The sequence below is a fragment of the Centroberyx affinis genome, unplaced genomic scaffold (genome assembly GCF_046629955.1).
Source record: "Centroberyx affinis isolate AG114_WGS23_722 - 3 ecotype Tasmania unplaced genomic scaffold, CSIRO-AGI_Caff_v1 ptg003971l_1, whole genome shotgun sequence".
Taxonomy (NCBI): Eukaryota; Metazoa; Chordata; class Actinopteri; order Beryciformes; family Berycidae; genus Centroberyx; species Centroberyx affinis.
In genome coordinates this window covers 75,441-142,500 of record NW_027281792.1, presented here as the reverse complement: position 1 = coordinate 142,500, position 67,060 = coordinate 75,441, and the positions used below count along the sequence as shown (strand labels likewise).

Genomic DNA, 67,060 nt, shown 5'->3' with positions numbered 1-67,060 from the left:
GCGGGTTTGGATCTGTCTCATGTCATTTGTTGCAAGATGGTAAATGCTATAAAACTAATCCTTTAAAAGAAAAAAAAAAAAAAGACAGCATGAAACCAGATAGCAGGATGGAGAGAGAAAACATACTTTCAGACGAGGCAAGGCGAGGAGGACATACTGGGGATACTGAAACTGGTGTTTGTCCACAGTGTCTCTCCTCTCTTTGTGAAACACAACACTTGAGCCTGTTCCCATTCAAGGCACTTTATATGAGCTGTGGAGCCATTCAGGCCCGGTGAAGGGCTCTCTGCATTCCTTCTCGCTAAGCTCTTGTTTTTCTGGACTCATAGAGGCATGGGCCGGAGGTGGAGGCTACTGAAGCCTAACAAGGCACTGGATCACTGAGCTAATGTAACAGGGTTCGTATGCACTCCAGGCCCTCAGCATGTGACCGCCTCCGCTTCATAGGTAAACTTAGTCATCACACCTGCAGGGTCAACAAACCACTCTCCTGTCAGTTTTGCATTTTAGGGATTCGGCTGATGATTTCCTCTAGAGCGACTTACAGTAGAATAACCTTGAATTCCTAGATGAGCAACATCACCGGCAACTAAAACTAAGGACTGCAAGGGTTAAAAATCACAGCAACCTGACAATGGATGAAACAAATATTCCTCCTCCTCTGGAATCATTGTGTATTGGTGTAGACCGATGTATCGGCTCGGTATTGGCTTTTTATTGAATATCATATATCAGCCAATCAGTGTCGACAACTGTCAATATGATGGAGGTTCCTCCTGACCACAGCTATAGAAAAACAGTCTATACAACCATTTAATTGTTCAATAATTGTAAATAATTCTTCACTTAAAAGGTCTAATGTATCTCAGAGTTTCTCTACCATTGAAGAGGTGCAGTGCAGTGGGTCACTCTGCCTTAAAGAGCTGCTGACACTATAAGAATTTCATCTGTCTATGATTCAGTGGAAAGTTTTAGTGTCACATGATGGTCTCTGAATGCTGATTCAGAGGCTGATTCAGAGGCTTTTCCACCCAAGAATAAACTTCTGGGGGGAAACATTGAACACAAAATATCAGCGATCTGCAACTTCATTCTAAAGATACTGTATCAGCCAAAAACCCAGATCAGTCAAACCTTATATACACTGTATATGATAAAGAAGTGGTAGATAAAGAAATAGAAAACAGGGAGAAAAGGAAATTAAGAGGGTTTTTTAGGTTTTTTTTTACACTTATTAAACCTGCTGCAATTGATGCACTCTTTATATTTCTGTTCTGTTCCCTTGGAGGATGGACTGACCTATGTGAATCTATGTGATTCTCTTTTATAACTTTCTGTTTATTTATTAATAGTTTATTTATTTTTTCTCTCTCTTTTTTTCCCCTTTTGTTGCTTGTGACTCTATTTATTTGCAATCTCGTCTCAACCCTTTGTCTTCCAAGAATGAAATAAAGGTTGAATGAATGAATGAATGAATGAATAAAAAAACAAGACAGGAGCATTTTAAGTGCAAGAGTCATGGAAAATGGGGGGGGAAGTGATTCAGGGTGAATGACTGGAGTTATCACTTTGAGTCACATGAGGGCTTGGCGTCTGAGCAGTGCTTCTCCTTGACCTTGTCCTTGGCTGTGTGCTTGCACTGGCCTCAGCAGCGGAAACTTATCTCCATTATTAATCAGTGCGTGTTTCACTATGTCGTCACGTGCGACTTGTTCCCTCAAGAACGCTCTGTCCCGTCTGTCTCACGCCTATCATGTGTCTCCTCGCCGCAACCCGATACGTTTCCAGTCATGTTCTCACCTACTTCCTGCCTCAAATCGTCAAATCCTGAATGGTTTGGTTGGATCCTCTGGGGCTTGGTCATCTACATTCCACCACAGAAGAAGAAGAGCGAGTACAGCAGATAACAGAACAGGGATTTGATTCCAGCTGTGGCCTAAAATGTGATACATGTGTTGCCTTGTGATACTGTAAAGTACTTTGGATAGAAGTGTTCACTAGGTGGCATATGTTATGAATTGACTAGAACACAACAGAAGACAATAGAGAATAAAACATTGTTGAGTAGATGTTGAATGCTGAAAACCTGTGTCAATAAAGCGCCATAAAGTACCTGCTCCCTGCATCGTTTTGTAAAATCGGGCCCTAATATCTTTCTCATATGAATTCAAAGCTTCCATATAAAAGTTTTAATATGAATTTTTATGGTACCGTAATTTCATATCGTGAAAATGTTGTGTTTGGAATGAGGAATGAGGTTGAACTTGACCTCCTCCTGCATGCTGCTGTTCTGGGAGAATATCTAACTGCCTGGGTCACTCTCACATGGGTGAACTTTGTACAGCTTAGTTGATTTCTTGTTGAAAGCAGATCATTGATCCTGGTCTGATGATATAATCCAAAGGCTACATTACATCTGCTGATTCATGTTTCTGCCATTGTTTGCAAAGGAAGGAGAGCTGATGTCATCAGAATTGGAATGACAACAATGTTCGATGATAACGTCCTGGGCAAGTAAAAAAAAATAAAGAAATCATTAAAGTGGATGTCACTTGCCCAAACAGACCATTTAGAAAAAATCCAACTGCATGGGTAAAAAAAAAACAAGCATGCTTATAAAACCAAAGAGATGTTTGGAGACAAACAGTGTTGTGGGACAGAGGGTGCGACAACACAGCAGGGGATCAAGAAACAATAAGCTGCTCCGATTTCCCTCAGATTGCAGACACAAAAGTGTTATAGAAAACGTGAATTACTGGTAGCTAACCAAGTAGAAATATTGGATCAAAAGGAAGGATCAAATCTGTGACCTTTCAGCTTGTGCCTAAAGGTGCTACGTGTCGCATTTTACCATAAATAAATCATTACGACCTTCATGTTGAGACAATAGCATAATTACTATAAACAAACGAGACAAACGCCAAGAAGACTGTCAGCCTCTACTCTGCATTTTACATTGTGCCACAGGATCAGGCTTCATGGAAAATCTGCTGAATTGCTTTACGGCACGATGGGAGATTGCTTTACAGCACAAAACAGTTCATAACTTTATTCCAGCTCCACTATTCTAACTGCAACTGCTTCAACTTCACATTAGCTTGCCTCGTCTGAATGCACAGTGGCTGTTATCAGCTCTTATCCTTCTGGCTCTTCAAAACAAATGCAGGGTGGGGGGAGGGGGAGGCAGGACAAGTAGCAACATTCCCTTTGTGACAGGAATTAACCGGGTCCATGGGAAATGTGGTTTCATTTTGAGACAACACAAAATGCTACACATAGCACCTTTACGAAGAAAAACACTTAGAGGAGCAATTATCTTAACGGAAGATAACCTTTGACAGATTTATCTGAGGAGTGTCCCTTCAGTCAGCAACGCCTTGGGTCAGAGGACAAATTGGATGCTAACAATGAATGCTTAAGATTAATTATAACCACGTGTAGCTCAGTAATTTAAGGTATGAAACTTGGTGAGGAGTCGGATAACCTCAGACATACCCCACAATCACACAACACATTAAATATAAAAACAAGGTCAAGCGCACTCTGAAAACCTATAATTATCATCAACAATGCCATATTTGGGGATCCAGTTGCTGAACACTTCCGGTGTTATGGTTTGAACACTTGTCTCTGCTCATAAAACGTTAAAATAGCGGAGCTGAGTGGAGGAATGACATCACTGCCTGCTGAGTAGTGGTCCTTGAACTCAGGGGGTGTGTGGCATGTGTATGTGTGTGTGTGTGTGAGAGGTGGTGGTGGTGGTGGGGGGGGGTTGTCAATGGCACTGCTATTTCCTTACTGTCCTCACGTGCAGCCATGAGGAAGAGGCTGTTGTTTATGTTTACGTCCCTGGCCGGGAAGAAGTGCACTCTGGGAAGACTCTGGGAGTATAACTGCATTAGCGGTGATGACAAAATCGACTCAATGCACAGGACAGAATGCACATGCAGCTAAATAAGTAATAAGCAATTCCTCAGGTTAGGAGATTATGAAAGACTCGTGATATGTTTCTGGAGAAGTGGAGTCTCTGTGTTCTGTCATATCGGCTGCGTGCGTGTGCCATAAACGCACCTGAGCACACTGTTTAAGACAAGCAAATACAGACATGCAAATACCAGATCCTGCACAAACACACGCAGATCAGGTGACATGGTGGACATATGAATATTTGCACATTTTATGTTCCTCCCCAGCGGACACCAGCTGGCCGTTCAGTATTTTCTGCTGGGACTTTCATTCATTATCACTGATGATGCACCAAGCAGCTCGTATTTCAATAAAATGTCAACTTGCAATGCTCGACCTCGTCACCCTGCATAGTGAGTTTCATTGAAAGAAGACTGCAGGAATAACCGCTAAGAAGCCAGAATATAATAACAAACAAGCTGCAAAGAGAGACAGGAGAGAGAGACCCAAGATCCATAAATGTACTATTGTATCTAGTATGTGAGTAATCTAATTAGCACCCATCATCATGTTTATACCTTTAGATGTGATAATCCCACCCACGCAGTCATTTCTCACGGAATTTGACCCCACAGACTGCCAGTTCATCTGGTTTACAAGCCTTGATAAGCGCTCATTTCATTTTGCAAAAGGTCCCACATCAGTTGTGAGCCAGCTGTTCCGGTCAACACCATGTTTGGTACCATACTTGGTGCAGGGTGCAACAGACATTTTACGCTAAAAGCATGAACTACATGCACCAATTTGGACTTTGGATTTCTAATTCATTCAATTCACAAAAAGGTGAATGAAAATTGAAATTAAATTTTTAGTAAACTCTCCCTTAAAGGCCATACAAGTCAGTTTGTGTTAATTCCATTCATCAATCCCATAGACAATTTGTGGTATGCATGCAAGGAAGTCAAACTGTCCTGTACTGTCGAAACCAAGCAAACAGAACATCATATCATAACATCATAACACAAAACTAATGATGTTAGTAATTAATCATTAATCATTAACAGAGCCTTAACTGATTGATTAATGAGTTAAATCTCCTAGAGTGAACCAATAAAGGCATGAACCTGTTAATATTAACATGATAACTTATTGATAGTAAGTCAAGTATTGATATCTTAGGTATTCAGACAATCAGCTGCTGTACCACCACAGAAACAGAATGGATAGAACGGTCATTCTTATTCAAATCAACGTTCCTGCATGGTCAGAGTGGCGGCCATTTTTATGTGAACCGTAGGCCTAGTTTCCGTATGAACCGACTTACGGCAAGTCGCTGAGAGGTTTCGCAGCAAGGACAAAGCAGTGGAAAACTGGCGTCTTGCGGCATTTCCATCTCCACATTTCCATTTGCTGCCAGCAGGCGGCGACTGACAGCTGAATGAAGTTCACTCATGCCTCCAGTAGGTGGCCGTCTTCTACAACTTGCTGCTGTCTAGGTCAAAAGTTTGGACATCTGCGCACAGTTAGCAGAAGTGGTTATAGTTGAGTTAATCTCAGCTTCAGCCGATGTCCATTAAATGTTTAAACTAAGTTGCCACTAAAGGTAGGCTAAGCTATGTTAGTTTATAGCATTTAAGGGGTTATATTAAATTAAAGGTACTTGTGTGGTGATGCTTACCAGCTATGTTTCCTAACATGCTAATGTTAACTAGAAGAGCTAGTGAGAGAAGCAGTCTTTGATGATGCTACGTTAGCCTTGTCGCTAACGTGAGCTTTCAGTGGAGTTTTTACAGTTAGCTAAGCATTCCTGCAGCAGACTCCTCTGCACAGTTCTCAAGCAAGTGTGACAGACTTTATGACCTTAATACCCAGACTTGTGTTGTCACCATAGCAACTAACCCCTAAAATTCCATAATCACCATTTTATGCTGTACTAGTCAAATTACCATGACAAACAGTGGAATGACCTTTCTATCCATTCTATTTCTGTGTGTACCGCACTAACCAAACACATAATTTTGGCACATTTAATTTAAATACATTTTTAGACATTTAGCTGACACAGTCAACCAGGACGACTTAAAGTAAGTGAACAGGTAGGGGTTCAGTGTTTTGCTCAGTGGCACTTCAACAGGACACAGGCTGCTGATGGACACACATTAGCTGTTACGGGTTCAATCACATGACCTTCAGGTTACAGGACTGTCTCTTTAACTGCTGGTTTTAAGGACTTTGATTGAATTCCAGTGCTGTAGGATTTAGATAGTATTTGGATACTAAATTGGATTAAGCTGTTGGCAGATAGCACCGAATATCACACATAATTCCTATAAAATCCATCTGATCGGCATTCATGGCAGAATCTGAGTGGATTAAAATTTTTTCAAAATATTTTCCACAACGTGTTGAGTAACCTTTCCTTTGTGTCTGTGATGTGATACACCCACAACACAGGGATCACTGGTTAAACAGCACTTTGCCAAATAGCTCTCTGACAATACAGAGGAGACAGGCTGGAGCTGGCAGGACCCTTTGTGTCTTGGTTATCAGCTGAGCGCTTATTTTGTCTCTGCTGTAATCCCCCCGTCATCTATGGGGGAGGATGAAAGCCCTCAGCCCTGACCCAAATTCACATATAGGCCTTGGGAGACAAAACAATAGCAAAGCTTATAGAAAAGCCCCTAATTATGTGTTTTTTTTTTATGAGTGTAGGATACTCTCTAGAGCATTCAACAGGGGAAACCACACAATGAAAACAGCAATTCCTTACGCTTAGTCAAACATTTATCAGAGCCAACGCAACACCCAACATTTCGACTCTAGGTCATTTTCACGGGTCACATGACACACCCCTGACAAAGACAAAGAGTTGGAACATTGCGTACTGTGCTGGCTCTAACAATAAGGGTGCGTTCACAAGAAGCATGTTTGGTGGAGTTTATTCAAATTCTGAAGCGTTTCCTCCTTTAGTTCGGTTTGTTTGTCCGGGTGAGAACAATGCCATTCCAACTCTGGTGGCACCAAAGAACCCAACCCGAAACCGCCTGAAAATGCGAGTCTCAGTCCTCATTCAAGAGAACTGTGGTGCGGTTCGTTAGGTGTGAAAACATAATCCGAACCAACGGCTGAAAACGACCCCAAAACACAAGGGTTTATGGGTACATGGAGACGGATGGTGACATCTGATAGCCAGCAGTTACTCATGAAATAACACTAACAAAGTGAACCCAAAGCAAGCTGCAGTCTGGACTGATGCTCATACTCAGCTATTTCTTCATGTTTTCTTAACTGGTTTGTGACACCAGAGAAGGACAAAAAGCTATGGCAAAAAGCTCAGACAATCCATCATGCTTAGATAAAGTTACAGGAACTGGAATCAGATTTGTTTTGACTCTACCTGGGTGACAGGTTACCAAAACTCTGTCCAATACGGTTACGGTTACTGTTGCTGATTTTTGCTCACATTGCTATCTAATTTTCTAAACCCAGATACTGAAGTGGTCAGGCTCACATTCTGATCTGAATTCTACGTAGTCTGGACACAATGCAGCCACAAATGTGCATACAAGCAATGTAAAGAGATGGAGAGGGAGAGCAGGAAAAAGTATCGCAGCCACAGGAGACGCATGATATCTGATCTGTAGAATCACATCTCAAAAAATCACACTGAAATCCCAGGTGTAACCATAGCCTTTTGTTTACAAGCCCTGGTTTGCTTGTAATTAGGAAGTGTGAACCTAAATGAACAAATACAAAACTGGAAGAAAGTCAGCTTTTTCACTCTGGTTCTGACCAACGAAAATCGGTAGGTGTGGTCGCACCTAGAGTTTGTAAAAGAAAGTCATTTTCCCTGTGTGCTATCCCTAGTGCATGTTCTACAGTGGGTTTAGTGGAATTATAGCACTATAAATGTCTATATTTTATATCTTTTCTGTGAGGACTGCTAGGCATCAGCAGGGCAGACTTTAGCATGGACAGACTGGTTACACAGTACGTGCTGAAAAACAGTCTAAAACGAATATGACCCTTAGAACCCTTTCAACATCAGCATGTGACTGTGATTAGGTCAGGTTAACACGATCAAGTTAAACTTTCAACATATCATGTCCTATTTAAATGCACAAGGGTGGCACAGAATGATGGAAAAGCACGTGGAGGGATATTTTAATGACATCAGAAGTCTGTGAGGACACAGGAAACGGGTGCAAGAGTTGCATAAAATAGGAATGCTGGTTTGACTCTCGACCTAGATACAGCCTAAATCATCTGTATTTGCATGTCGACCAGAAAATGATGAAGTTAATTCGTTAACTTAGGTTCGGGAGCAGGGCCACGCCTCAACCACACCTCTAATCACCTGCCTAATTCCATTAAACCTTTAAATGACATATTGTTGTGGCGTGGTCCCTGCTAGTGAAACTGCCATTGCTTGACTTTTAACCCCAATCGCTGTGGGTGACGTACTGCAAAGTCACCATTCCCAACAATTTGTTAACTTTTTCGCTCACAATGTGCTGATCCCGGCTTCAAATGATAGAGTGAGAAAGTAATTATCCTGCCGGTTATGAGGTCACATCTTCGAGCTAAAACGAGGATTGCAACACACTCAGCCATTCATCCAGGGGCCGCCATGACAAACATGTGACACAAAGAGGCATGACTCCACGTTTGCTGTAGCTAAATGTTAATCAGTCATATGAATTATGCGTCGGCCACATGCTAAGCTTCCCCAAATGACCGCATTACCGGATGACTATCAGCAGCACTGTTGTTGTTTTCCCAAACACAATGGCCCCCATTCAATCGGGTTCAATGGCTTTTGAACTGGTAAGCTACAGAGATTGTTGCGTGGAACGTTGAAGGCTGCAGACGTCAACAAGCCACCATCAGCTGCTTACAATGCTTGACAAACACTGGTTTCGAACAAAAGGTGAACGGGGGTGGGAGAGGGGGGGGGCGGTTAACTGACACTGACCATCTGACCCTCCATCCACCTGATGGCTTTTCCAGACATAACAACATCACACCTTAGTGCATTCAGGTCAAACAAGCCCGGGCCTGTTACAGTTTGACCCCGAGAAACCAAGAAGTCAATGGAAAGAGAAGCCATGTGGTCCCAAGTTACAAAACCTCTGCAAACAACAGTGCAGGGGGCAGCGCTGCATCTTCTGTCACAGTTCAAACGGGTTCAGCTCACAGACAGCCAGCAAAAAGGAAATGAGATGACCTAATTCTCAGATGCCGTGTTTGTCACCTAGTTTCATAGTTCCCTAACAACCAAGTGTGTCATGAACAAAAGGATATAATGCACAGAATGTCAAAGGTTTTCAGTTGGCTTGTGTACATTGGCTGCCTGTTCGTTTCAGAATTGATTTTAAGATTTTACTGATCAATTACAAAGGCCCGGATGAGTCTGATATCAAGTTATATTGCAGACCCTTTAACCCCATGTGAGCCAGGTCACAGCTTGGGGTCCTTGGACAGGTTGCTATTGGCTGTTCAAGGAGATGAGGAGAGGAGACGAGGAGAGGAGGAGAGGAGAGAGAAGACAAGGAGAGGAGAGGAGGTGAGGAGACAAGGAGAGGAGGGGAGAGGCTGAGAGGAGACAAGGAGAGGAGAGAGGAGAGGAGACAAGGAGAGGAGAGGAGGAGGTTATAAATTCTAGTATTATGAACAGATGAAGTGTGCACTGTTGAGTCTATGTGCAAAACAAATTCAGGGCTAAGAAAAGTCAGTTCTTTTTTAAGTACCCGATGGGTGGACTTTGCACCGCTCAGACGCTTTGACAGTTGCTTGGAAAGAGGAATAATAATAATAATGTCAACATTAAAAGGGCAAAAAAAGAGAACCGTGTCCCAAGTGTGTGTTGGTTTTGGAGTACCATGTACACATTGTTCTGGTTCTGGCCTGGTGTGTATTCTTAGAACAAATTTCCTGCTACTTCCTTCCCGTCGGTAACAAGCTGGGAATTTTTGCTGGGAACACCACGCCCCTCTCTGGCAGGATAGTTGGCCTTGTTGCTGAACTGTTCTTCCCACTGTGGAGAAATAAAAACAAGGAAAGCCAGTGACCTCATGCAGGGTCACCGTCCTGCAGCAGAGGACATTGTGTGCTGGGAAAGAGCGGACAAATGGCATGTTGTTGCCATCTCACAGCACAACCACTGTGCTGCCATAGGAGAGAATTACACAACATATTCACTCACTGAAGGGGTTAAAAACACAGCTACAGTACAACAGGGGAAAAAGTTAAAGCTGCAAAATAAAAAAACAAAAAACAAATGAACCACAACAGTGAAAGTTGTTCAGGTGAAGCGCATTAAAATTATGCAAACTATAAATTATCCAAACTAAATGAACGCAGCTTAAACACACAGACTGAACAACGTGAAGAAATTTCAGGAACCACAAACGACAGGAAGGCCTGATAGGAGGCATCATGCATTTGACAGCTGTCAACGTGGATAAGCTGTCTATAAATATTGCACTATGGTCATTAGTCTAAGAATGCAGTTTCAAAAGGCAGGATGACTGTGCTGAGGGGGACATGACACATCACCCGGTGGATTAAATGTGATCTCTGATAAGCATCCTCACACCACCTAGAGCTCAGGGTTCAGAGTTCAGGCTGAGGTGGTGATCACAGACTATTTTTAAACCCCTATTTAACAGGAATAGTTCACCCACAAATTAAAATTCTGTCATCATCTACTCACCCTCATGCCAAATGAAACACAGGTGAAATTTGTTAGTCCATATAACACACAGGGAGGCTGCCAGCACAACTTGGTAGCAGCCTTCTCCAAAACAACTGAAGTCAATGGGGACCAGTTCTTTAGAGCTCCAATACAAAAACAGCCAAACAATCACACTGAGTAGAAAGACCTATACACCATTATTTGTTGCAAATCAATCAGCAGTAGTTAAAATTTGTACTAAATTAGGTGTAAATATCGGTCTGGTAAATACTGGTCCCCACTGACTTCAACCCGCAACATTTTCATATGACCAAATGTCCCGTTTTGCTGCTCTACACAATATAAAACAATAATGATTCAACCTGTCGCTGGTACATGAAAGCTTTTTATATTTGTTGCATCGAAAGACCCGGCGTGTGGTAGCTCTTTCCAGGGAAAAAATCCTCCGCCGCACTGGAAGTGACATGTTTCCGACAGCAGCGATAGCGGTTTGTTATTTATTCCAAGAATAAATAGAAGAACTGGGTAGTTAGCATGAGCAGCGATAACCACCAAGGCTGAACAGACAAAGAAAAGAGCGACACCTACAGAAACTCAAACTTCATCAGAAGTTCCAGAAAATCCAAGGAAAAAGGATGTCACAGTAATGGCCGCATTGCTTGTGATCTCTGGGAAGTGCAGTGCAAAAACACCACAGCAAAGACCGCTTACCAGAGAAAAAAAAAAGAGGATCTATATGCTGTTTTTCCACCAGTGGCCTGTGATACACCCAAGTGCTTTGCTAACCCCACACAAACTTCCCTAGCTTGTCCTGGGATGTGAAGCAGAAACCTTCTGGGTGCTGCACCCCATCTGTGTGCATGAACAAGTATCCCCCAACAGCAGGAACGAGAGAGCCAAGACTTTAGGCTGACATCTAATGAAGCACTCTTTCTGTCTTTGAAGCTCTTTTATTGACATTGGGGTGTAAAAGCTCCAAGAAACACTACAAGCCCATGAAGTCAGTCTCCTATCCCATTCATTGTCAATGGAGCACTTCCAGAAAGCGTCTTGATGATATCAAGGATTACAGTCTTGGTTCTCTGGATTCTTTTTTTTTTCTTAACTGTTTCTAAACATAAATTCTGTTTCCGCTTTACTGCAAACTGCAATGACTTGACCTATCTGTACATCTCAGGCTATATGAATTCCAAGTATTCACAGTTTCTGATGTACAAGTCAGTAGACTAACTCTGTAGAGAAGCAGTTATGTCAAAGATAAACTTGTGCGTCAGCTGACTTCCCAGAAACTGTTGCTTTTTTTAAAACGGTGGGGGCGGGCTGTTGCTACGAGGAAGTGGAAAAGCTTCAGCCAATGCTGTGTCTGCGCAGCCAAGCCTCAAGCTCAAGTTACTCAAATGGTAAATACACTTCTGTCTGGTTTGTGCTGGAACTGGAAGCGTCTGTTAAGTAAACTGTATGGAGAAACTTTTGAGCAATCAAATATGCTGCAATGAGCTTCAACTTGTTGAGCTTGTTCTGACGTTGATCTGAAGTGTTTTGCAGTAAATAAACTACACAATTTCTAGATTGTGGAAGTGAGACACTTCCTAGTTGGAGGCTCAAATCCCACAGAAAGGCCTGCAGAGAACCAGTATGAAGCCTGCAAAACATACAACTGGCTGGCTTGTTTTCCTCACAATCCATAGGAAAGACTTTACAGTTTTTGAAACTTTAATGCACACAGTACTTAGTATTTTACAGAATGTTTTCTGCAAGGGCTACAGCATAATGCATAGAGTAGAACAGAGCAGAACTCAGCAGAACTCTTGTCAAGTCCTGAGAAATATTGGATTGCTTTGTGGTTGGGGGTTTTCTGAGATGTGAGGAGAGCTGAAACATGACAAATCAATACTCCCAACAATATCTGAATGCTAGGTATGTGTGATGAAAGCCACTCCTTTAACCAACCCATGAGAAGAATGTGCCTAACCTGTTTAAGGCATTAAGGTTACCTGCTTTAAGTGGCAATAATGATCAGCAATAGAGAAATGACACTCCATTATTATATTTGACAAGCTTCTTCAGTAACAGATGATTTTTTTAGACTTAGTGAAACAACTGCAGTTGAGGAAGAACTTTGTCAAGTAAGCAATGACGGAAGTAAGTTTTTGCATATTGAGTGCTGTATTTATTTGGAGGAAAGGGTGTTTCAGACAGTTTCCTCATCAAACTGTTATTGTGCTGTGCAGAATCCTTGGCCAACAAACTACATCAGAATTGTTTTTGTTTTTTTTCTACCAAAATGAGCAAATCCCAAGTATTAGTGTCTTAAAGAATAAGGCTGGTGCTCTTAATGCATTTCTTACCGTCACCAAATCCTATGAAAATAACTAAATAAGCAATGAATTTGTTTTGCTAACCAGTCTCGTCCATGTAGCCGGTGCCCAATAAAGCGAGACATGACTTTATTGTAGCCATAGAACTCCATTGTATTAAAAAAAAAACAATTTATAACACGTCAAAGAGCCATGCCGTTGCTCTGGGCAGCATATTTCATCATCACGATGCACCGGGCCGGACGACTTTTTCCTCAAATAACTTAATAAGCCGGCTGTAAACACTTTTTCCATCTCAGGAAAGTAGTTCCGTAGCACCGAAAATAATCCCTGTCGTAATGAAGAATTCAATCCCATTTGAATTTGATTTGGTAATAACTACAACAGCCTGACTTTTCATGGTATGCAAGGGCTACAGCATAATGCATAGAGTAGAACAGAGCAGAACTCAGCAGAACTCTTGTCAAGTCCTGAGAAATATTGGATTGCTTTGTGGTTGGGGGTTTTCTGAGATGTGATGAGAGCTGAAACATGACAAATCAATACTCCCAACAATATCTGAATGCTAGGTATGTGTGATGAAAGCCACTCCTTTAACCAACCCATGAGAAGAATGTGCCTAACCTGTTTAAGGCATTAAGGTTACCTGCTTTAAGTGGCAATAACGATCAGCAATAGAGAAATGACACTCCATTATTACATTTGACAAGCTTCTTCAGTAACAGATGATTTTTTTAGACTTAGTGAAACAACTGCAGTTGAGGAAGAACTTTGTCAAGTAAGGAATGAAGGAAGGAAGTTTTTGCATATTGAGTGCTGTATTTATTTGGAGGAAAGGGTGTTTCAGACAGTTTCCTCATCAAACTGTTATTGTGCTGTGCAGAATCCTTGGCCAACAAACTACGTCAGAATTGTTTTGGGGTTTTTTTTTTACCAAAATGACCAAATCCCAAGTATTAGTGTCTTACAGAATAAGGCTTTATTGTAGCCATAGAACTCCATTGTATTAAAAAAACAATTTATAACACGTCAAAGGGCCATGCCGTTGCTCTGGGCAGCATATTTCATCATCACGATGCACCGGGCCGGCCGACCTTTTCCACAAATAACTTAATAAAAACACTTTTTCCATCTCAGGAAAGTAGTTCTGTAGCACCGAAAATAATCCCTGTCGTAATGAAGAATTCGATCCCATTTGAATTTGATTTGGTAATAACTACAACAGCCTGACTTTTCATGGTAACAGTTAGCGATTTTTAAAATTGAAACTAAGTCTTTGTGAGTTGTATTTAAAGGTTTTTAGCTTACAATTGGAGCCGATGACTTCCGGGTTGAAGGCTAAAAAGGGAACGTGGGAAGTCGGAAAGTAACGGGACTAGAGCAAACACATTGTTGATTTTGTTATTTTCATAGGATTTGTTGACGATAAGAAATGTATTTAAAACACCAGCCGTATCCTTTAATAACCCCCTACACATACTACAATTATTTTACGATTTTTAAGTTTTATGTACATCATGGAGAAAATGTGTGCTGTGTACACATTTATGGTAATTCATATCAGAATACTTAGCATATAGCAATGATTGTTTCCAATATTGTGCAGCCCTATCATGAAGTGCTTGCTGAGAGCTTCATCAAAGCATGTGTTAATACTCCAGGTAGTAAAGAAGATTATATATGCACATAGGCTTAAATAATGTATTGCACCAGTAAGCTAGCTCCCAACATCAAGGTTGTTCAGAGAATTAGCTTGCTTTGCATATCTGCCCCAAGACACTGCAGTGCTGCCTGTTTTCTGCACCCCCCCAATCCACTTGTGGATGGTGCAAACTGCTCTATGAGATTGCCTCAGCCCCTATTCCCCATTGTGTATCAGCCTGTTCTTCACAATGAACATGTGCAGCGGTAACCAGGGTGGAGGCTAACATCATGAGCTGCGGGAGAGGACTAGGGGAGGTCTGCTGTGAGCCATCTCCATGGAGAGGCCTGCTCCATTTCCTCCTAAGACCTGATGAGTGTGTGTTTGTCCTGTAACCCGAGACAACGGGAGGATCTGAACAAACAAGGACGCTGACACACATCATCACTAAGAGCTGCACAAACACTCTGAAAAGGATTCCCCTGTTTGAGGCTCAATATGGCCCAGAGATGGACTACCTTTAATTTACAAGTCTTATCCAGAGTGACTTGCAATATGTGCAGAGCCAGCAGCACCTTAAATTCCTAGATCAATATTGGAGCTGAACAATTAATCGAAAAAAATGTAAATCGCAATATGAACTTTGACCATTTCAAAATCGCTGAGGCTGCAATTATATTTTTAAGTGAGAGAGGCGTACAAAATGTTTTAGAGCTACAGGTACTCTTTGGTCCATGAATCAAGTGCAATATTGGTGAAAACCTTCCATCAGACTCAGTAAATCCTGCACACTGACAGTCACTTGTCGTTAAGCAACTTTACAGTTATAAAAAATTTATGACAAGAACTTGTGAACCGCAATTTAAATCGCAAATGCAATATTCTGTCAACTAATTGCAGCCGATATCGATCAGCCATAATCAATATTACATGCGAGTGAGGATAATCATTCCTCACTAATTAATAGTGAGGAAGTCCAGAAACCAGGCTGTAACCCTTTCTGACTGCAGCCATATCTATCCACTTATTTGACTATCCTATAAATATGTATATATATTAAAATATGGGGTTTATGGGCCTGGATGAATTTGAAATCAAACTTCAGTCATTTCCTCTTTGAGTTCACCGTTTGCAGAACTCGAACAAAGGAACTGGGGTGTCGGGTTCACCAAAACACAAGTGTGAACTCACTCATCCCTTGAACTTGCAACAGCAAACTCTGCAACATCTTCAACTTCCACTCACCCTGGCTGGTCAATGAGGAACACAATACCTACACCCTGCATTATTTACATAGCTGAAAGCATGAATTTTTAGCTTTGCCCCCACTGACCAGGTGTGAAGTTCACCCAAATTCACACAAACAGGTCTGTGATGCAAATCAATAGAGATCAGACATTAACAGTTGTTGCTTCTTGGGTGATCGCTGCATTTTGAAATACAACTATCTCATGCTATTTTGGTACAAATGAAAAGCAACAACAAAAATTCCCACTTATTTTATATCTAAGCGATATTAGGTATCAAATACCTGAGGGAGCAGACTGAATGGGAAGTAGAAGTGAATAATTCATCGAAAAAAATCTAAATCGCAATATTAACTTATGCAATTTCCAAATCGCAGAGGCTGCAATTAATTGTTTAAGAGTTTAGTCCAAAATGGATTTCTGAACAAGGTGTTTTAGAGCTCCAGATGATAAATCAAAACCTTTCATCAGACTCAAACTCAGTAAATCCTGCACACTGACATCTACTTTTTTTTTTTTAGTTCTAAAAAAATAATGACAAGAAAAACTTGGGATGACATGAATTGCAGATTAAATTGCAAATACAATATTCTGTCAAATAATCGCAATTCGATTTTTTTGTCAACATCTCTCAGCCCTACTGGGAATGATGCTAGTGCAACTGGCTCATGCCTCTTTCCATCATCTTCTCATTAAGCTATGGGGAAACCCCTAACCTGTGGGATGACTGCAGGGTCTGACCTTTCCGTACACTATCAGTGCCAGACATGCATGCAAAGAAAGCTTTGTGGTATTTCCGCCCCGTCACCCCTGAGCCCGTCTACACCATGATCAGTGACTTAATGACCTAAGTGAGAAGGTACTGTGTTCCACTGCCTGCCAATTTTGATTTGCATACAAAAAAAAAGAGTAATGGCCAAAAGAAAAGTTATAGCCTACTTGCCTCCTGCCTGCAAAGCCCTGGCTGTCATGTCCAGATATTGCACTAACACAGCGGTTTTCAATCATGTGGCATCTAGACCCAATAGTATGCAGGTTTTCATTCCAACCAAATATGATTTCACATACTTTTCTCTCCTCTCTGCTTGAGAGGTGTGCTAATCAGTGAAACCATCTGATGTAGAGTTTGGTTGGAAAGAAAACCTGGATACTTTTGGGCCTTTTGAGTTGGCTGGTAAAAGAGCTGGTGGATGGTAAATTTCGGGGATTTTTTTGGTCACTATGATCCTGTGGACAAAAAGATGTTTTCCTGCACTAGTCGAAGGCAACTGAAAGCCTCTGAAAGAAGGAAGTAGACAATGTTATGCAACCTTTGAGGATGAACTGGTTGTCACCCCAGTTTCACAAGCCAGATAAGGCTTCGAAATATTCGCCTGTGATGCTGCTGTGCACCAGCTCTTGCAGAGATGTGAACTGTTACCAGCGCAAAGCTGCGGCTGCAGCCGAGAGCGAGCTGCAAACTGTGACGTAGTAGATAAGGCGGTGTTGCCAAACCCCCATCGAATTTCTAGGAAATAGCAGCCTCGGCTCTCTCTCTTGGGGTGTGGTGTGAATAAACATCAAGGACCTACTTACAGAACGGGTAAACTCATTTAGAGCAGGGGCGGTTCATTTTCAGCACAGTAAAATAGTGTGGTTGTAGATGCTTCTGACTTCTGCTTTGTGCACCTTTTCCCCTAACAGAAGGACAGTATCAAAAGGTCAGACGAGGTGAATAACAATGTACTGTTTAATGAAAAGGTCAAAACTTGTGAATTGTGTCATACAACAGTTTTAATTAGCTTAGAACTGGGTGTGTAATTTGCATTACTGCCTTCTTTCGATATAACTTGAATGCAGTAGTTCACTTTGAGCACCGGAGGTACTTCGTTAGGTGAGCAGTGAGAGCTTTGGTGCTGTTGTTCCGTCACACCAATCTGCAGCAGAGCCAAGGTTGTCATTCCACAAAGTACAGTCATTTCGTCCAACACCCTCTAGCCTTCCTGGTTACAGCACAGCCAGCAGTCTTGAATGTGCTCGCTCTTCTCTCCTAGTGCAGACCTGAACCTCAATATTTCCCTAACCAGGAAGTCAAGCTACTTCCATGCAAATCCACCCCCGCCTCCCCTGACATGCTTGGAGTGTCCATACAAAGGAGCAGGATCCAGGGGTTATGAATGGGCTCAATGGAAATGGGCTTCATGTCTGCATGACAGGGAAAAATGCAGCCCCTCCTCCCTGCTGTGGCCTGGGACTCAAGTCTTGAATCTAGGGTCATCTCAACTCCAGGCTGAGCATTTCAGTACAACATTCCCAAATTGCAGCAATTAAAAATAAAAGAATTGTATTATCGTATGAACAATAAAGTAAACTACAATAGAAGCCAGAATATCAAATGAACTTATGGTCCGCACCGATTTAAATTTTTATATAATCATACTGTCATTTATTAGAAAAATAAATTTTATGTAAATTAAATAAGCCCCAATAGGGCGAATAAACCGGTGGCCAAAATGCAGATAGCTGAATGTTATGTCCATCCTCCAAACCTCAGAATCAAGAGCAAAAAGAAAAAGAAGAAATCAATCGAGGTGTGATTCTGTGAACATTTATGCCCTTGTTCCGTCTCGTACAGTCCAATCTACCCTTCTTTGGAAAACCAAACTGAGCCACGGGTGTTGGAAGGGTAAATCAAAGTGGGCGGTTGTCTCCAGCATGAATGTGTCCTATCTTGCTCAGGTACAAAGAAGTAGTCTCTGTGAGTGTCCAACAAATTCACCTGATCAACAGGGCCAGCGTTGCCCCGATACCAGCAAATCCAGCAAAGGCCATGAGCGTGTTCCTCACCGTGGACTCTGGGTCGGCTACCCGAAAGAACTCAACAAACCCATCCTGAAAAAGAAAAAAGGAAAGAAAACAATGTTAGAAGAAAGCCTCAGGGTAAAGCACAATAGCAAGGACATGTTAACAGACATGTACGCTTTGTTGCACAATGGATTGGTTATGCAACAGGCACATTTTATTCCCCTACATCCTGTCATGCAATAATTAGTCATAACTTACCCAGGAGTTGTTTTTGACCAGCCAGTCCCGCTGGTCAGTCAGCAGGTATGTGGAGATCTCCCGGCCCACCAGCTCCACGCAGTGCTCCCTGCGCTTCTCCTTCAGGTACTGACACACCACCGCCCCGAAGGCCACCAGGCTGGCGATGCGGCCCCAGTTGGTGGTCCCGTCCCCGAAGAGACTCTTGGCTACCGACGTGACGACGGCCATGTCGTCCCCTCTTTCATCCAGCCCAAGTTTGTTGACCATGCCTACAACATGAACGCCTTGGGGTCAGAAACATCTCCTGTTTGTGGATTTAGCTAAAATTCCTGTCAGGCTGCCAACGTCAACTATACCCTATTTATTTTATAACTTTTATAGCTTTCAACCCACTTAGAAAAAAATCTGCAACCAAAACAGGAGTTTCAAATATGGAGTCTGTTGTTAAGACTTTACTGCAGTAAATACGCAGCATGTGGCTCATGCAGCTGAAGGCATTGCACGGCTCGGGAAGCATAAATCCACACAGACTGAAATCTACCTACCGTTGTATGCGTATCGATGTTTTTCCAGAACATCATCCACTACTCTTTTCATTGTTGATAGCGCCTTCTCTTCCATCCACCGCGGCTTAGAAAGGCCCGTAAAGTCTCTTAAGAAACTGTCAACTAGTTGCCTCGTGTCATTTTCCAAGACTTCGTCCCCTGCTGGGCAATGCGTGTCGAGTTCACTGTCCGACTGCAGCTCCGGCGTGCACGGCAAAGAGCCGCCGTTGTCGTCGTCGTTATCATCCCGAATGCCTTTAGTTGGAAACCCATTTGGTTTGTTTACTCCCAACACCTTCGGCCGCTTCGGGGTGTCGCCGGGGGACGCATTCCCGTTACGAGAGTCTATGGATGAGGCCATGGCTATCTGCGGGGAGGAATTTCCAGAGCCGTAGTGCATGGATGCCTCGACGACTCCATTTTGAGGAAGAAAAATACAACTCCCAATTGCTCCGGCTGTGATAGCTTGATTCGACCGTCTTGTAGACATAATATTCATCTTGATATTTACTTTGAACGTTAAGCTTAAACTTTAAATAAAATTTAGATCTAATTTAGGTTTCACTGCTAGCTTGTATGAAATAAAAAGCTAGCCTTCTCCCTAACGTTCACACTTCCTCCATTGCGGACTGAACTGGAACGGAAATGAAGGGGCTTACTAATCCTAACACTGAAGTGGGCGGTAACGTGCCGTCGTCGTACATACGTCACCGCGCAACGTTAACAAACTCTACTTCCTCAAACAAACCACTCCTTTTTTACTATCCCCGTTTTTAAATGAAAATAAAAAACAAAAACAAAAGGACGCGGGCTTTTTTCTCAAATGAATGGAAATGTCTTGTTGTTGTATTTTAAATCGGAGAGGGCGCCTCACTCCCGTTTACCCGGGGTATAGATCAATATGAAACTTCCTTGGTATAGATATAATCGATCTGTGGGCGCAGTTATTTTTGTATTTTTCCATTACATCAAAGATTAAAATATCCCCCCGAGGAAGCGTTCCTAGAAACATGCGAATACAAACCAGTTTCACATAACAACAACAACAACAATAATAATATATAACACATAATAATAATGAGCAGCTAAAACGACAATTATATATTTACCCATTTCTAAAATTGTCTAATCTGGTTAATCACACTTTATTCCGACCAAGTTAAAAGTTTTCCACTTTCAATTAACAGTCACGTTATAGATTTAATGAGGAAAAATGTCCGCAATTGTGTTCTTTGTAGGGCCATTGTGACATTATAAAAGCCACCGACTTTCCCCCTTTGATAAATGTCTAGACTGTAGATTAGCCAAGACCTACTCTGAGTCCTGACATCGATTCTAGACTATGCTAGAAAAGTATCGGTGACTGTAGACTATTACAACGATTCTCAACCTTTTTCATATCAAGGACCCCAAATTTAGTACACATTAGGGCTACAGACCCCCATTTGATGATATTTTGTCTCTCGAACCCAAATCTGAGAATATTTTTATTGTTAGATATGATTTTGTCCAGAATTCCATGACTATCTGTATTGTAGGTAGAGAGATAACAGAGAAACTATGATCAAAACAATCATTCTTCTACATTCTCTTAATTTCTTGCAAATGAAATAATGCTGAAGTTTAACAATTGATCAATTTGCTGGGGACCACTGGACTATTACACACATACGCAATCTATTTATTGCGGTGAATAGAAAAGGGGGGAAATATCATTGACAGGTGGGGGTAACATGGGGCAATAATATAATATCTGATTGGAATTGGAAAAATTAAAGCCAAGGGGTTTTGAATTCCTTCTTACAGCACCATTTCTGTCACTCCAATTAAGCATTTTTAATCTATAGACCTACTCCACACATGTCGGTTACAATAATTTCTCTAGTTCTTCTACACGGACAATTCAGTTAAATAGCTTCAATGTTGATTTACATATTCAAGATGAGATGAGAGATGTTTCGGCTCTGCTGCCTTCTTCAGTGGCAGTTTGACACATTTCAGTGGTGGAGAAGTTTCTGCCCTCACTTGCCAAACTTCCCTTTCAGCCTCTGAAAATAGGACTCTGCCGCCCCCTAGTGGTCAGAGGCAGGTTGTACCCCCTCACCTGCACCTCCATTATGTTTTACCCACAAGATTAGATTAGATGTAAGACACTGGGACCTTATCCTCTCACCAGGCTCCCTGTCTGAGGGGCGTCACAGGCTGCAGGAGTCCTGATCAGAGGTGGGAGTAAGTCACACATGTGCAAGTCACAAGCAAGTCTCAAGTCTTAACCTTCAAGTCTCAAGCAAGTCCCAAGTTACTGTGGTGAGAATCAAGCAAGTCAAGTCCAAGTTTCCACATTCAAATCAGTTAAAAGACAGTGAGCATGAAAAGTTGAGTTTTATTTTCAACATTAACAAAAACTGTTGCAGCCTGCTTACATCTTATAAATCTTACTGATATTTGACATTTTGTGGCAATCAATAACAAGCATCCTAAATGAACAACAATGGAGAGTGGGGCTCTGAAATTATAATACAGCCCTATAGCTCTAAAGGGCTCTAAAGTGAAAACAGAACTACGAAACAAAAGATTTACATCACAATGTTAAGCCTCCTGCCCTGGCTCCCCTTCAGCCAGGTAATAGTAACTTCTCAATATCAATATCTAGAAAAATGCAAATATTTAATAAAAAAAAAAAAAAGTCAAGTCCTTTCGAGTCATCTGTCTCAAGTCTAAGTCAAGTCTCAAGTCATGAATACCAAGTCAAAGTCGAGTCTTTTATCAATGTTAGTCAAGCAAGTCTCAAGTCCTCAAATTTGTGGCTCGAGTCAAGTCATGTGACTCGAGTCCCCCACTTCTGGTCCTGATGTAAGGAGAAGTTGCCCCTATTATACACCAATGGTACAAACAAGCAGAACAGAGGCCCGACACCAAGAGAAAAACATCAACAAGGAACTCTTATTAATGTAAAAGTTTATTTCAAATACTGACAAAAATCCTCTCACCTACTCCCACACAACTGAAACATTCCAAGTACTCCTGTACTTTCTGAAGTCTTAAAATCATTCCTGTGTTCTCCAGTCATCCTCTTTATCATGTAAACCCCTTTTTTTTTTTTTCTTGGAAGCAAGGGTGCCTCTGATATCCCTGCAGTTATTTTGGGCCAGGATGAAATATAGTAATTATGCAGTAAGAGAACACATGAATAAAGAAACATCATTTACTTGCAAAACAACAAGAGAACAGATAAGGTAAAAGCAGCACAAAGTACTTCAGAGCACACAGCCTGTCATTTCTTTATACATTCTGGCACGTGTTTATCGTAGCTGAACGAGAGACACCCTGTGACTTGGTATTTAAACATACCCTGCTATATCCTCTCATTGAACTGCTCCGTGCAAAGCCAGACATCAAGTAGCGTTCAAGAACTCCTGTCCAATGTTGTAGCCTATTCACCCATATTTTTTTTTTTAACAAGTTTACTTCTTAAAGCTCAAGATTAGGCTTTTACACACAATCAGATGCTTAACGGTCTGCCCTTATCGTTCAAAGTGACATGAAGAGTTGTGGTCAAATCATTTCAACTCTGGCTAGACCCACAGCTGGATCAAATTCAGCAGTGCAAGTTCAAAATTCAAGGGTAGAATTGCCATTTATGCCGACCAAAGTCAGAAAGTGAATTGACCTCGCCACAGGAGCTGGGACTCTGGATCAGAGATCCTCAGGGAGGAAGAGAGTCGGATTGGTAGAATCATAGAGGACAGGTGTTCTTTACAGGGCATCGTCTCTAAGATTTGTCATCGACTGAATCAGCAGCATTTACACATATATCCATATGATACAGATTCACAGAGCCTCTGCAGTACACGTAGATAGAGCAGAAGTAGTGTTTTTAACTGAGAGGAGAGAGGAACCATTGAATCAGAGAAATAGCTCAGGCCATGAAAAGAGTGAAAAGCAGGTGAGAAACAACACAAAAAAAACCTTCCCCGTTAAAGTCTATTTACAATGGCTGGAACAGAGAAAAGCAGCGCATTCATACAACACCATAACAAGCATACTTATAGGTCAATTCTCTTTCACCCACTGCAGTTTGACACATTTCAAAGTCTCAATGAGGAACATGTGAGGTTGAGAATGCGATGGTGCATGCACCCTATCATCTAGTGGCGGAGTGTGCGTTTGTGATCGTTCCCTGAAGCAGTATTACACAAGGAGGCTGATTCTCCAGTTCAGTCGGTTCAAACTGGACCGCACGCATTCAAAGTTTTGCAGATTCGTCGATCACACCTCCGACCTCTTTTTTTTCCAGAGGCTGAACCACGTCAACAGGTGGGACTCGAGCAGAGAGCACACGCTCACACTTTGCCCCCTCTCCGCCGCGTGTTATAAAATCTCTCTCCGCTCTGCCAAGTGTTGGAGTGAGCGCATCCTGCAAGCATGCAGTGTCCCACTTTAAGCCCGCGATGACGATCTTAGGAGCTGGGTTGACACCTGTGGTTATCAGGTTGCCTGCTGTTTACCCCATGACACCACTGGGATCAAAGATTAGTCTGTTTCGTGTGTCAATATGGGAGGAGGGAACTGTTCAGCAAGGCATTGTGGGGGCTCCTATCTGATGTGAAGAGTAGACACAAGTCTGGAATCCAGCTAGTGTATAAGGGACCTAACTGGCAGTCTTCTCTTTATCGAATTAGTGTTTCACAACACGAACTGCCACCGACAGGGAACCAGCTAGGCCTGATTGTGATATATATCTATATCTTGAAAGTGATATAACGGTTAACCAGGAGAAAACAGTCTCAAAAGACACAAGAAATAAACGCCCATGTTTTTTCTGAGTATTATTTACAGAAGCATACAGTCTTATGCAGGGTGTTTTAATCCCCCCTACAAATCTTTTAGGCTCATAGTAAACACACGTCTTGATGCAACTCAACAGCCACCAAACTAAGATTTAACACGGACATTGGCATGGTTCCCAGCCTTTAAAAATGATACAGGGATATATTCGGCTGGCTCTTGCCCTGGGCCGCGAACAGGAGCGTGTGTGTATGGATTGTCAGGACAGCAAGAGGGAAAGGAGGGAAGGAAGGAGGGAAGGAAGGAGGGAAGGAAGGAAGGAAGGAAGGAAGGAAGGAAGGAGGTGTGACCGTGGACATTCCTCGGCTCCCGTGTGGTTGTTCTGATACTTCCTAAATCTCTAAATCTAAGCAGATGCCCCGCTCCCTTCAAAAGACGTGTTAAGTTTGTCTGTTTTTTTTTTGTTACATGTTACAATCATGCAGCATATTTAGAGAGAGAGAGAACAGGAGCAAAGGGAGTCAAGATTTAAAGCAACGTGAGCAGAGAGAAAAATAAAAATGTGCAGTTTCAGATCCCTTTAGGCTGACGACCTCGGGATTTGTCCCACAAAAGATGACCGAAGGACGAGATAAAAGGAACCCATCCCCCCCCCCACCCCCCCATTTCCCAATATGGTTTGAGCGAATGCTTACGATAGGCAGCCGCCCCTCAGAGATTTGGTATGCAAGCAATTATTCACAAATATCTAACCACCCCCCCCCCACCCCCACCCCCCAACCAGCCACCAGCATGGATGGGGAACACAAAATGTCAAAGAACGCGGTGCGACCATGGTTCCTAACTCCCTTACACACACACACGACATTATTTTGGTGTCATTCAGGATGCAAAGAAATACATACTGTACAGAATACAAAGTGCATTAACTCACCCCCATCCAACCCCCCCCCCCCACCAGCCCGCCCGCCCGATGACACACATCTACTGTGACGCATCTTGGAACACCGAAAACCAAGACATAAGGGAGGCGGTTAGAGCAGAGTGCGCAGAGGAGGCAGAGCCGTGTGCGGTGAGAAGGCAGAGAAGGTCCTCCGTCCCTCCCACCCCACCCCACCCACATACAAGCAAATGGAGTTAAACTTATACAACTCTGCCCGATATATTAAAGCCAAGTGGTGCCTGGGGATGAAGAGGGAGGGGAGGGGGGGGGGGAGAGAAAGAGAGAGAGAGAGGGGAGGAGGAAGGCTGGAGGTGGACATTTTGGGGGAGACGGGTGAGGAGGGAGGGAGGGAGGGACGCTTGCCGGGAGCCCCAGGTTGGGGTGGGGGGGTGTGGTGGGGGTGTTTCTGGGGGTGACGGAGGCTAGCCGGCTAGCTTGCTGGTCACCAAGGAGGACTTCCTCTGCGGCAGGTCCTGCGGCGTGGGAATGTGGTCCCCGGTCACCAGGTTCTTGTCGGGCCCCGCCACGGGAAGCTGCTTGTTCTTCATCTTGGCCTTGGCCATGTTGTAGTCGCCCGAGTCAAAGTACTTTGGCTGCGTGAGAAGAGAGAAAAGAAAAAAAGAGACACTCGCTCGCTTTTAGAGGTCTGCCGTTTTTTTGGGGTTTTTTTTTGATCTCACTGGTTTTCATCAAAGACAACATTTTGGATTTGATGTGCGGACCTTCTCGCCCGAAAGATGAAACACTTCAAAGCATATTTAAACAATTTCATGGAATAATCTAGTTAATGAGGGTTTCGTAGCGCTGATTCAATCAAACACAACACCCAAAAGGAAAAACTCTGGGACACTCTTACACTGTTATACATCATTAATTTGTGATGTTCAGTGTATTCCAGGAGTTATTTTGTGATTACTTTTTTGGTGAACCCACTTTCCCTCAACCTGCCGCATCTACTTCTACTTCAGTTAGAGATTTCCTATGTTTCCCAGAATGCCTCTTGACAACCCCCAGAGAAGGGGGTTCTTTGTGCTATATATATATATGTGTCGGTGAAGAGAGAAATAGCAATAGTGATAGTGTAATACGTTTTTCCACTGAAGAAAAAGTGAGAGTGGAGAGAGACCAATGCCGTTGCCCGGGTGTTCAAATTACAAAAAAGCCATCGAAGAGGCCTTCATATTTCACATGCTACCAACGTAGCTGCATTGCATTATGGTCCACTGAGGATGCTGTCGGTGGAAAAATTGGTATCTCAGCATCTTCTACAATGGATTTCTCCCTGTGTGATTGTACAACGTCTGTGCAAAATGGTGGGTCTAAAAAGAAGCTCTTGCCACATTTTTTCTGCTATAAAACTCCATTGTAGCCACACTGGAAATATCTTACTGTGACGTCGTCTTATGTTTGCCCAGTTATCTGCAGGATAAAGAAAAGTACAAAAAACACACACCAAAAAATGGGCCAGGAAATACAAGTTACATCACCAATAGCTGTGTTTGTTTTTAACAGTGTCAAAGTGTTCTAGGGTGGATTTTTCCTTTAATTTGTACAATTTGTGTTTTCCTTGTTCAAGTTTTACTTTCAAGTGAAGCACATTGAGTTTCCCTGTGCTATATAAATACAATTTTACTTACTTAAACAAATGATGCACAGGAGCTAGATTGATCACTGTATATGTGTCAAAATTCAGCTGGACCAAAAGCTTGAATATTCTCAGTTTCATTTACATTTTACATCAAATGTGACACATAATGAATGAGCAGGTAGGAGTTAAGTGCTTCAGTTAAGTGCTGCACACTTTGACTGAAGGCTGCTGTGGGGATCAAACCTGGGACCTTCTGGTTAGAGGATGGTCTTTAACCAGGAGGCAGGTCCTTATCTCCTACCCAGTCCCGGACCAGCTGCGGTCACCTACCCCTTTCTGTAGTCTCTTCATGAGGAACTCGGAGCCTCCAGGCTTCTGGCCCAGGTTGGGGTACTTGGCCTTCAGCTTGGCCTCCTCAGCCTTCACCGGGTTAGCATTCTTCTCCTGGGAGTCCTGTGGAGACAAGAACAAATGAACAAAAAACATACAAACTCAACAGGGCCGCTTCAAATTGTCAGTCAGTAAATCTGAGAAGAAAAGATAAACTCTTCCCAGACCTTGAGAAGATTAAGCACAACCTGAACAGCTGTTTATGTGACAGGTACTCATTTACGGTCGCACTGCAATTACAAAAATGCTGCTGCTAGTACGAAAACACAAAAATTCCTGCAGTAATGTCTAATGTGGAGCGCCGGGCGATTTCCCTCTTCAAAAACACCAAAATTGCTAGTGCAAGCCCTTGAAAAGCTCTGCTGTGAAGTGGGCTTAAAACCATGGCAATGAGTTGTGGGAATTGAAGATTCTTCATGATAGTATGAGTCACAGCCTGAATGTTTTTCTACAACAGTCTCTTACCGCCCTCATGGCTGCGAGGAAACAACTCACTCAGAGGACAAAGCTTATAACTAATGGAGCGCTGGAGAGAGGCTTTACGATTTTTAGAAGCCTGTATTGATCACTAATAACCACGTCCCTCTCAGGGAAAAGTGTTTATAAGGATTTTGTGCACAAGGGCTTTCCAGGGTTTTTTGGTTCTGATGAAGTGGCACCAACCTCACATTAACATGTTAATGCTAACACTGGTCTATGGAATATGAAGCTATGACCCTCGCAATTGTATACAAGTCCTTATCAACTTATTATTAACTATTAAGTAACTATTATTATACAGTCTTATGATGTATTCCAGACCTTTAGAACTTTTAGAACATCTTGTACTTAAACGAACAGTTTGTATATGATAATGAGTGCAAATCCTGAACTAGAAATCCTGAACTAGAAATCAGTTTGATGTTAATTGCTAAATCACCACTGCTTGATGTGGTTCTCTACAGCTGATATGGACATAACAACCCTGTCTTTCTGCTTCCTATCAGTGTCATGCCATGGGTTCCATAAATCAGTGGTTCTCAATGTGGGGTCCGGGGACCACCAGGGGTCCTTGGTCCAGGGGGTCCCCAGCAAACTGATGAAGTGTTAAACTTCAGCATTATTTCATTTACAAGAAGTTAACACAGTTAGAGAATGTAGAGGAATGACTGTTCTGATCATAGTTTCTCTGTTATCTCTCTACCTACAATACAGACAGTCATGGAGTTCTGGACAAAATCATAATAAAAATATTCTCAGATTTGGGTTTGAGAGACAAAATCTCATCCAATGGGGGTCCGTGGCTCCAATGTGGACTAAATAAGGGTCCTTGATATGAAAAAGGTTGAGAATCACAGCCATAAATAGCCCATTTCCAGTAAATATAATGATCCCCTCTGTTTGTCTGTTAATATGCATACATTGGTTGCATGTGTGCTTACAAGACACTATCCACATTGTATTGCAAAGTGATACATAACTATATAGTCAATCAATATTGGGATTTAAGGTTACAGAAGCAATAATATGAATAGTATTTGAGAGTGCTTGCAGGTTCTGACCAACGCCTAGGTTAGGTTACATGAACCTGAGGTGTTGATTCATGTAAACAATGCATGCATTCATGTTGCTACAAACATTGAAGAATAACACTGCCTAGCTCTGGCCAAACTGGTCAGACACCTCTCATCTGAAACTGGGTTAGCAGGACACACCTTGTTTGTGTGCACCGTGTCAATCAAGTGTTTTCATTGCGCGTCAACGCTATCCCCAGTAAAAGTAAGGAAAAAAACAACATGCAGGAGCACAGCGGACATACTCCGAAGGCCGTTTATGCAAGCCTCTCACGTATACCTGGAGTGAGCAGCACACAGCGTAGACCTACTTCCACTATGCAGACAAGACAGGGCACTCAGAATGCAAAGCTTGCTGGGGCAGGGATAAAATGTGAGTCAGGACACAGAAGCCGATGAACAGATTCCCACAGGAGGAGGGGGGGGGACATGTGGCACCGGGTGTGCTGATTCACTTGGGCCCATGACGAGAAATTTATGAGCTGCTATATTCGGCCCCATGCAGGGAAAATGCAGAGCCCACTAGATACTTTGCGCTCCTCCTCCTCCTCCTCCAGAACAGTTTTTAACTGTTATGTTCATTAATAAGCCATGCCCTGCCCCTCATTTCACAGTAGGTTTCTGTTCTGGTCATTCAGCCTTGAAGGTGCCCACTTTGAAAGTCAAAAACAAATGCAGTGTTACTTTGTGCACTTTACACTATCCATTCCATTCAGTGCAACTTTATCTCTTATGCACAGACATCCAAGTTGATTCATATTGGCCAAAAGCTTTGTCAACAACAGCCTGAACTCCAACCTCTCAAACCACTCTGCAGCCAATCAGCACCCTCCTCGATAACTGAGCAACATTAGACAGCAGAAACAAACAGCAAGAGGTGACAGCTGACAACAGCAAAACCATAGGCTGCAAGGTCCGACCGAGATTGATCATTCAGTCTCAGTCATTAGCTTCTGAATCAGAAATTGTTAAAAGAGATAAACCACGCACATCATTGCTGTTGTTGTGGCAGTATGTGGGAATGCGGAAGCACTGCCACCACTGCAGTTGTTGTCAGAATCTCAAACCATGTGCCACGGAGGGCCGAGAGGCTGCTGCAGCTCCAACCAAAGATCACCGATCACTTCACCCCCCCTCTCGGGTTAAGGTGTCCCGATCGGAGAAATCAGCTGTTGTGGTGTTTGGTTGGAGTGAAGCCCTGCAGACCCTCGGCCCCTGCACGGCACATGGTTTGAGACCCCTGGGATAGACCAATGAGGCCCGAGCTGCTGTGGACCCGCGAGCCAATGACACAAGCCAAGCCAAGGGACACAGCGGAGTGACACAGTAGCAAGATCCACTGTGTGGCCGGAGAGCAATGACAGACGTCTCCTATGTCCCTGAACGACTTATCAATGCTCTATTTGTTTCCCACGACTCCTTCCCTGCCTCAACGCACCACCGAACATACTGCAAACACTTCACTTGTGTGCTAGCTGGTGTTAGCCACTTCTAGCTAGCATGCTCAGTGGCTAGCCAACAACATCTTGACAGACAGCAGAAACCCACCTGTTTTTCGTCCTCGTAGTCCATCTGAGTGTCTGAGTCCGGGTTTTCTGACGACATGGTGCGACTGTGCTGGACACGTAGATGTCCCGTGTGCCAGAAAACTCAGATGGATGAATACGCGAAGTACCGTTGTTGTACCTGTACTAAATCTAATCCTTTTCTGAACACGACTGCTCCTCAGCAAAAATGGCGAAACGATTTGTGACATCACCACTAGGGATTTCCTATATGTGATAGACATATACAGTAACCAATAGCAGAGTAGAAACGCTTCGTCTAGCCTGTCGATGCAGCCAATGAAATGGCATAAACTGCGCAGCCACTGTGATTGACAGTCTGTCGTCCAATGATTTTAGAGTGAGGAGAGAGAAGGGGCGATGCGGGGGCCGCACTGCATCAACACAAACCACATGAGCAACACAAAAGAAATACAGTCTGTTTAACGTGATAGTAAATAACACACATACAGTACGGCCCATTACTCTACGAGTATAACGTAACTAATTTAACGAGAGGAGCAGCATCCCTCCTGGTCACGGTTTTCTTTGCAGGGCAGTCAGGCCAAGATCTCTGCTCTTTGATTGGCTACTTGTTGGTGACTGATGTTGCTGCCTGTCAATCAAACAGTCAGCGGGAACGATTTTACTTAGCGTTAACAGCTAGCTTGTTTCCAGACTTTGTTTTAAAGGTGCTCTGTTTAACTACTTGTAATTTGTGTTACTTTAGTAAAAGACAGTTTTATTGTTGCTGTGTGAGTAAAAGATCGATGTTCACCAGCTAGGTTAATAACAATGCGAAAAGTTGACAGATTAGCTCCTGTCAGTAATAGCTAATAATAGGTTAGCTAATGTTAGCGCTAGTTTAGCCTTAGTTTAACTTTAGAAAGATTCATTTTAGGCCACTTTGGTCCTCAAACTGTTGTTCTCTGTTCATTGCAGAGTTTGAATTTGCTGTTTTTCACCGCAACCATGGCATGTGTGCAGCGTCTGAGGACTGCACAGACACAGGTAAAACACATGTAGACTAAGACATAGTGATGCTGCAAACACCATTACTGCATAAGTAAAAAAAAAAAACACGTTTTTTTTTTGTCCGTCTGGAAATTTTATACGTGTCAAGTTCAATTCCCCCCTTTCCCTAAAAAGTAAATACAGGAGTCAATTCTGACTCAAGCTTAAGGGCCGGCTCTGTCCATTGACTACCACAGTCACAGGTTGAAAGACTGCAGCTCATACATTTTATAAAGCAGATTGCTGCACCTTTCTGTTCGTAACAGCATGAGTTTACAAAGACTGAACACCTAATTGAATGAAAATATCAGTTTTCTGCTTGTTATTACCTTTCACCTGGACTTGCAGTTGTTAGTTTCTAGATTGCTAATGTTTGTGTTAACTGTGGTGAGTAAAAGCAAAACTGCAAAACAAAAACAAAGACAGCATCTGCTGGATTGCTGCCATGTTTACCTGGACCACGCATTCAACCTGTGAGTAATTTGTTTCACTCAAACAGGATACTCAGCTGTTGCCCAACACGGTTGCCACAGAGCAGCAGTCCTTGGTTGTTGTCAAGAAACTTCTGGCCATTGCAGTGTCCAGCATCACCTACCTCAGGGGCCTTTTCCCAGAGAAAGCCTATGGGAGCAAATATGTTGAAGGTACATCACATATGGAAATGTATTTGTCTCCACATCACAGCAGCTGGTACATCCCAAATTTCACCAGCCGCTTTAACTATTTTACCAGCCAACTGGATTTTTAAAACTGGATACGACCTACAAACAAAAGTCAGTTTCATGCCAGTGGCTGGTAGCCAAACTTATCAGCCACAGCCGAAGATTTACCAACATTTGGCTGGTGGCTGGTGTTAATTTCCTACCCTGAGTTTTAAGTGATACTAGTTGTCTTGATGTTTAATCTCATGCAATTTAACAATACTGCCATTGAGTTCCATTTGCCATTTCAAATATTTGCTAATGAGCGGCTTATCTTTGTTTTCCTCTCCCACAGAGCAGAAAGTGATGATTCTTAGGGAGGAGCGCAGTTGTCCTGGTGCCAATCAGATTGTTCAGTGGTAAATAACTCAAGTACAGTTTGACACTTGAAGCCCATAGCCATTGTTTAAAGTTACTGGGAAATGGCCTTTCGATGGTCTTGCTTTCTGTAATGGGATGTATCTCTAGTTGAAACAGGATGTTGGGGGACAGGCACTCAAAAGTGGGCGGGTTGGACCGGAACAAACATGGAAAGTGACTCAGAAGAACTGGATGCTAGCCTGAAATCTGGATTCTTTGAAATAGATAAATTCCAGTCACCGGAATCCAATCATTCCAATCCAACAGGATTTTGATATAAAAATACAACAAAATAAATTATTTTTGGGGTATTTTTTGTTAAAAAGGTATGCATTATGATACGGAGAACTAGCTAAAAAGGTGAAGAAGTAATTTTTCACAGTTTAATTAGTTTAGTTACCTTTTCTCCTTTTTCACGTCTTTTTTTCTTTTATGTTTTAAAGGTGAGGCTGTTTGAGTTTTATGCCTCCATCTATCACAGGCGTGCACGTGCGCGCACACAAACACACACACACACACACTCACTCAAGTGGCAGAACACTTGGCTATATCATTATGACTCAGGACTCACTCTGTGCTTGTTAAAGAATGTATGTGGGAGAACGTCAGAGAACATGTTCACTGTTAAGCAGGTGTGTTTATTTCATCCTTCCAGGATGCAGGGATGCTTTGATGCCATTCAGAGGAAATATGTAAGTCATCTCCTGCTTTTTTCCATCAGTCTGGAGATTTGTCATGTAAGCTTGGTGCATCATGATAAAGTTATAGACCACTCCTAAAAGTCAGAAATTCACAAAACCGGCAAAGCCAATCCTGATTTACAGTTTTGCTGTGTCTCATGTAACTGATATGTTCAAACTTGTTTTTCCACCAGCTGCGGACAGTCATTTTGTCTGTGAGTATCTTGTTACCTATTGACATACATTATGTTGGGTCTTCATGGTGATAGTGATACTCACATCGAGGTGAGGTGCTGGCCTAGGTATGTCACAATAGAAATACACCTTTCATTGACAGTAATTTCAAAAGATTTTTGACCTGATGGAGATCTACAATACATTGACAATCTTGATGATTACAGTTTCTGCGGCCTTTACTCTTTTCTACGAGGCCTTAAGGAAATCCAAAAATATCCAGTGTGCTGAAGTTATGTTCACTTGTCCCTTTCTAGATATACACTGATCCAGAAAACCCCCAGGTAATTTGCAAATCTAGTCCTTGCAGTTGCTGTTTAAACACCCGATCAGCTAGGCTCCATGTTGCTATCTGTTTACATGATTAGCCTCACACAGCTCTCTCTTCACCACTTTCAGAAAGTGACAGAGTTTTACCAGTTTAAGATCCAATACACAGCAAAGGGACCTCAGATGGACTTTGAGAGGTAGGATATGTTATATGCTTGGGAGTAAGGATTGGAACATGTGAAGAGAGGTATGAGGAGGATTACTCAAACATTGAATGTAAACTTCATATCAGTGGAGGAAACTTACTTTTTAGGTTCCTGAGGACAGGAGCAGCTCTATAAGAGCCGGGCTCAGTGAGTTCGTTGGTTCGTAACACTTTTTGCAATGTGCGCTGCTATGGGGAATTACGGTATGTGCTCTTTATGTGTGCCATGCAGAGCCCTAAGAACCTTGCATAAGGGAAATATAGTGTTTGCTCAGACACCAGGCAGTACGGTAGAAGTCACACAAGCATGAGCCAGCTCTGGGTTGGTGTATGGTACATTCACATACTAGGAATTAGCTCGTTGATTTATAACTGTGATTGGCTGAATCAATGCATGAATTACATATTTGTTCAGCTTAGTTCCAACAGCACTGTGCTACCACAGCACTTCAGTGGTAACAAGTGAAGTTTTTTAATTCAATATAGTTTCACCGCTCCAGTCATGCATAGGCTCCGCCCCTCCACCTGAGCAGCTAGAAAGCACTAGTGCACTTTTTAGTCAACATCCGCAGGAGCAGGTTCACCTCAGAATTCACCAACCACTGTCAACATTTTACAGCCAGCTAGATATTTACATCAAAATAATGATGGTTGGTTAGCTGCCACAGGGTCTGAAAGAGCAGGCAAATTTACCAAGATTTACCAGCTGTGGGCTGGTGGTTGGTGTTGACTTCTCATCCTGCTTCCTGTCAACCTCAGCAGCAACAACAACAAGGTGTCGACCATGACCTGCAGCAACACTAAGAAGGCCAGCATCCTGCTGGTGAGGAAGCTCTACACTCTGATGCAGAACCTGGGTCCTCTGCCAGACAATGTTTGCCTCAACATGAAGCTGTCCTACTATGACGATGGTAACAAACACACACACACACACACACACACACACCTTTAGCACAGTTATAATCTCCAGCGGTGCAGCATAAATTAATTGTTGCATAACTCAAGAGTAATCTTCTTTAATAGATAATCTATTAAGCGGACAAGCGTATAGAGATTGCTTTTATAAAACCTCTATCAGGGTGCTTGGAATCTTCTGCTACCTCTGAAATGTAGTACAGGTTTGGATTTAAGCTTATATGCATTTACATTATAGTTTAGGCATTTAGCTGATGCTTTTACACAGAGAGACTTGAGTGAGCAGGTAGAGGTTCAGTGTCTTGCTGAAGGACAGTTTGACACGACTTGTGTTGAGATCAAATGGTTTCAAAACAAGCCAAAAAAAAAGAGAGATATATGTCAGACACCACGTTTTAAAAAAAAAAACACTGCGCAAATATATAGGCAACAGAGTAATTTGCATCTGTAACCCACCATCTGAAAAAATGTAAACAGACTTATAAATATGTAACAACATTTGTGAATAAACATGTTTAAGTTTTGATTAATATATGCAGAATTCACAGAGCAATTTGTATCTAACCCACATTTCAAAAAAATGTAAACTGATTTATAAATAGGTAAAAACATTTGTGAATAAATGCTTTTCTGTTTTTGGTAATATATCATGATTTGTACATAAACACTAACAATTGTAAGTTTATATCTTCACATAAACATGTCCCTTTGCATAACTTAGTCATAATCACAGTCCTTAAACTTATTTGTGAATTGGCAAGTTCACATTTTTGGATTTGAATATATTTGTGTGGATACTTTCTTGTTGCCTGTATCACCAAGTAACGCACAATGTCTATGCTTTCGCTGGGCTGATCTCCAAGTATCTGCCTATGTTTACATTTTTTAAAATGGTAGGTTACAGATGCAAATCATTCTGCATATATAGTATTTGTGCAGTGTGTTTAAACATGTGGTGTCTGACATATATTTCTTGAGTCATGTGACATTTGTTGTTGAAACCGTTTGACCTCCATACACTTGATTGTTGATGGACACATTCGCTGCGGTGGGAAACAAACAGACTTTACAGTTAGCGGCCACACTTCTTGCTTCTTTGTTTCCCTTATAAAGGAAGCCACTTCAATGAGCAGAGTATGTATGTGTATGTATGTGTGTAGGAGTGAGGAGTATGTGTGTGTGTGTCTGTGTGTGTGTGTGTGTGTGTGTGTGGGGTTGCAGGCTTTCATCAGGCTTTAGAAGAAGATTCAGTTACACATGGTCAGACCGGCTGTCTTTTTGAGGTCGATTTGTGTCTGGCTGTCTGCCCGTTCGACAGGACTGCAACTACCGATTATTTTCATTGTTGATTAATCTATCTTTTTCTATTTTATTAATTGATTAATCGAGTAATCGTTTAGTCTATAAAATATAAAAAATAATGACAAATGCCCATCACAAGTTATCAGAACCCAAAGTGATTCTTAAAATTGCTTACTTAGTCTGAGCAGCAGCCAAAAAAAACCCCAAAGTAAATCACTGGATTTAGTTTGAATTAATTTTGTTTCCTTTAGCCCTTTTCATTACTTTTGTTATTTTAAGCATTCTCTTATCTTATCATTGATTATTTGTATTGCATTGTACCCCAGGAAGACTAGCTGTCATGAAATTGGCAGTTAATGGGATCCTAAAATAAATAAATAAATAAAAGCAAGGAAATCTTAGCATTTGTCAAGCTGTAACCAGCAAATGTTTGGTATTTTTACTTGATAAATGACAAAAACGATTAATCAATTATCCAAATTTTAATCAGTACATTTTCTGACGATCAACTAATTGATTAATGGACTAATCGTTTCAGCACTGTCTGTCCCTCTGTCTGTCCTCCAGTCACTCCTCAGGACTACCAGCCTCCGGGCTTCAAGGAGGGCGACAGTGACATCATGGAGTTTGAGAAGGAGCCGGTGAAGCTGGCCATGGGCGAGGTGGTGACACCCTTCCACACGCTGAAGGTGGACATGACCACCGAGAAAGACAGACTGGAGCAGGTGAAGGACAGGGGGAGACAGAGGGAGAGACAAAGAAAGAGAGAACAAAGAGAAAGAGAAAACAAAAGCTTGAACGTAGCTTGAAGTGAGCTGTCAGCCTTCATAAGCCCAGTGTGAGAGGGCACTAATAAATATCTTCTTCTTCCTTTTCTACTTTTCTTCCTTTTCTTCCTTTGCTGCTTCTTCTTCCTCTCCTCATTCTCATTCTTTTTCTTCTTCCTCTCCTCATTCTTCTACTTCTCATTCTTTGTCTCCTTCTCCTTCCTTTTCTTCCTTTGCTTCTTCTTCTTCTTCCTCTCCACATTCTCGTTCTTTTTCTTCTTCCTCTCCTCATTCTTCTACTTCTCATTCTTTTTCTCATTCTCCTTCCTTTTCTTCCTTTGCTTCTTCTCATTCCTCTCCTCATTCTCATTCTTTTTCTTCTTCCTCTCCTCATTCTTCTACTTCTCATTCTGTCTCCTTCCTTTTCTTCCTTTGCTTCTTTTTCTTCTTCCTCTCCTCATTCTTCTGCTTCTCATTCTTTGTCTCCTTCTCCTTCTTCCTTTTCTTCCTTTGCTTCTTCTTCCTCTCCTCATTCTCATTCTTTTTCTTCTTCCTCTCCTCATTCTTCTACTTCTCATTCTTTGTCTCATTCTCCTTCCTTTTCTTCCTTTGCTTCTTCTTCTTCTTCTTCCTCTCCTCATTCTCATTCTTTTTCTTCTTCCTCTCCTCATTCTTCTACTTCTCATTCTTTGTCTCATTCTCCTTCCTTTTCTTCCTTTGCTTCTTCTTCCTCTCCTCATTCTCATTATTTTTCTTCTTCCTCTCCTCATTCTTCTGCTTCTCATTCTTTGTCTCCTTCTCCTTCTTCATTTTCTTCCTTTGCTTCTTCTTCTTCTTCCTCTCCTCATTCTCATTCTTTTTCTTCTTCCTCTCCTCATTCTTCTACTTCTCATTCTTTGTCTCCTTCCTTTTCTTCCTTTGCTTCTTCTTCTTCCTCTCCTCATTCTCATTCTTTTTCTTCTTCCTCTCCTCATTCTTCTACTTCTCATTCTTTGTCTCCTTCCTTTTCTTCCTTTGCTTCTTCTTCTTCCTCTCCTCATTCTCATTCTTTTTCTTCTTCCTCTCCTCATTCTTCTACTTCTCAATCTTTGTCTCCTTCCCTTTCTTCCTTTGCTTCTTCTTCCTCTCATTCTCATTCTTTTTCTTCTTCCTCTCCTCATTCTTCTACTTCTCATTCTTTTTCTCATTCTCCTTCCTTTTCTTCCTTTGCTTCTTCTTCTTCCTCTCCTCATTCTCATTCTTTTTCTTCTTCCTCTCCTCATTCTTCTACTTCTCATTCTTTGTCTCTGTCTCCTTCCTTTTCTTCCTTTGCTTCTTCTTCTTCCTCTCCTCATTCTCATTCTTTTTCTTCTTCCTCTCCTCATTCTTCTACTTCTCATTCTGTCTCCTTCCTTTTCTTCCTTTGCTTCTTCTTCTTCCTCTCCTCATTCTCATTATTTTTCTTCTTCCTCTCCTCATTCTTCTACTTCTCATTCTTTGTCTCTGTCTCCTTCCTTTTCTTCCTTTGCTTCTTCTTCTTCTTCCTCTCCTCATTCTCATTCTTTTTCTTCTTCCTCTCCTCATTCTTCTGCTTCTCATTCTTTGTCTCCTTCTCCTTACTTTTTTAAGTAATCAGAGCGGCATAAACGGACCCCCAGTAAATTTCAGTCAATCCATAGAGGACCTAGAATTGAAGACGTAATGTTTCCTATCAGATGATATTCCACCAGGTTATTTCTACTTTTTGGAAATGTGTCACATCCACTTCTGTAAGATCAATGCCATATATCTACTTTTAAGTAAAGAATTGGTATTACACCCATTACTGTAAGACAGTCTTAATCTTGTCATGAAATTAATGGCACTAGTACTCACTGACAAACTTTTTTTTTTTTACTTTAGTCAATGATTCTGGACCAAGATGATAGTAGAAATAATTTTATTTCATTCTATGATTGACGAAAATACACAAAAAGCACTGCAGAGATGATTTCCATAACTATCTGTGAAAAAAAATTGTTTTGTTAAAAGAAAGCTTATGAAATATCTTACATTATCCAGTTACAGATGTGTTTACTCTTGCAGACTAGCAAATGAAGATGCATGCTTATCATTGGAGTTCATCATTATCCAAACACAGACATGCATTAACACACAGAGCATAGTACGTGTTAGTCCATCTTGACAATGTTCCCAAAAATAACGGGAATCTTGCAAATGTGTATGTGTGCATTTCCCAGATCAACACATAAATTGGAAAATGTCTACACATTGAAAATTGAATTAACACTAATGCAGTGGTGTCAGTTTCTCATTCTTTTTCTTCTTCCTCTCCTCATTCTTCTACTTCTCATTCTTTGTCTCTGTCTCCTTCCTTTTCTTCCTTTGCTTCTTCTTCTTCTTCCTCTCCTCATTCTCATTCTTTTTCTTCTTCCTCTCCTCATTCTTCTGCTTCTCATTCTTTGTCTCCTTCTCCTTACTTTTCTTCTCATTCTTCTTTTTCCTTTTTCTTCCCCTTGTTCTTCTTCTCCTTCTCTTTCTTCTCCTTCTTCTTCTACTTGTAATTACATTAGGAAATCCTGTTCATTCTAAAACATTATTAGCTTCTCAGTAACCCCAAAAATTCTTCAACCCTCTAAAGTTTTTTTTCTCCACATTCTGTCTATTATAGCATATTAAATAATGTTAAACTTGATTATATAAATATATAAATAAACTCAGAATGTGCTTATGATTAAAGTCACGCCATTCGAGACATCAGAGAGACCACTGAACTGGAAAAGTGTCTGTTGGTTCAAAAATGGCGAACTGTTTTACCTTTGGACGTTCGCTGAAGGCAGCAGCAGCGAGGCTCACTGGTTAGAGACATCAGAAGGTCTCAGGTTCGATCCCCTGTGACTTCAAGTGTGTCTGAAGTGTCCTTTAGAGAGACACTGAAGCTCCACCGGCTGCAGGGGGTGCTGCTGTGTGGCTGAGCCTGACCTCTGACCTCTCTGTGGAGGTGGGCAAGCACACTAACACACTTGTAGGTTTTTTCGGAGATGAGAAATTCATCTTCAGTTCCCCTGTCTCAGTCTGTTAAGTGTTAAACATCACCCTTGCAGCTGGTAGATTTAGCTAACTTTGAAGGTTCTGAAAAAGTATTAAAATGTCTTAAATTATAGTATCTAATATATAGCAATTAAATATAGCAGTTTAGGTCCTTGGTGCGCTGTTATATTCTGATCTTCTCAATTCTGATCTTTTCAGTTTTTTCAGATTTTTCAATTATGAAATTAGTTTTCAGTGTCATTAAAATGGTCCCTTAAAAAGTCTTACATTCAACTTGATGAAACACCCTAATAACCCAATTAAAATTCCTGAATACAGGAGCCCCAGAAAAAGATGAAGGTATCCCTCAGAGATCAATAGAAAGAAAAAAAAAGGAAAATCATTTGGTTTCATTAAAACTAGAAAGGCCAAACTGCTCTCAATTAACCGCTGTTTGAATTTTAGAACAGAAATATTTCAGCTTTCAAAATGTCCTTCCATGACTTCTCCTACATCCAGTTTCAGTACAAAGCAGTGTTGTTGGATTTTCTAAATCATACAAGATGATAGTCGTCATAATTATATTTACCCTCTTTAACTGACGGCTTGTTGGCCTTTGCTTAGAGCCCCAAAATCCACTGGCTCCCTTTCTAGAGTTAATCCTTTCACTGGTTAAAGACTCCTGACTAACAAGGTTCATGGCAGTCAAGACTTCTGGGAGCAGATTTTTTATTTTGATTGACAGCTGTGTTGCCTAATGTCTGCAGGTGGAGGAGGAGCCTGTGCATTCGAGGGACAAGTGGGCTCTGCAGATGGAGGAGGAGGCCGCTGTGTCGCAGGTCAGCACACAGCAACTTAGACATGGAGCTGGTTTACACTCAGCAGGGGAAACTAATTAAGAACCTGAGTATATTTTTTAGGTATGTGTACTTTATTTTAATATTTCCATTTCTGGGAACTTGATATTTTTCCTCCACTACAGTTCAAAGGATAATCCTAATTTTTGCTCCACAACATTCATCTCACTCATGATCAGTTTTCGTCATGTTTTTGACTTGGAGTGTGTCGTCTTTTAGAGGAAGTAATCAGAGCGGCATAAACGGACCCCCAGTAAATTTCAGTCAGTCCATAGAGGACCTAGAATTGAAGACGTAATGTTTCCTAGCTTGTTTTTAATATCTACAGTAAATAGATTTATTATCAAATGCATCAAGACTTTTACTCAGGAATATTGAATCACAGAGTCTTACTCGTACCAGAATGCTGTTATCAGATGATATTCCACCAGGTTATTTCTACTTTTTGGAAATGTGTCCTACATCCACTTCTGTAAGATCAATGCCATATATCTACTTTTAAGTAAAGAATTGGTATTACACCCATTACTGTAAGACAGTCTTAATCTTGTCATGAAATTAATGGCACTAGTACTCACTGACAAACTTTTTTTTTTTTTACTTTAGTCAATGATTCTGGACCAAGATGATAGTAGAAATAGTTTTATTTCATTCTATGATTGACGAAAATACACAAAAAGCACTGCAGAGATGATTTCCATAACTATCTGTGAAAAAAAAATTGTTTTGTTAAAAGAAAGCTTATGAAATATCTTACATTATCCAGTTACAGATGTGTTTACTCTTGCAGACTAGCAAATGAAGATGCATGCTTATCATTGGAGTTCATCATTATCCAAACACAGACATGCATTAACACACAGAGCATAGTACGTGTTAGTCCATCTTTACAATGTTCCCAAAAATAACGGGAATCTTGCAAATGTGTATGTGTGCATTTCCCAGATCAACACATAAATTGGAAAATGTCTACACATTGAAAATTGAATTAACACTAATGCAGTGGTGTCAGTTTTTCTAATCTACAGTTAAAGAGTCTGGACGTATTTCCGTTGACTATAATGTTATCATTGTTGGCTAAAATAATTTTGTTCACTACATCCATTACTACTGTATAAGCAACTTATTTCTACCGCCCAGGTCAGACATCAACAGTCTGAATGATGTTGTTGTGGTCGGTGTTGACATGGTGCTATCATGGTGTTCAGATAACATGTTTTCATCTTTAGAGTCATGTGATTGAAGACGTGGAGAAGCCTCACAATGAGAACTCATACCTGGACGACACCGGTAAATCTTCCTCTGAGTTCACTTTAACCCATAACTATGTGATTTGACTTAGGTGAGCTTTCTTACCAACTGATTACATAATAATAACTTTTTCAGGGCTGATATTGGTCCTGAATATCCTTCACAATCAAGGTTTTGAATATGGATGAATATGTTTAAACTTATAGCTAAGTATACACTAAGTATTAAGTTAAGGCGTCTGTTTTGCATGGAATGGTTGTAGGGTTTTTCTGAGATGAAATGCCTGTTAAGTGTTAAACATCACCCTTGCAGCTGGTAGATTTAGCTATCTTTGAAGGTTCTGAAAAAGTATTAAAATGTCTTAAATTATAGTATCTAAACTCAAGGCCTCACATGGTCTTGAATACTGTTAAATAGGGTTTAAGTCCTTGGTGTTATATTCTGATCTTCTCAATTCTGATCTTTTCAGTTTTTTCAGATTTTTCAATTATGAAATTAGTTTTCAGTGTCATAAAAATGGTCCCTTAAAAAGTTTTACATTTAACTTGATGAAACACCCTAATAACCCAATTAAAATTCCTGAATACAGGAGCCTCAAGTGACAGTGTAGCAAGACAAAAGAATACCTCAGGTCGTTAACAAAAACTTAACATTTGTATAAAGACATTGACAATATCAGTCATAGAAATTGTGCTGTATAAATTTTATTGAATATGCTTTGTGCTGTTTTTATTGGATGAACTCAGAGGTCCAGATGAGCTGTCGGGAGAAGATGGAGGTGTGTGAGGAAGTCACCGTAAACTCACAGGTTGGTGTGGCATTAGCAGCAACACAGAGTGAGCATGTGACATACTGGGGAAATAACTGAAAGCTGCACTAGGTAAGACGTTTATATAAAAATACACATATCAGTCTAAATCACAAAGTTGTTTTTTTTTTATTGTTGTGAGTAGAGAAGAATGTCCCACCACGCTTAATTGATGCACTGTAGATTCACCCTGTTTGCCCAAATCAATTTCAGGTGTCAGATACAGACACTGGCAGGAAATCCTATCAACGCACAGGAAGTGAGGAATCAAAACCTAAGAGCGAAATACAAAAGCGTTCCCTAAACAGCAGCCAGTAGGAACCCTGGACAGCACCGTGTCAACCTGAATATACAGGGTTCCTGCAAAGGTCTGGAAAGTATGGAAAATTAATTTGGTAATTTCCAGGTCTTGAAAAGTTTTGGAATTGGGCAAAAAGTCTGTAAAAGTTTGGAAAAAAATATTATTGTTCAGTCTCAATACAGTTGGCAGTGATATAGCGAACCCACTATTGTAAAACATAATTTTGACCACCGACTAAAATTCTCTGGGAAAAGCATGGAATTTTAAAATGGAAAATGTTTAGGAACCCTGAACACGTGTCATCATTGGTTTTAAAAATAGCAATAATACTATTGCTGTGATTATGTTACGATAACCACAGCACAGAACATCCTCATTGGGATTATGGCCTTTGTACAAACAGTAGAACAACCAGGAAAAAAACAAGGAAAATTGCGAAGTCATGTTACCACACAAGTTAACACAGCATGAGCTTACAGCTGGAATGTGGTTTTTGGGAATTATCAGCACAGTAAGAATGTGTTTTGACCAGTCAGGTTGCTTACCTGAGAATACCCCAAGTAAGAGGTAATGTAGAGTGAGTCAGTCATTGTGGCACAGTAGGCCTGGACAGGGTGATTCAGGCCCTGACGCAAAGCGCTTATTACACTGCTACACACCAAACACAATCATTTGGATTTGGATTTTAAATGGTTTTATTACAAGCTGTAGTTATTTACAAGCTTCTGCCATACTACTGCCAAAATAGTCCAGCCGGACTGTCTGCACTCACCAAGGAATCACGTCATCTTGGCACAAGGTGTCAAAATTTTATAGTTAATTTGATTAAAAAGGTCAAAACTCCAGCAACACTTGTAGTATATAGAACAACTTTATTGTTAGACCAATGTGTTTTGGCTTGTGGCCTTCATCAGGGTCATAGTTAATTTGATTAGAAACCAACAAAATTGACCAGGCTTCTTGGCACTGATATGAATGATTAGATACAGTGCTTTTTACTCAGAAAAAACAGACCTCAAAATGCCTTTATTGGACAGAATTGCGTATTGAACAAAGCTGTGTTATAAAATAAAAATAAATAACAGTGGAGATTGCTGACCAACAGCAGCCAACACAGTACTGTTCACAACAGTCAGTAAAGATCAGAGAGCCTGTCAGCGCTGTGTAAACACGAAGCGAAGGGCCACTTCAAGTGCTCTTGTGGCCGGTGGAGTTACGGCCATCTGTCCCCTCTCAGATGGACACTCTGGTGAAGAGGACCTCTGACATGGAGGTGGCCCTCAAGAGGACCAGGAGTGGAAGGGTCATCAGGTCCGCCATGGTCAGTCCGCCACCCAAACCTCAACAACCGCCAATTCTCCGCTTAAACTGTTGGTTACAGCTAGAGGGCTTGAAACCCCTTCACACTGAAAACACTGGCTATGTTTACATGCACCGGGCTATTGGCCACACTGGCTCTTAAGGTCTTATTCAGATTAATCTGTTTACATGAACCTTTCATACCCTGTGATTAATTTCCCCTGTTCCTCTTTGACTGAGCAATAGGTTACTTAGAATAGAAATAATAATAAGTACTGCTTGCTGTTTTTTTGTTGACATCAAAATGCACACATACTGTAACGCTCTGTGAGTTTGAGTTCGCGCAGACTGCAGAAACCAAAAGTGAAAGGAGTTAAATGTTTCCATGCTACAGTAACCCGTTTAATATGGGAGTAAGCCAGGCATCATAACCAGGTTTCTCATAATTAGAGTATAAGCTTACCCAGATTATTCTAAGTCAGGTATGATCTGTGCATCTGTGCATGTAAACACAGCCATTGTGGTTGAAGATAGAAAAGAAATGTGAAAAATCAGTTTAGTACAATACTTGAGCAATATATTGTCTACGTTTTGAGGACTGTGATGTTTTTTAGTAGAAAACTACCATACAATTTAGATTTTACCAGGTTTAAAAAAGAAAAAAAAATTGGAATTCAGTTATTTGATGTTAAAGAATTGTGGTGAAACCTGAAGACACTTGATGAAATGTCTTGAAGACAGTTCTTCAAATTTACAGTATGTGTTTGTGTGTTTGTGTGTGTGTGTGTGTGTGTGTGCAGGAGAAAAAATCGACCAAGATCAGCAAGAAGCCATCACCCACCCAGGACAAAACGGTGAGACACTCATCCTCATGTCATTAATGTACTCCGGCCTCCTGTCCTAATTTACTATAAATGCAGCCTGAAAATAATAAAAGGATTGATCCTCTTTCTTATTCTACATATTAAGAATTATGTGTCTCCGACCTGAAGTGAATTAACTAAATACGCAAAAATATGTACTTTCACATAAAAATCTTGTAGAGTGCAGCCTTAAGGCCTGGAAAAAGGATGAATTTTGAAATGGAAAATGCGTAGGAACCTGGCTTGTATCACAGATTAGTCAGTTTTGATCACCTCTGTGTCTCGGAGACAGACTCGGCCTGTCGGTTGCGGCATGCTGTGGTTACGTTGTGTCTGCTGTGTTTCCTCTGTTGTTTTCAGATGTCTCAGTTTGAGTTCCCCAGCAGCCAGGAGGTCCCGTCCTCCTCGGCGCCCAAGAGACGCAAATTCAGTGAACCCAAAGAACGCTACTAACCTCCAAACCCGCTGCAAACAAAGCAGCACTACTACATCAATTTACATAAATTGTTTTTTAAATTTCGTTTTCCATTACAACAAGTTGTGTTTCTGTTCTTTAAAGCAAATGTCCAGATGTGAAAATGTTTGAGGTTTATTTTGATGTTGGGAAATACTTTTGCTTGCTTAACTCTTGGTTCTTTTGTTTATTTGAATGAAATGCAGATCTAAAATGTAGTCGATTTTGCATAATTTATTGTTGTTGAATTTAATATACTGTATCTGTGAAGTTGGAAATCTGATGGAGGAATTTTCATTGAATCAAAACAGTGTTTAGGTTGCCTTTTATACCTAAAACTTGTTTTACTGTTACCATTCTCAGTTGTTTGTGTATGAACTTGAGTAAAATATTTCAGCACTTGAATTGTTTCAAATCAATGTCTCTTGTGTGTTTTCAGTGAGGTGTTTCAGTTTGTACACCACTTGGCTGTAGAGTCAAGTCAAGTCAAATTGATTTATAAAGCACTTTTAACAAAACCGGTTCGGCATGAAGTGCTCTTAGGACTCCTAAGTTAGGAGCAAGAAAGGACATAAATACAGATAAAAACAGCTCTAGGGGCTGTACAGTCAGGGCTGAGTAATGCTCAGCAGCTGCCTCCATCAGCACTAAGACGCTGTCAGACACCTGCGCTTGTCTCTCCGTTGGAAAAAGGAAACGCAGGCGTCTGCTACAGTTTAAAGATTTAACAGTTTCAGCTTCCTGCCTGTAAAAGCCTGCTGCTGCTGCTGCTGCTGCTGCCGCTCGGCCTCTAGAAAGACATTCAACCTCACCTGCTTCTCGAAAAAAAAAAAGCAAAGCCTCGCTCTTTGAAAAGACCCCAAAATGCCTTCATTTGCATGTGAGGTGCCTTAAATGAAGCTGTTAAGTGAAAGTGGATTATATCTGTACACAGTGACCTTTGGGCCCAGATAAGGGGCCATCAGCAGCCTCCCGCCCGGCAAGCTGTGTGTTTTTAATCTCCTGTTGTTTTTCCCAGAGAGAGGGACATTTGCTGATAGACTGCCTTAACCCACTGCAGATCAATACTGCAGGAAGCCTTTGTGATGCATATCCAAGCAGCCCCCCCCCCCCCCTCTCTGTGTCTGCAGCAGGCCAGAGGGGGGAGAGAGGGAGAGAGAGAGACTCCATCAAATCAGACCTCACTTCCTAACACAGGCATTGTCTTGGCGACCACATTTATTTCATTGTCTCTGTGTCTTTTTATGGGTATTTCTGATAACAGTGAAGCGTAAAGCAGAATGGACTGGGAAATCCATGGTGGACAATACCCACACACCGGTGCATTGACGGCCTTTATGAGCTGTGAAATGAATCAGGGTTTGCTAACCTCACCGCCCGACTCCGCTGGCATTTTTCAACACTTTTTATTATTTTGACGGCAGGGGGTTCTCTGGGTATTGATAAGTGATGAAATGCAATGACAGTAAAGGCGCCTTCGCAGGTCTAGTCATGTACTGTTCCCTTCTAGTTACCAATATCTCTGCCGTAGACATTATAGAAGCACTATATCACATAGTGCCATTTATGAAATGAACAGACAAATAGCACCCAAAAGGCAAAATATATCCAGTGAGACGGAAAATAAAGAATCACACTGAACAATGCAGTTATTGCAGGATTGTCTGTTACAGAGCATTCTGGCACCCAAAGCATTTTAACTATTGGAAATCAAAACACTTGAAGGCAGTAATGTGGGTGAATATGGATCATTTCCAATCACATATTTTAGTCTGAAACAAAAAAAACATGAGGAAATGTTCTAAAAGTAGAGCAGTGTTCCTGTCAAGCACATTCCAAATACCTAACATTAGAGGGGAAAAGGGAATCTAAATTGCAATTTTATTTCACCTCCACCCTCAATCCTTCACCCAGATCCTGGGACTCTACATCATTTCTGTACACACACGTCTCCCAGAAATGAATTCTGAAATTAAATTCAGGGACACACGTCCTGCGGCCAGTGTTAACAGATCAATCAGCTGGTCAAACAGCAGGCGGGGCCCACCGGACGCCTCTGCGGACCAATCAGAAGTCGGGGTTCGGCCCGTCTGAGTCAATAGCGGGTCCAGGGCCGTCTGCGTACGGTCAAGGCAAGACGCACTGACAGACTGATGGACAGACAGCCGCAGCCCATCCCAGGGCTCCATATAGATTAAAGCCAGCTTCTGTGAGCCTATAGTTGCGGTGCGGTGATTGTGCCTGCAGGGCCTATAGGCCCCAGGGGGGGTTGGGCTGTACAGCAGGAGGGGGGAGGAGCGAGGGATGGAGTGGACATCCAGCCCAGGGACCGTGACCCCTCTGACCTTGCCAGAAGGGCAGCAAATGTTTCCGAGCTGATTAGCGGCTCCCCAGCAGAGCGCCCCGCTCCGCGTTAACCCTTTGGAACCAGGTAGCGGGCAGGAGCGTAGGAGGATATCCACCAAATGTGTCATTCAAATATTTTCTCACACTTGGAAAAAAAACAATCAAAACAAGGATTAAGTAAATTCAAACACTGAACACAAAGGGGTTGAAGGTAGTGGAGAGGAATCCACTTTTTCATGTAATCACATCAAATAGCAGCACATACATGTTACCTAGAGAACTGAATGAGGATCTAGGTCTCCAATGTTTTCTTTAACTGTCATCTGTTCATGGATCCTTGAGGATGTTTTCTTGACTTAGATGTGGAGTGTACACCATTGTCTTACCTTGCATTAGTAGTATTTTGGCGTTTTACACGTAATACTTGTATGTCCTGCGATGTATTTCCTGTTCTTGTAATTATAACTCCTTATGTGGGTCAGTAGATACCAGGAAGGAAGTTCTTTCTTCTTTGTGTCACTGAGGAAGATGTGATGCACTTTATGGTCTTATGAGTGTCATGTAATAAAATCTAATATACTGTATTTTGGATACCTCAGTGAGAAGGACTTCTTTCCTCTTGTGTGTGGATTCTCTTCATGCTGGTTGAACCAACACATTCCTTGAATCTACGCGCCTACATTTGAAGAGTGTTGGACTTCTAAGTGTGCGCAACAGCCTTGTGTGCCTACCTAGAGAATAGGAACAGCCATCAGCCTTACTGTAATGGCTGTGCATGAAATTGCAAAGGGGGGGATGAAATATCCAAAAATGACCACAAGGGGGCGATACGTGGCCATGGAATGAGTTGAGAGAAACCCCACCCCCCCACCAACCCACCCTCCCTCCACACCCTCCAATAGATAACTCAGGCTGCTTTATGTCATGACGGAAAAGCATCTTCTTTTCTCTTACATACGTTAATAGGCGTGTACAGTTGGCCTACACACTGTACACAATTTAAAAAGCATGCGATCCTACTAACAGCCAACACGAGTCTATTCAGCGTGTCTTTTGAGAGACACCGCGGCCGAGTCACGGTATTGATCCGAATAAGAAATGATAAAAGGAGGGAGGCTGAGAGCAGGTGGTAGTGGGCCAGCAGATTCAGGGATTTAGTCGCTCACCGGGTATGTATGGCCAGTGCTGTTGAGCGGTGAGGGGACCAATACCTACTTGAAACAGATGCTCAAAGCAATGGGATGTGCCCCCATTGTGATCAGAGTGGACAGCTGAATTGTTTACCACCAAAGGGCCCTTTTCTTCAGCGGCAGGCCGGCTCACAATGGGGCCCCCACAGCACTGACACACTGAGGATTTCTGCAGGGGAGGGTGGGGAGGGGAGAGAGGGAGGGGGTGGTGCGTGTGCATCGAGGGACGGGGTGTGTGTGTGTGTGTGTCGGGGGGTGGAGGGGGGGGTGGTTGTAGGGGGGTTAGTAGGGTGAGCCTCTGACCGTACCCCCTTTTTTCTTTCTCTGTGCTCAGATGGACCCTCTCTGCACCCCTCCCATCTCCTCCACAAAGCCCCCCTAAAGCCACCGGAGGGCAGGGGTTTAAATGTCACGCTTGGCCATCAGAGCGCCCGGCCCCCGGCTCGTGTCTCTGGGGGGAAGCACGCCAAGAGAGAGAGAGAGAGGGAGAGAGAGAGAGGGAGAGGGAGAGGGAGAGGGAGAAAAGCCAAGGGGAGGGAGACACTTGCCCTCGCCCCATTGTCCATTACGATAGGCATGAGCTGCTAACTGACTCCAAATCAAGTGTATCCTCTCGCCACGCGCCCTCGCCTTGTCCTGCTCTTGCTCAAACACAATGGCCCCTCTGTTTTTTTCTTTTTTTTTTTTTAAACCATCCATAGGTGAATAGCAGGTTTGGTCATGGTATGTTTGCCAGAACAGCTTAAAGGGGCTGTACAGTCGAGATTCAGCTGGCCACCGGGCTGAATGATAAACACAGTTTGTCATCCTGAGACGCCCCGAGATCCGTCCACATTGCACTCCGGTGTGTTCTTACATGACAAAAATCAATGCAAACTTTTTACATTCAGTCACATAAGAGGGACTTCAAAACGTTAACGCGGGTCGGGGGGGAGAAGGAGGAGGAGGAGGAGGACGAGGGGCGGGGTGACAAAGTGTCAAGCTGAAATACAAGTACAGGACGAAATATACGAGCTGCCGGCCGACTTTATCCCAGCCCAAGGTCCTGGCCCATACTTTACCCACCCACAAGATTGAGTGTTTTATGTATCTATTTGTTCTAAATAGTGGCACACTTGACCTTGAGGCAAGATGTGTGTGGCTGCCGCTCGGCCCGGGAATCATCCCTCCTGTCAGGACGGGAGGGAGTGACCTTGAACCGGCGAGGCGCAGGCGTAGCTGAGTGCACAAACTCATTTAACTCCTGGGTTTGCTATCGACATGCTGTAATCGTTAACATTATGGATGATGAATAACTACTGACTGCCGTATACCTGCGCTATACGTCGCCGTCGCCGCGCCGACCCGGGCCAGCCGGGAACCCGCGGTGCTGATGGTCATGTGACCGGGGGGCCACATCACTTAGACTTGTTTTTCTACACCAGAAATCCTCAACCTTTTTCTTATCAATGACCCCTAATTTAGTCTATCGGACCCAAATCTGAGAATATTTTTATTGTTAGATATGATTTTGTCCAGAATTCCATGACTATCTGTAGAGAGATAGACAGTGAAACTATGATCAAAAAAGTCATTCTTCTACATTCTTTAATTGTGTTATATCTAATTGGAAATGAAATAATGGTGATGTTTAACAATTCATCAATTCATCAATTTGCTGGGGACCCCCTGGAACCCCCCCCCCTCAAGGACCCCTGGTGGTCCCCGGACCCCACGTTGAGCACCACTGTTCCACACAGCCACAGCGACAACTCATCGAGAGGCCAGCGAGGCACACTGCGGTGCTTAAAGACACACATCACTTTTGTGCTTTTCACTTCTCGCCGTAGGATCAGTACACAAGATCTTCACCCGTTTACTGAACTGAGCCCCAAAACCAAACCTGGACAAGATTTCAGAGAGAAACGGCCATTCTGTCCTGTCCAAAGCCTTTTCAGCATCCAGAGGCATAGAATGGCCTTATCTGGAGTCTCATTTCTTACATATCACATGTATGTCATATGTCACACATGCCTCCATATGTATTCAGGAACCTCCACCATCAGCTGTTCAGGGATTTGCAGTGGAAATGTGTTTTGTTTTGCTTTGTGTTTTTGTTTTTCTGACTCCTTATCGATAATTGCAAATAGGTAGAATTTATTTTCTGAAAAACGCAACGCCGGACAAAGAAAATTATTATCATGGTCAACATTGCCAGAGCTGCAGGCAGGATTTTTAAATTAGTTTTCAACATTAAAGCAAGTGAGTGACATAACTATGGCTACCTGGAGGAACCCAAATTGGTCTGTTAACTATTCATGAACTCATATGTCAGTGAAGTATCAGGGTAAAAAGTCTGAAAGTTCTATCAAAGTGAAACCTTTTCCTTTTTCCCCCCCATTCCTTTTATTTTAATAGATGGATTCCTTTTTTTTTTTTTTTGCAATGAACTTATGTTGTTTGTGTATTTTATGTTGTTTCCCTTTGGGGTCGTAACATATTTACAGGAGTGTGGGAAGTTATGAGAATGTGAACTTCAACTATAAAGACTGAAAGACATGTTAAGTCAAGTCTGGAGTCTCATAACACTTCTTTCTACCGGCTCACCCACAGCAATATTCCAAGCAAAAGTAAAATGAATGTTTTCCTGACACTTCCAAGGACAGCAGACAGCTCAGACGAATTAGATTAAAATGAGTGAGAAAGTGCTGAAAAAGAGCCAAGATTGAAGCTTCACTTTAGTGTCATCAACCATAATTGCAGGGAATTTGTCTCAGTGCAGACAAGATACAAACACAGAGACATAACAGAGAAAACACCCAGATCTATCAACCATACAAACACCCACCCAGCATGCAAAATGTCATAATCAAACCACTGAAACACGTTTTATTACCTTAAATAAAATGGTTGAACTACATTGTATTGAAAAAAGCAAAAAAATATCAGGCTATAAATGGAGTGATATACTATACACAAAACAAGGTAGCTGCAGTCTGGCTGCCTATATCAGCAGTTGGCCAGAAGTTTGCCACAGTGCTGCATGTACATTTCATATACAGTAACTTAAAGTTTTCACACCAGGTTCTCACTTTGACCACTGATTCATACACAATCTGCCGGAGGGGGAGAAGAAAAAGTTTGGTAGATTCTCTCTCTCTCTCTCTCTCTCCCTCTCTCTCTCTCTCTCTCTCTCCCTCTCTCTCAAGGCCTTGGGAGTTTGACTTCTGCCCTGCTAGTGTTTTCCTCCTCTCCAGGCTGTGAGGGCTTTTCATCTCACCAAGGTGCAAGGGCAGCCACTTCTCTCCTCTCCCAGCCCCTTCCTCCCAACCAGCATGCACATAAACACACAGATTTCCATTTTCTGCTATAGTGTGCTAGATTAGCAGCTCCAGCACCCCAAGGCTGGCTTAAGACATAAGGGCAGATATCCAGCAGTGTTGGTGGGATGGATGTGGGGGAGAAGACCCCCCGAGACTTGTTTGAAACCACTGGTGATCCTATGGATGAATCCTCAAAACCGTGTGGTTGTTCGGGATGGGTTGTCTTTGCGAAGTGGCAATTTGTTGTCTGACTTGATTGTAGTTGGAGGGTTTTGTTGGAGAAAGCTGTTCAGTCCGAGGGATTTTCTTTGTTTTGTTTACCAAATAAAATACTACTTTGCCATCTAAGCTCTGCACTTAACAGAGATGTTTCAATCAGTGTGTCCAGTACAGTGATGTCTTTCTCCTTGGATTTTCTGTTGGTAAAGTTTGGGTTTCTGTAGGTGGCACTGGTGGCTATCACTGTGGCTATCGCTGCTCATGCTAACTACCCAGCTCTTCTTCTTCTATTTATTTCAAATAAACCGGAAACTTAAAACCAGATGATTTTTCACAGGAAAGAGCTACCAGACACCAGCTGTTTAGAACAGACAATGTAAAAGCTTTCATGAAGTGGATATAGGTTGAATCACTATTTTGTTATATCAATCGACAAAAGAGAGTAGGAAAACTGATATTTATTTATTTTATTTAAATGAAAATGTTGCGGATTACCACTTTAAATGTAGGCCATAGCCTGAAAACTTTATACTCAACTTGAAAAGCTGCTCCCAAAGCGCAGCAGGTCTGTGTGTACATTACACAAACCACAATGGACGGACATCGGCGATTTGACCGCAAACCTCCAACAAGCCCATCAAGCAGATCAGGCATACAGGGGCAATAGTGCCCGTTACAATTGACCCGTAACATGTGGCCCAACTACAACTAAATTGTGGCTGAATTATTGATACAGTGGCGTCGGCCGCGTTGCAAGTGGGGGCATGAAAGGGAGCCAACATGGGAATGGTCTGCTAATTTCATATGGGAGCCTCAGGGCACATTCCTCCCAGTGAAGACCAAACATATTGACATATGTGTGTAGGGGGAGAGACTGTATATAATATCAGCCTGGTGTTGAAGGAGAAAAATGGACAGCCTGACACCCAATACAAAACCAACTTCAATCTACACATGTTGTGTCTCCCATTTCTCTGTAAATATGGCTTTACAATCTGAGAGTGTGAGGGCCGACGTGATGCATGCATGGAGAACCTGGCAGGTCGGAGTAAAAATGTATGCAATATCCTTTTCTCTTTTGCTCTCCTGCTTTTTAGATTGCTCCGCTGGAATCATTACAACAAAACTGTCTTTTTCACAATCATTTGTCAGTGTAATATCAATATTGTATGGAGAAATGGGTTGAATGGTAAGATGAATTGTGATGTATGGGTTCAAGTGTTTTAAAAGGGCAAGGGGGGGGGGTTGTGTTTGTAGGCAAGCCAAGGTTGTTGACCATCACCGAGCTGGCCGGCTAATTTCTCCAGAAGTGTCCAAAAGCCTTTGTGTCCTCCGTGTACTTTTATTTCCACCTCTCTTGGAATTGTGATGACCGTGCCTCGGGGCGACAGAGACACCTTGAGGAGCGCCCACCTTTAAATCCGCCGCTCCATGACTTCAACCATGACCCCTCGCTGGAGGGATCCCTCAGGCGAGATTTAAACGAGCTCCCCCAGGTCCGCAGCGGCTCCTCTTTCCACCGTCGCGTTTTAAAAGACATGAATTGGCCCTCTCTAACGGTTGATTATAAAATTTATTCGAATAAAAGAGAGTAGATTTGGATAAATTGATATAAAAACATACATATATGGGTAAATGTGGCGTGACAGTATGTGTAAATAGTGTGTGCCAGACAGCTGATTTTGGAGCGACTGTGACAGAAACAGAAGGAATGCTGATGGCCCCAGCCATTATATATATTTTCCTCTTCCTTTCTTTCTGTCTTTCTTCCTTTCTATCTTTCTTCCTTCCTGTCTTTCTTTCTTTCTTTCTTTCTTTCTTTCTTTCTTTCTTGCTTTCTTTCTTCCTTTCTTTCTTTCTTTCTTTCTCCTCATTCATGAATAGGAAGGGAATCCCTAGAGTGCTCACAATACATTAACACCTTTACTGTATTTAAATGTCATCAGATTCCAGGCATTTTTCCTTTTATTTCATCTTCTCTCTCTTTTTTTTTTTTTAAATCTTCTTCTTTCTCCTTAAATACTATCTCTTACATTTTACAATTATTTTTTTTCTCTCCCTTTTTCGCTATTATGGAGGACGAATGGCGAGAAAAGCATACAATATACAGGCTATTGATCCACGCCCATCACTGCAGAAAAAAAGTCGGTTCAGGGGGTGGGGGGGTGGAGGGGGACTGGACACAGCGATCGATAACCTACTCTATCAGCCGTTTCCATGGCAACCGGCCGAGCAAGGACAGAGGGCTGCCATGCATTTTGCACCTGTCTATTTCATATACCTATTGTGATAATGAAAGTGTCAGGGAAATGAATGCAAAGGTGATGGGGGGCTCTAGCCCTACGTCAACTTCCACAATTAAAGAAATTACATAAAGGTTAATTGCTCGGCAGAAAAGAGAGGTGAAAAATGGTAAGGAGGGGGTTCGGGGGGGGATTTCGGTGACCTCCCCTCCCCTGCGCGGGTTGAAGGACGCACCGAGGCGAACTAGGCTACGGCGCAGTCGGCGCAAACGCGGGACATTATCAGATATTTTCAAGAAAAACATGCACAGATGACGGTTGAAATCGGCAGTTGTTTCCTGACATTGGAGAAGGGGCCTCTTTTGTGGTTGACCCCAATTTGGAGGTCGAGCAAGCATGATCAATGTGCTGGCCATTAGCTCACCATGAGCAACTGTAGGGACAGGAGCAGAGAAATATAGTCGGGTGGAGACAGAGAGGGAGAAGAAGAAGAAGGAGGGAGGGAGCGGCGCTGTTAGTCGAAGGATAGCCGAAGCTTTCTTCTTCGCGCTCAGCAGCGCGGCAGATCAAAACCCAGCAGGCCGAGCCAGACAGACTGCGAGGAGAACTTGACACCCAGACGATCGCCGAATCTCTGTCTGTCTGACTGCGGTGGGCATTGAACTTCTAACCGCTTTGAACCAGAGGCTGATCGGCTCCGGAGCCGTGGCGCTCGGCTCGGTCGGCCCTAAGTGAAGGGGATGGATATCATGATCTGGGGCCGTGTTGATCATGTGTTGCTGTATTGATCGCCAATCGAAACTACTGCTGAAAACGCAGGATTGAGAGGGAGAGCGGGAGCGAGAAAGGGAGAGGGAGAGAGGGAGGGCGATCGGCTGTGGCTTCTCGCTCCGGTCGGCGGCCCTGTCGCAGGCTGCTGCGGTCGCCGACGTTGCTGCAGAGCAGGAAATGGAGGTTTCAGGGAGTGTTGTTCACCGCAGTACACATCCAGCACAGGCGAGCTGGTTTGAAGATCCCCGGTCTATCCCGGTGTATTCTGTGTTACGTAAACGCGTCTTTTCTTCGCGACAAATCGACCCACAAACGGCGATGTGTTCGCTGAAATGTAAACTGGCTGTAATTTGACCACAAAGTGAAATCCTGTCATTAATCCAGCCTGTCCCGCCCCAGCGCTGTGGACAGCAGAGGCTCCAGCACCAGAGGCACTCTATGTTTTGTGAGCTGTGACAGAGAGCTATTGACGGGCACGTGGCTCTGCAGTGCTGTTCAGGGGCCACTGGTCACTGCACTGACCTTTGACCCCTTCCGTGCACCGGCCTGCATTGTGAGGGAGGAGAGGGAGGAGGAGGGGGGGAGTGGAGAGAGGGGGGAGGCGACCCCTGGGCTCCTGGCGTCGGATCCTCCCTCCCCCACAGCCTCACCCCTCCCATCCCAACACCTCCATCCATCCAACCCCCCCTCTCCCTCCCTTACTCCCCCCCCCCCCTCCTGCTCCACCTTATGCCGATCAATGACAGTTTCATGTGGCTTCTCGGGGCCTGCAGTGACGTGTGTCCTATTGATTTATCGACATTACTCCAGGCAAGCGAACCCAGAAGCCCCCTCTCTCAGTAGGCAGCCAGGCTCCAGCCCAGCAGAGGCGTACCTCCCCCTGCGCCGGGTGGGCCCATGCCCAAGTCATCCAACTGTACCGGATTCTCTGGAAGCAGCACATTAGCCGCACACAACACAACACAACAGAACACTATATTTGTGTGCATGTGTATTAGTGTGTGTGTGTGTGTGTGTGTGGGTGCCACTGAGGATGCTTTTAAGCACCCCCTTTCCCTCCCGTCTACCCTTTCCATTCAGTTTCATCTCCCCCCCCCCTCCATCGGACATGTAATGGGGACAACGAGCGAGACACCCAGGCACTCTCACACACATTTACTGTCGCCTCCGATTTCCAGAGGCGACTATTCCACTTTTATGGTTAAAAGGTTCTTTTCTTTGGCCCGTGTCAATGTCATGCCTCTGTGGCCATGGCTCATCCTCGTGGCTATTGCTCTCATCTGCCCCTCTCCCTCTCTTTTAGGGGGGTCAGACCAGCCCCTCCCTCGCTTTAGCCTCTGCCCCCACCCCCTCAGGCTCTCGGGTGTCCAGTGAAAGGCCAGTGGATTGAGGGAGGAGGAGGAGGGGGGGGTGGAGGGGGTTAGGGGGGCAGCTGGACACTCCCCGTGGCCTGAGAGGAGTGGGGATGTGGGGTTGTAGAGGAGGAGGGTGAGCCACCGCCATTAAGATGGGCCGGAGCTGCTGCGATGGCAGCTGGCCGTAAAGAAGGGGAAGAACAGAAGAGGGGAGGGGGTTTGGGGTGGGGTGGGGTGGGGTGGGGGAGGTGCTCAGAGATCAGTGACCTGGCCACAGTGTCCAGCTGGGGGGTCATTTCACGGCCCACCTCCGGCCACGTGCTGGATGACCATCTGGGGATCCTGCAGCCCCATAACAGAAGTACCGTCATCCTCTTAGATGCAGGGATGGCCAACAACAAAAGTCAAGAAATCTGTCAGCCTAATCTGGAAAGAGAGAGAGAGAGAGAGAAAGAGAGAGAGAGAGAGGAAGGGGGGGGGGCACTGCAGCTGCCTGTTGTTGTTTGGCATCAAGTGTGGTGTGCATCTGCTGTTTAATGCAATGCAGTGCAACGTTTGCACCTGTAAATCACTCAATTTAATGTGGGTATATGCGTCTCTCCCCCCTACTGTACATCTACTGCTGCCTTGCTTAGGTGTATTGAAAATAAGATTTGCCCACATTCACTGTTTCAGTATCAGTTGAGGTTAATACAGAAGTGGAATCCCTCAGAGGTGAAAGAGCACATGTTTCTAAATTGTATCTCTCTTTATAAAGTGCAAAAAGAGCATGGGGGCAACTCAGCAGCCCAGATGGACCACCAGATCCTCTTTTAGCTGAGCCATTCAGTTTGATGGCTCTGATCGGAGAACAGATTAGCACTGGTTTGTTGTCAGTGCTAACTTCACCCCTCCTCCTCCTCCTCCTCCTCCTCCTCCTCCCCATCTTTCTTCTCCCTCCACCCTCTGTCCTCCCCCATCCTTTCATCATCCTCTCCTTCTCCCCAAGCCTTCTGTCTTAAACTGTTTAAAGTGATCAAATTTTGCCCATCCTCCCAATGTGGTCTGAGGGGATCAAAGGTTGCTGACCCCAACCTGATTGTAAAGGTTGTGGGGGGACCTCCATAATAAATAGAGGTCCTGCTAAACAGATCTGACCTTCCAGAGACTTCTACGAGCTTAAAAAAATCTCTGGCTTTATTTTTGGGATTCTGTAATCCCTTTAACATTTATCGTTGTTCTGCTAATGAAAGTGATCTTTGCGTTCATGTCTGATAGGTTTCTAATTAGATTCACATAGACCCATGTGGAAATGATCCAAAGGATGAGCCAAGAGAGGATTGGAGTGGTGGAGTTATTGGTCTCAGAAACACTGGAGCGCTCCAAGAAACAGCAATGTGCTGAAAGAAATTCATAAGCGTGGTGGAGGGGTGGGGTGGGGCTGGAATCGTGCACCAGTGCAATCTTTGGTCAGCACTTCTTCACGGCCGATACCGTGATAGGAAAAAATCCTCCTCTGAAATTTGATTAATTGCTGTCCCTCCGCCTCTCAATCCAAACATTGGTGGAAATGGAGGCCGGTTGACAGGGCAGATACATCAGCCTGGAGAGTTGCAAGCCCCTGGCAAGCAGAGGCATTTCTTATCCTGTAACAGGATATCCACATACAGCGAGGTGTGGAAAAGTGAGAACTGCATCGTCTTCATTTGGCCATAACAAGGGAGAGGGGGAGGAGAAGCGGGGGGGATGGGGAGAGCCAGCCAGCCAGGCAGGCAGCTCGCTAGGTTGGGCCGAGGCGTATCGATTGATTTCCCAATAGCCTCTGGTCCATGAGCCGCGAACCCTGGCCCCGGTTGCTAGGTGACCACACCATCCAAGATGGAGAGCGGGGTGATGAAGGGTGACAGCAGCGCTGAGGGTCAGCGGGGCCACTGGTCATTCTGCAGGCCCTCTGGGACGCTCCGGACATGCAGATAATGCAATGAAACTGGACCTCGGCTTACAGGCAGAGAGGAGCGGAGCAGGAATAGCTTATGGAAAGAGAATATTGGATAGGATAGCGCCGGAAAATCAGCGGCTGATATTCACCATCTTTGTTCCATGGGACCGTGATCAATGGAATACGCATTGCAGAGTTTGCACATCGCGCTGTAGCACATATACAACACACATTATGGTGAAATGAAATTGTAAAGTGGCTGTTGGTGTGACACAATATCAGATATTTTTATGGAAGTCATATTAGGTTTCAGAATAATGTGGTAGAATATTCTACAAAACAGATTCCTGAAAAATATTATTGCACCGCTGTGATTTGATAGGGGCCGTTGACCATAATATGAAAATATTGATTGACAAACAATAGGCTTTTCAAAAAAGTCATTGTCTAAAACATATTGGCTGAATTTGAAGATGGGAGGATGAAGTCTCTTCACAATCACAGCAAAAACATACTGTGTTCATGAAGGCACCACAGCAATAAAAGATACAATTTACTAAATCACAGAAGCAGTCTAGAAATGTATTGTCACACTTCTGTCAGAATAACAAAATGCAGCAGAGCAACAGCTCTTTCTACACAGCAGAAAATGAATTTGTTCATTTAAGCGTTCTCATTATAATATTTGATACAGTCCATGAAAGTGAAATTGGACGGGTTTATCTGAAGCATTTTATTCCTAAATGGGATAACCACAATCGAAAAAATGACATCTACTGTTACAAACTGATTACAGACATTCAAGTAGAACATATCTACTAATAAAGTAATGACTTATGATAAGAGCTTTACTCACAAAAACTACGATATTGTTGAAGATACAAGACAGTGTTTTTGAAAAATGAACTGATGCGTTTCAGGTGCAATTTATTTTTTTCCAAAACTGAAATATAGTGTTTTGGAATGAAACCCTTCAGTCTTAAGAACAGAATAAAAGCTCAGTGATACAGGCGTTTCACAAGCTGTCGGCCGGCGAGAATCAGCAGATACAAAAGAAAAATATTGTAAACATGAACTGGCCATAATCTATATCACATATTCCACAATGATACATGATACCGTAGCGCTTTTCTACATATCGATCGCTCCACTGTGCGAGTGAAAAATGATATGGAGGGCAAAAGAAGAAGAAGAAGGAGGAGGAGGAGGTGGAGGTGGAGGGAGGAGGAGGGGTGGGGGGGAGGAGGAGGGGGGGTATGAACTGGGAGACAAATGTAAAAGGATCTACATCACACTGTAAGCTCTGCGCAGAGAGAAGTTACCAGAAGGCAAAAAAGCACATAAGGGGGGTGGGTGGATGGGAGGTGGGGGGCAGAGTGGGGGTGTGGAGAGGGGGTGGGGGGGGGTGAGGGTCATGGGGAGAAACCCATCCAGTCGGCCCTGAAAGGCCACCTTGCATTCTGGCTGTTGCCTGTGTTCTTCCTGTATGAAGGATTTCCCTTCATCCTCTGCCATGCCTCTCATGTCCTCCTCAGAAGGAGCCCGAGCGTTTTCATGTCTGTTGGAGTTCCATATCCTGGGGAGGGAGGACTTGTGTGTGTTTGAGTGTGTGTGTGTGTGTGTGTGTGTGCGTGTGTGTGTGTGTTTGTTTTCCTCCGTCCTATCTATTAATAATATTGGGGAGAGAGAGAAGTGGATGTGTGTGTTTGCTTTGGTCGAAGGCGAGATGTTTCTCTCTTTGCTCCGCGCTCGCAGCCCTAAGCTGTGCGAGTACAGCTCTTAAATATTCCCTTCCCCTGTGACTCAAACAATCTCTAGCCCTAAAGGGCTGCATGGACCTCCCTGGCCAAATATCCACATACCTTTAACGGCAACCAGCAACCGAAATTTCAAAATGATAGGATTTAGGGGCTATATGGCTGGAGAAAGAGTGTGAGAGTGTGAGAGAGAGGGGAAGACAAGAAAAACAAGGGAAGGGAGGGAACGGAAAACAGAACAAATCGAGTCCGGTCTTTTTCACTTGGGCTAATTAGATTGATGTGACAAATTTGCCCCAAACATTTGGAAAATGATCATCTATTACAATTACCACTGAGGGCCCCTGTAGCCAAGACAGTCCTCCAACTGTGTGTGTGTGTGTGTGTGTCATTCTGTGTCTGTGACTGTGTGTGTGTGTGTTTAGCAGCGGAGAGCGAGGGGGAGGTGGATGGAGATGGTATCAATCGCCAAGCCAGGCCATTGAATGTATTGATTAGTTACCTTTCTTATTAACATGCTGATTAAAGAGAGAAGGGAGAGAGAGAGAGAGAGAGAGAGAGAGGGAGAGAGAGAGAGAGAAGGAGAGGCGGACGAGAGACACACACACACACACACCTCGCCTCGGACGGACGGAGAGGAGAGAAGAGAAGAGAGGGAAGCAGCGGCAGCCGAGGGAAAGGATGCAGAGTGGATTTAACAACAGAGCGAAGGAAGAAAAATCAGGGAATAATTGTGGAGCGGAGGAGAGGGAAGCGAAGGAGCCGGATGCCGAGCCGAGGAGGGGAACAGAGGCGATGGGAGAGGTGGGAGGAGGGGGGGGGGGGGGGTACGGACGCAAGGGGGGGTGGAGGGGGGTGTGGGCGACCTGACTGGAAAACCAAGGAAGAAGAAGAGAGGGAAAGAGAGAGAGGGAGAGAGAGAGAGAGAGAGAGAGAGAGGGAGAGAGAAAGAGGAACCCTGCTGCCTTTGATCCCCCACCGAGTTACACTGACTGGCTGGAGAGACTGACACACACTTTTTGGCTGTGAGACACACACACACACACTCACACACCCACACATACACACACATACACTTACAAGCACTCACACACACTTACACCCTCACACACACACACACACACACACTCAAACACACACACACTTTACTCTGTGAGGCTGTCAGGCCGAGGCAAAGCATGCATTATCGCGCCAGAAAATAGCTCGGTGTGTGTTTGTGTTTTTGTGTGTGTTTGTGTTTGTGTGTGTGTGTGTGTGTGTGTGTGTGTGTGTGTGTGATGCTGATCAATATGTAGATGCTTTCTGAAATGGTATTTATATCAGCGAGTGGCAGAGTGGTCATACGATGTTAAGCAGCGTGCGGTGAGGGATTTCTAAAGATGCACGCCGAGGTTTCCGAGGAATGGGTTTTTATTCCAAGTGGGACTGGAAGGTGTGGAGGGCAAGATGGAGGGAGGAGGAGGGCTGTTGATTTGCGTGTGTGTGTGTGTGTGTGTGTGTATGTATGTGTGTGTGTGAGAGTGTGTACATACACGGGTGTGTGTGGGTGTGTCTGAGTGTTTACTTCTGTGTGTGTGTGTGGGAAAGACAGTGTGAGTGGGGTGTATTGCAGTATTTTGTCAGGCAACAGAATCAGACGAGATTCACTTCTGCATGGCTTCTTATTGGAGAGAATAATTCCAGCCAGCATGCACAGTCTGGTGTTTTGAATCATTTGGTAACGGCGTGTAATGTGATGACAGAAGGAGTGTGTACAGTATAGCCTGACCTGCAGTAATAACATTACAGTGTACGCAGGCCCTGGCATGTGTGTGTGTATATCGGCCTTTCTCTGCCATGTTCCTGTTTTTCTTAGCTAGTTAGTTTCTGTTAACGTTAATCCTGTATTTCTAATAAACTGGCTGAGCAGAAGCGTCACTCTGCTCGTATTTACATCCGTAAACCTGCAGAAATGATGAGGAAAACAAAAAAGATTTGACTGATTTAGAATGCAATCCCCCTTCTGATTTAACTCTCAAAGGGCCGACGGCTGCTTTGGATTTTAGATTTTGAAATGTCTCTGCTTTCAAAATGTCCCCCACTGTCTGTACATAATTTCATACCACTTGCTGTTCTATTTTCTAAATCGTACAAAGAAAACAGTCGCTCTAATTATATTCATCGTCTTGTATTGACAGCTTGTTGGTCGTCTCTTAACCCCAAAAAATCCACTGGCCTCTCCCAGTGTTAAAACTCTAAACTCTGATCTAGAACGCAAAATCAAATGCAAAACTAGAAAGGGTCAAATTTTCCCGAACACAATTTGTGTGCTTGCTTCAGTCTGAAAATTTTGAAAGAATTCATTAGTAATTACAAAAAGTTAAGATATTAGAAAAAAGTTTAAATATATTTGGAGTTTGATCACTTGGAGCTAAAGCAATTCATTTCTCAGCCTGATTTAAGTTTTCAATGCATTGAAGAAGGCGAATATTTGCAAAGTAGCTGTAGTAGTATTAGTAGTAATAGCAGTCGTATTATTAGTAACAGTAGTAGTATTTGGACTAGCAGTAGTAGTAGTGGTAGTAGTTGTAATAGCAGCAGAAGTTGTAGCTTTATTAGTTTTAGTAGTAGTACTTGTAACAGTAGTAGCAGTAGAAGTAGTCATAGCAGTTGTAGTAAATATTATGAGTAGTAATGAAATCAAGCAAACTAAATGTGAACTGCACGCATGTTCAGTGTCAGTTTACAGCAAATATTGGATATTGCATTGAGCGAGTTGCAGGTTTTTTATGCTTTAAAAGTTTTCCACCTGTAACAAATCATGCAAGTGCAGCAGGAGTTCAGCTGCTTCCTCCTGTTATATAACTAATGATTCACTAATGCTGTAACTTTTGAGAACTTTTAATGATTTTAAGCAACACCAGTGTCTCACAGCTAGCCTGCATAGTTGAAGGGAAAAAAACACACAACAGACAAGTGTAACTTATCGACCTCTTCACCCCCTGAGCTCCAGTTTGCATAAATTAACTGTTTTCCTTCCCTCTGCCACCAGATAATTTCATTAGCATAAAGAATGTGCGGCCAATTACAGTGGAAGATATTTACATTTTATATGAAAAATAGTTGTAGGGCAAAAAGGCGGGTGTTTAACATGCATGGATCGATTGACACACGCACGCTCTCTCTCTCTCTCTCTCTCTCTCTCTCTCTCTGACACACACACACACACACACACTATGCGTCAGTTTCTAAATTAAAAAGTCTATAAACAAAAGCTGTTATTTGTGATAACAGCAGATGGGCGCTGCGTCTCTTTTCTTGGCACTGCAATATTTTATACAATTACGATTTTAACTTTAACCAATTAAAAACTACTAAAAACTGGACTGTTGAGGAAAAATAGCTCTAAAATACTCATTAGCTCTTTTAATGGAATAATTGTCTTTTTATTCTCTTACAGTGTCTCTTAAACTTTCCTATTAGCCAAAATTACCACAAGTTTCCCCAAAGTTGCTGCAGCGCACTGACAGATGTGAACAGCACGAAACAGACTGAATTAACAGACTGCATTTGCATCAAAGCAGATGTGATCGATAATAACATTATTCACACTGTTAAGTTTCACATCATACCCGCTGATTTGCAAATAGCTGCTGCACTAAAACTTGCAAATAGACAGAAAATAACGTGATTATCCTTCACTTGGTAGAAGTTTCCCAATCAGTGATTTTTACATTTTCGACCTGGCGGAGGCAGATTGATTCTCCTGAGTGTGATGTGAAGTATTTTCTAAGTGTATTTTATTTCATTTAGTTTTTTTTATTTACATATGTATTTATTTATTAGGAAAGCAGCTGCTGTGAACTGTAGCAGGTAAATCCACTTATGTGTTGGAATAATCTATAATATCTGTAATTTGTGGAATATTTCAGCGTTACTTAAATCCACACACAGATTATAGACCAGATTATGAAACGCAGGTCCAATCAAAACGAGGCTTGTGCTCATTTTTTTTTTTTTTTTTTAGCTACAAACAAGTGTGAAGTAGAAAACCAACTGTTAAAATATGAAGAAACTGTTACTTATCATCAGTGTTTTCCTTCTGTTTTGATCGGGCACAATGTGTGTAAATGTGTGTGTGGAAGGCCAAACACTTCACTGCAGGATGAAAGGCCCAGTCAGACAATTTGCCTGCAGGTTATATATATATTTATATATTTATATTGGGCCTTGGAAATTATCAAGTTCATCAAATAGCCCAAGGTTTATAAATATCCACTTTTATCAGCAACTACAGACGTCAATCACAATATTATAATCTACATTTTGCATATTCTGAACAGCTCAACATAAAGAAATACCCTTATACTTACAGGCAGCATGTATTTTATTTTATTTCTTAATAAATGTAAGGTGAATTAGAATCTGTATTTATGTGACAGACTCAGTCATATGGACTCTTTCTACTTCCCAGCAGTTTATTTGACTCTAAATGTGCTGCATCAGATGACTGAGTCCATATGGCGCTGCTACATGAATAGATCAATGTTCATTTATATCAAGATTATTATTATCATTTTTTCCCCCCAAAAATCTAATCCGGTCAAATTAATTCAATTATCGATTATTCACAATAGTGATCTGTGTGACGCCAGGCCTCGTGGTAATAATTGATTTTATCGATTGGTTAGGGATGGGTGCAAAAAAAAAATAAAAAAATGGGGAGTTGGGAAAAAAAAAGATAATGTCATTGCCATTATACACAGTTCATATTCTAAAGATATAATTTCAAATTAGGATTTGAATTCACTGTTTCACTGTGAATGAGCAGATTTAGATTAAGAATAAAAAATATAGTTATTTTAATTTTGAAGGAAGCCAAGCTATTTTTTTTATTCTGACATCACTGATAGCCTGTAATACAAATGCATACAATAAATATGACAAAACAAATATAATTTGCAGATCTAGTCTGCTTTATTCAATACTACAGTTTAAAGGCACGACAGCCCATTTCACAGGTAAATCATAAATATGATATTTTTATAGCAATGCAGAAAATTGATATTTTGATTTCTAGATGCTTCATTCTCTCTGTTTAATGGAAACCAATGAGGAGAATTTGAATAAACCTTTGAAAGACCAGAGGATTTACCAAGTAAATTAAATAGTCGAAAATCGGCCATAATAATAATAATAATAATAATGATAATAATAATAGCCTACTACTACTACTACTACTAATAATAATAATAATAATAACTATGATGATGATGATTCCAATAAAAACCTGTAAGAGTCCAAAACAGAATAGCAGTGAAAACATCAGCTGATCCTCATGCAGGTTGAACTACATTTTATTTTGTATTGTATTAGCCTATATTGTATTGTATGTATTATAACATGTTTATAACAAGCCCACTCTGTGTTGTACTGTACCTGCAGTCACGCTGTCTGTAATGTTTTGTTCAAATCGTCTATTTATGACTCACTATTCATTTGAACTGATACAGGTTTGGATTTTTCTCGCCACTGCTGGTTTCTTATGTAAAAAAAAAAAAAAAAATCAGTTTAGTCTCAAACTGTCCTCACTGTCGCTCCTCCAGCTGCCTGCATGGTGGTGATTTTAACAGGTAAAATATCTCACACTGGAAACCAACGTGCTGCTGCCACAACCTGAACTTTAAAAAAAAAAAAAAAAAAAAAAGTTGTAGATGCGCTGCAAGCAACAGGACTTCAGGTTTCCTTTTACTGTGAGATTTAGGAGGAGGAAATGTGTTGCATGGTGAGTAAATAAAAAATAAATTACAAGAATGTGTTTGTCTGCTGTGTTTTATTGTATTTGCTCAAGTGTTTCCTATTGTTTTGCATCACTGACATTTTGACACACCTCAGTTGTTTTGGAAGTATTGACGGAAATGTGATTAAAATGGCGGAAAGAGCCTGAAGTATTGATTAGGATTGACTAAATAATTGTCTTTAAAAGCGGAGGATTTGTCATTTTCAGCATATCTGTGAGTCTAGTTTGGGAATAGCGACACATTTGTGTTCATTTCCAACGTAACAACGTGTGTTAATAACAACACATGATGTCCAGTGATGGTAGACAAATAAAAAGGAGGGGAAACTACAGTAGATAAGATGATTATCATGAGGGAAACAATCACCAATAACAAGAAAAATCAATTATATTTGCAGAAAAGCAGTGAGGGTTTTTTTTTCATTTAACTTGCACCAGTTTGACCCTACTGACTGTGATGTAGAGTGTTTATTCAAACCATGAGGATTTATTTCAGTCTGAAATATGGAACATTGAGTTTTCTTTACTAAATCCCCCATAAAGTCTCACTGTGTGTTTTTGGATGTTGGGTTGAAAAGTGACCCAAGTCAAATTTGTCCCAACGTGTTGGAAGATGAAGAAAAAAACAACAACTTCCTATCATGTTTTGAAGAGTGTAACTTTTGTTTTCCTGTTAAACAAGTGCTGAAAAAAATTGACTGTCAA

At 42.4% G+C, this 67,060-nt stretch overlaps 3 protein-coding genes across 3 annotated transcripts; 1 reads left to right on the top strand and 2 right to left on the bottom strand.

Moving 5' to 3' along the window:
• Window positions 1–17,521: 17,521 nt before the first annotated feature.
• On the bottom strand, window positions 17,522–20,027 carry LOC139663284 (induced myeloid leukemia cell differentiation protein Mcl-1 homolog). The gene is made up of 3 exons (XM_071541921.1): window positions 19,380–20,027; window positions 18,853–19,103; window positions 17,522–18,681 (listed from the first exon to the last, which is right to left on the bottom strand). The coding sequence occupies exons 1-3, from the start codon at window positions 19,876–19,878 to the stop codon at window positions 18,565–18,567; spliced, it is 867 nt and encodes a 288-aa protein (XP_071398022.1). The 5' UTR covers window positions 19,879–20,027; the 3' UTR covers window positions 17,522–18,564.
• A 5,115-nt stretch (window positions 20,028–25,142) lies between these two features.
• ensab (endosulfine alpha b) lies at window positions 25,143–30,358 on the bottom strand. Its single transcript, XM_071541923.1, has 3 exons — window positions 30,190–30,358; window positions 27,029–27,151; window positions 25,143–25,703 (listed from the first exon to the last, which is right to left on the bottom strand). The coding sequence occupies exons 1-3, from the start codon at window positions 30,244–30,246 to the stop codon at window positions 25,533–25,535; spliced, it is 351 nt and encodes a 116-aa protein (XP_071398024.1). The 5' UTR covers window positions 30,247–30,358; the 3' UTR covers window positions 25,143–25,532.
• A 799-nt stretch (window positions 30,359–31,157) lies between these two features.
• hormad1 (HORMA domain containing 1) lies at window positions 31,158–45,758 on the top strand. The gene is made up of 15 exons (XM_071541922.1): window positions 31,158–31,196; window positions 31,708–31,843; window positions 32,196–32,259; window positions 32,916–32,952; window positions 33,135–33,155; window positions 33,432–33,458; window positions 33,574–33,641; window positions 34,409–34,560; window positions 36,434–36,591; window positions 40,410–40,481; window positions 41,729–41,789; window positions 42,497–42,558; window positions 44,097–44,180; window positions 44,959–45,012; window positions 45,382–45,758. The coding sequence occupies exons 1-15, from the start codon at window positions 31,158–31,160 to the stop codon at window positions 45,472–45,474; spliced, it is 1,128 nt and encodes a 375-aa protein (XP_071398023.1). The 3' UTR covers window positions 45,475–45,758.
• The last annotated feature ends 21,302 nt before the right edge of the window (window positions 45,759–67,060 follow it).

Bases quoted from the DNA above. Each gene is read 5' to 3' on its own strand.
- hormad1 (XM_071541922.1), top strand. From the start codon at position 31,158: ATGGCATGTGTGCAGCGTCTGAGGACTGCACAGACACAG. The intron at 33,642-34,408 runs GTAGGATATGTT...TGTCAACCTCAG, and splicing joins CCTCAGATGGACTTTGAGAG to CAGCAACAACAACAAGGTGT. The intron at 41,790-42,496 runs GTAAATCTTCCT...GGATGAACTCAG, and splicing joins CTCATACCTGGACGACACCG to AGGTCCAGATGAGCTGTCGG.
- LOC139663284 (XM_071541921.1), bottom strand. From the start codon at position 19,878: ATGAATATTATGTCTACAAGACGGTCGAATCAAGCTATCACAGCCGGA. The intron at 19,104-19,379 runs GTAGGTAGATTT...TTCATGTTGTAG, and splicing joins ACATCGATACGCATACAACG to GCATGGTCAACAAACTTGGG. The intron at 18,682-18,852 runs GTAAGTTATGAC...TTTCTTTTTCAG, and splicing joins TGGTCAAAAACAACTCCTGG to GATGGGTTTGTTGAGTTCTT.
- ensab (XM_071541923.1), bottom strand. From the start codon at position 30,246: ATGTCGTCAGAAAACCCGGACTCAGACACTCAGATGGACTACGAGGAC. The intron at 27,152-30,189 runs GTGGGTTTCTGC...TTGTCTCCACAG, and splicing joins ACTACGAGGACGAAAAACAG to GACTCCCAGGAGAAGAATGC. The intron at 25,704-27,028 runs GTAGGTGACCGC...CTTCTCACGCAG, and splicing joins TGAAGAGACTACAGAAAGGG to CCAAAGTACTTTGACTCGGG.